Source organism: Oncorhynchus clarkii, chromosome 16 (assembly GCF_045791955.1).
Source record: "Oncorhynchus clarkii lewisi isolate Uvic-CL-2024 chromosome 16, UVic_Ocla_1.0, whole genome shotgun sequence".
NCBI classification, from domain to species: Eukaryota; Metazoa; Chordata; class Actinopteri; order Salmoniformes; family Salmonidae; genus Oncorhynchus; species Oncorhynchus clarkii.
In genome coordinates, this window is record NC_092162.1 from 20176605 (window position 1) to 20248693 (window position 72089).

Below are 72089 nucleotides of genomic sequence, written 5' to 3' on the forward strand. Positions count from 1 at the left end.
GAAACAAGAAAAGGCCTTCCCCAAACTGTTGCCACAAAGTTGGAAGCACAGAATCGTCTAGAATGTCATTGTATGTTGTAGCGTTTAGATTTCCCTTCACTGGAACTAAGGGGCCTAGCCCGAACCATAAAAAACAGCCCCAGACCATTAATCCTCTTCCACCAAACTTTACAGGTGGCACTATGCATTCGGGCAGGTAGCGTTTTCCTGGCATCTGCCAAACCCAGATCCGTCCCTCGGACTGCGAGATGGTGAAGCATGATTCATCACTCCAGAGAACGCGTTTTCACTGCTCCAGAGTCCAATGAATTTACCACTTGAACAACTTTGTTAGATATCCATCACACATAAACTATCTACACTACATGACCAAAAGTAAGTAGACACCTGCTCGTCGAACATCTCATTCTAAAATCATATAGACACCTGGAGTTGGTGTCCCCCCCCCCGTTGCTGCTATATAAGCATTCTGGAAACCACCTATTTACGTAATTTACTTGTAATACATTTTTTTTTTTTTAATTGCAAACAATTCAAAAAACTATTTTGGGTTTCTCATTATGGGGTATTGTATGTAGATTGATGAGGGGGAAAAAACAATGTGATACATTTTAGAATAAGGCTGTAATGTAACCAAATGTGAATAAAGTCAAAACCTACTCATTCAACGGTTTGTCTATATTTTCACTATTTTCTACATTGTAGAATAATAGTGAAGACACATATGGAATCATGTAGTAACCAAAAAAAGTGTTAAATCAATTTGTTTAACATTTATTTAATATTTGAGTTTCTTCAAAGTAGCCATGCTATACAGAAGACAGCCCTATTTAAAAAATAGTTAAAACATTTTTTTTACTAGGGAAGTCTGTTAAGAACTAATTGTTATTTACAATGATGGCCAACAGTGGGTTAACTGCCTTGTTCAGGGGAAGAACAACAGATTTTTACCTTGTCAGCTTGGGGATTTGAACTACCAACCTTTCAGTTACTGGCCCAACACTCCAACCACTAGGCTACCTGCCGCCCCAGGTAGTCTAGTGGAGGTGGTGGTGTGATGGTGCTTTGCTGGTGACACTGTCTGTGATTTATTTAGAATTCAAGGCACATTTAACCAGCATGGCTACCACAGCATTCTGCAGCGATACACCATACGATCTGGTTTGCGCTTAGTGGGACTATAATTTGTTTTCCAACAGGACAATGACCCAACACACCTCCAGGCTATGTTTTTTTTATATACAGTGGGGCAAAAAAGTATTTAGTCAGCCACCAATTGTGCATGTTCTCCCACTTAAAAAGATGAGAGAGGCCTGTAATTTTCATCATAGGTACAGTTCAACTATGACAGACAAAATTAGATTTTTTTTCCCAGAAAATCACATTGTAGGATTTTTTATGAATTTATTTGCAAATGATGGTGGAAAATAAGTATTTGGTCAATAACAAAAGTTTATCTCAATACTTTGTTATATACCCTTTGTTGGCAATGACAGAGGTCAAACGTTTTCTGTAAGTCTTCACAAGGTTTTCACACACTGTTGCTGGTACTTTGGCCCATTCCTCCATGCAGATCTCCTCTAGAGCAGTGATGTTTTGGGGCTGTTGCTGGGCAACACGGACTTTCAACTCCCTCCAAAGATTTTCTATGGGGTTGAGATCTGGAGACTGGCTAGGCCACTCCAGGACCTTGAAATGCTTCTTACGAAGCCACTCCTTCATTGCCTGGGCGGTGTGTTTGGGATCATTGTCATGCTGAAAGACCCAGCCACGTTTAATCGTCAATGCCCTTGCTGATGGAAGGAGGTTTTCACTCAAAATCTCACGATACATGGCCCCATTCATTATTTCCTTTACACAGTCGTTCTGGTCCCTTTGCAGAAAAACAGCCCCAAAGCATGATGTTTCCACCCCCATGCTTCACAGTGGGTATGGTGTTCTTTGGATGCAACTCAGCATTCTTTGTCCTCCAAACACGACGAGTTGAGTTTTTACCAAAAAGTTATATTTTGGTTTCATCTGACCATATGACATTCTCCCAATCTTCTTCTGGATCATCCAAATTCTCTCTAGCAAACTTCAGATGGGCCTGGACATGTACTGGCTTAAGCAGGGGGACACGTCTGGCACTGCAGGAGTTGAGTCCCTGGTGGCGTAGTGTGTTACTGATGGTAGGCTTTGTTACTTTGGTCCCAGCTCTCTGCAGGTCATTCACTAGGTCCCCCCGTGTGGTTCTGGGATTTTTGCTCACCGTTCTTGTGATCCTTTTGACCCCACGGGTGAGATCTTGCGTGGAGCCCCAGATCGAGGGAGATTATCAGTGGTCTTGTATGTCTTCCATTTCCTAATATTTGCTCCCACAGTTGATTTCTTCAAAACAAGCTGCTTACCTATTGCAGATTCAGTCTTCCCAGGATAGTGCAGGTCTACAATTTGGTTTCTGCTGTCCTTTGACAGCTCTTTGGTCTTGGCCATAGTGGAGTTTGGAGTGTGACTGTTTGAGGTTGTGGACAGGTGTCTTTTATACTGATAACAAGTTCAAACAGGTGCCATTAATACAGGTAATGAGTGGAGGACAGAGGAGCCTCTTAAAGAAGAAGTGACAGGTCTGTGACAGCCAGAAATCTTGCTTGTTTGTAGGTGACCAAATACTTATTTTCCACCATAATTTGCAAATAAATTCATTAAAAAATCCTACAATGTGATTTTCTGGATTTTTTTCTTCTCATTTTGTCTGTCCTAGTTGAAGTGTACCTATGATGAAAATTACAGGCCTCTCTCATCTTTTTAAGTGGGAGAGCTTGCACAATTGGTGGCTGTCAGTCACTTTTATCTCCCTTAAGAAATAGTGTCGAACTTGTATGTATCTGTAAAAATCTTGTTTATCCAAGCCATGTTTTTTACTTAGGTCCTGGAAGTTATCTAGTTTCCCATTCCTTATAATTGTACTGAATGATGTGATGCCTTTCTGCGTCCATTGTTTAAACCTGCTGTCCTGAGTTGCAGGGATGAAGCTGGGGTCGTATGCGGGCCAACTCAGCCTCCAGGCTATGTTTGAGCTATTTGACCAAGAAGCAGGGTGATGGAGTGCCGCATCAGATGATCTGCCCTCTACAATCACCGACATCAACCCAATTGATATGGTTTGGGATGAGTTGGACCCCAGAGTGAAGGAAAAGCAGCCAACAAGTGCTCATCATATGTGGGAACTCCATCAAGACTGTTGGAAAAGCATTCCAGGTGAAGCTGGTTAAGAGAAATCCAAGAGTGAGCAAAGCTGTCAAGGCAAAGGGTGGCTACTTTGAAGAATCATATAAAATATATATATAAAATATATTTTGATTTGTTTAACACTTTTATTTCATAGTTTTTATTCTACAATGTAGAAAGTAGTAAAACTAAAGAAAAAACCCTTGAATGAGTAGATGTTTCCAAACTTTTGACTGGTACTTTGTAAGTGTGTACGTACGCATGTACATACATACATATAGACACACACACCCGTTCAAAAGTTTGGGGTCACTTAGAAATGTCCTTGCTTTTGAAAGAAAAGCAAAAAAAAATTGTCCATTAAAATGACATCAAATTGATCAGAAATAGTGTAGACATCGTTAATGTTGTAAATGACTATTTTAGCTGGAAACAGCTGATTTTCTATGGAATATCTACAGAGGCCCATTGTTAGCAACCATCACTTCTGCGTTCCAATGGCACGTTGTGTTAGCTAATCCAAGTGTATCATTTTAAAAGGCTAATTGATCATTAGAAAACCCTTTTGCAATTATGTTAGCACAGCTGAAAACTGTTGTTCTTATTAAAGAAGCATTAACCTCCAAACGAGCTTCAATGCCATACAACATTCCTTCCGTGGCCTACAACTGTTTTTAAATGCAAGTAAAACTAAGTGCATGCTCTTCAACCAATTGTTGCCCACACCCTCCCGCCCGACTAGTATCACTACTCTGGACGGTTCTGACTTAGAATATGTGGACAACTACAAATACCTAGGTGTCTGGATAGACTGTAAACTCTCCTTCCAGACTCACATTAAGCATCTCTAAATAGCACACCCAACTACCTCATCCCCATATTGTTACTTATTCTCTTGCTCTTTTGCACCCCAGTATCTCTACTTGCACATCATCATCTGCACATCTATCACTCCAGTGTTAATGCTAAATTGTAATTATTTTGCCTCTATGACCTATTTATTGCCTTACCTCCCTACTCTTCTACATTTGCACACACTGTAAAGATTTTTATATTGTGTTGACTGTACGTTTGTTTGTGTAACTCTTGTTTTTGGTCGCACTGCTTTGCTTTATCTTGGCCAGGTCGCAGTTGTAAATGAGAACTTGTTCTCAACTGGCCCACCTGGTTAAATAAAGGTGAAATAAAAAATAAAACTGGCCTTTTTTAGACTAGTTGAGCATCAGCATTTGTGGGTTCGATTACAGGCTCAAAAAGGCCAGAAACAAATACCTTTCTTCGTCAGTCTATTCTTGTTCGGAGAAATGAAGGCTATTCCATGCGAGAAACTGAAGATCCCATACGACGCTGTATACTACTCCCTTCACAGAACAGCGTAAACTGGCTTTAACCAGAACAGAAAGAGGAGTGGGAGGCCCCGGTGCACAACTGAACAAGAGGACAAGAACATTGGTGTCTACTTTGAGAAACAGACGCCTCACAAGTCCTCAACTGGCAGCTTCATTAAATAGTACCCGCAAAACACAAGTCTCAATGTCAACAGTGAAGAGGCGACTCCGGGATGCTGGCCTTCTAAGCAGAGTTCCTCTGTCCAGTGTCTGTTCTTTTGCCCATCTTAATCTTTTCTTTTTATTGGCCAGTCTTAGATATGGCTTTTTCTTTGCAACTCTGCTGAGAAACTTGGATTAGCTAACACAACATGCCATTGGAACACAGGAATGATGGTTGCTGATAATGGGCCTCTGTACACCTATGTAGATATTCCATTAAAAAAAAATCAGCCGTTTCCTGCTACAATAGTCATTTACAACATTAATGTCTACACTGTATTTATGCTCAATTTTATGTTATTTTAATGGACAAAAAGTGTGCTTTTCTTTCAAAAACAAGGGCATTTCTAAGTGATCCCAAACTTTTGAATGGTAGTGTATGTAATTATATATATATATATATATATATAAAATCATACACACTATTTAATTCATGCTTGAATTAATAACAAAATGTACTAGTGCAATATGCTACAAAATGCTAGTGGGTTTAGCACTTTGCACTTATTTTTTGTTATTCTTTATGGTGGCACCGGCTACAATCCATTGAAGCCCGAGTGCAGACCCTCACACTGGCTTTCAACATTATATCAATCACATAATTGTCAGGTCTTGTTAAGTGCACCCATACTGGGCAGGGGGGGCTCTTTGAGGCCTAAGAAACAGTATGAGGTCCATTTAGGAGAAATTACAGCTGCAGGTATGAGTGCAGAAGGTGAGGCACCACTGATTATACAGACCCATTCATTTTGTCCCTTAAAAGTGGCACTCCAGTCTCCTTTTCACCTAATTTAACACCTGATTTACTTAATAAAAAGGCACATCTCAGTGGTCCATGTATGTCATGACATAGCAGGGTGGCCTTTCCTCTTTTGTTCTCCATTGCTCCTCAAGCAATCAGTCCTCGATTGCCCTTCTCCTTGGAGTTTGCACTTGTGTCTAAAAGACACTATCTTGCTAAAAACATTTTTTTACCCTTTCGGGTGTGTACTTCACTGTTTATACTTGGAGTTTCGCTTTTCAACAGTAAAAGTTCAAAATACGCTTGAGTTCACTCCAACCCCTTTAACAGGAACATGAAAGGAGGGAAGCAGAGGGAGAGGAAAGCGGGGAGATGGGTTTGTTGACCGATAGTAGAATACGAATAGAAAAGGAAATACAGACAAGATGTTCATACATCTAAAGAAATATCAATTTATTTGAATACAAACTTAGCTACATGGCATGAAAAAATATATCTACCAAAGTGCATTCAATTGAAATGTACTAACACGATTAAGAGGTTTAAAAAGAGCAATAAAATGACAGAAAAAAGACACATTCTTCAAATTCCCTTTACATTAAGTATTGATCTAGATACATTTGGCCATAAAAACAAAACAATGAGACATTTCAAAGCAGTTTAACAATTATTTTGATAGCAAAGCCACAAACGGTTCTATTATTTTATAAAGAGCAAATCCAGGGCAAAAACAAGGCTGTGCTATGACCACTAAACTTTAAAGAACTGGAGTGATTGTGTTGTATAGGGCAGTCCTTGAAAATCGTCGAAAACCACTGTCTTACGCTATTCCATGGCAAGGAGCTGATCAAAGTTAATGCGCTTCCAGCAGATTGAAAATAATAGAATTTAATACAAAAAGGGACAGCCTGGTTTTTGCTCTGAATTTGATCATGAACATTTCGGCAAACCTATATTTACTTCCATTTGTGTCTTTAATTAACAGTAAATACCCTTTTTAATGTGATTGGTTGTATTTATGGTTGCTTCTACAGTTCAGTTCCCCCTGAGAACATTTAAAACAAATTTACACACAAGGCTCTCACAGACATTGCTATAGTTCTTCTCTACAAAATACTCATCAGATCAGGCCTTTTTGACCCATATAAAAGCAAAAAGGCACAATAGCAGTTTGCAAGCCAGCTAGAATACAAACGGTTTCAAATTAATACAGACCAATTTTTCCAATAATGAAAATACCATTCTTATTAAATCCTCATTGCTAACAGTTTTGTGGGGGGTGGTATCATAAAATAGCTTTGTGCTTATAAAGTACTCCATAGCTCCAGGAGAGGAGAGACTCCATATGGTCTTTCATATTCCTTTTCTATTCCTCAACTAATAGAATGTAAATAACATATATTCAGCCAAATGTAAAAAAAAGATGGTTACAGACTGGTTCATCACAAGCATTCACATTTTAACCAAACAAATCAACAGAACTTTCAGTTCCGGTAACTCATGATTGCTTTTTAGATTTGTAGTCTTGTTACTTCATACACTTTCAGATAGATTTAATAAAAAGAGAATATGAAGAAGAAGAAAAAATGTGGGCACGAGACAGTGAAACCATGATTATGACATAGTAGTAAAACTAGTGCAACATTTACGGGGAATTATGATGTAGGGAATGTAAAAGCATGGCGATTCGTACACATTTACATGGTCCCTTATCTAGTGGGAGATCCCCATTCAAAAACACAGACAAAAAAACACAATGTCTGAAAAAAAGACAGGCAGGACAACTTCCCTTCACTCACCAGCGTTAAAGAATCTTCCTTCACATGCACGCACACACACACACACACACACACACACACACACACTTAAAGTTCAGAAAGTCCCTCTCCATGCTCATTCAACTCCATGGAGTAATAGTCCAGTGGTCGCCTAAGGACAAAAAGCATACAACAGCTTTTGACAACTGCTACAACGGCACAATTATTAAGTGAAAAAACTGAAGTATATTGTTTTCTCAGAAGGGTTGAGGCAAGATAATGATAGCGAATCATGTTTCTATTCACATCGGCGTAAAAGGGCCATCTGTGTAACTATTATGTACAGCTGCATACAGTGAAATGAGGCCTCTTCACTTAACCACTGAGGCAGGATGTGTGCGTACATAAGCACGTCTGAGTATGTATGCACATTCGAGACTGTGCGTGTGTGGCTTGAATGTGTGTTTGGTGTATGGTCTCACCTCTTTTTGTAGAGGTAGGTAAAGAGGGCTGCCCCCAGTCCCAGTAGCAGTAGAGCTCCAAGCACCAGGCCAATATGAAGGCCCAGGGCAGACTCTGAAAAGAACCAAAACCATCAGTCAGCTAAGCCTAAAAAGCCATTTAAATGGAGATTCTCTAAGCTTACAGAGAAGGCTTAGTCTGTGTCTAGGAAACCAGCCCATAGGAAATAAACCTGCGCACTGAACTATGCTCCCAAAATGCGCATATTCGACTCACATTGTCAGCCATGCTTATCTTAAAAATAAAAAAAACACCAGGAGAGCTTTGCGCATGCTAGGGTCCATGAACTCATATCTGAAGTCTCCAATATCTGGTATGACCATTGGCTAAGTCTAAATCTGTACAAAGATCGCCACCTTCTGGACAATAATGGTCAAACGTGAGTTAAGAATCTGTCCTTCATGGAAAAACCTTTGCACATATTTCCACAGTTAATAACTGAAATACTCAATCTTGACATAGCAACTACAGATAATCTATCCCACTGGACTAAGTAAAGGGTACAGATGATCTGTAAAAATACAGTATAATGCAGGAGGACTAAACTAAATGCCTCCAGCGCTGTCCTGTGGGTTGTTTTGTTTTCATTCCATCCAATATCCTTGTCTTTGATTGGCTCTTCACCAATATCCTTAGTCTTCATTTGTTGTTAGTTCATTTGTACTTAGGCCTTCTACAACTCAACACTAGTGGTCAGTGTGTGGTGTGTTCTCCGGGGGTATTTTCCTTAGTCGATGAGTGTAGCAAAACATTTTGCACCGTAGCAAAAAGCTTTACTCCAAATGGAAACAATTTTGTTTCCGAAAACTACATTATCTATTGGACAAATTCAGGAAGGTCCCTCCCTGTTTCTGTCCGTTTAGTTATGTTTGCTTACTAGTGAATATACATACCCATGTTAAGGCAATGAGATATTTCCTCCAACCAATGTTTGCTCACACATATCAAGAGAGCTATGTCCAGGTATTCAATAAAGCTTTATAAGTGTGGTGTGTTCAGGCCGTTTGCGTATGCCGGGTTTAAGACCAGGGTTGTGTTCAAAAGGGAAAACTGTAGCAAAACATTTCAGGACGCTGTGCAGCCAAAAATGAAAACTTAGGAACATTAACCCAAAGAAAATAAATAAAAAGACCCTGGGCAGACTGTGGGTGCAAACAGCGGCTGGTAGAGCAGTCACATAGGGAGGTTAAGGGCAGTCACATAGGGAGGTTAAGGGAAGTCACATAGGGAGGTTAAGGGCAGTCACATAAGGAGGTTAAGGGCAGTCACATAGGGAGGTTAAGGGCAGTCACATAGGGAGGTTAAGGGCAGTCACATAGGGAGGTTAAGGGCAGTCACATAGGGAGGTTAAGGGCAGTCACATAGGGAGGTTAAGGGCAGTCACATAGGGCAGTAGTAAAACCAAAGATGGACGAATATTACATCTCCAGTCTTTTCAGCGGCTAGTACAGTGCCTATAGAGTTGCGTTCCAACGCGGGATTGAAATAGATGTTATTGTAATTTTGTCATTGATCTAAAATACTCCAAAATGTCAAAGTGAAAAGAAAATTCTACAAATTAACACATGTAATAATTTCTAATTGTATAAAAACTATTATTTGGTTGCAATTTTGTAATATTTTATATCAAGGGCGGTCAAACATCCTCCAGGAGAGCTACTGGATGTGCAGGCTTTTGTTCAAGCCCCGCTCTAACACATCTCATTGTAGCCTAAACATCAGCTGCTCAACAGGGCCTTGATAAGCAGACTCCGGTGTGTGTTAGGGCTAGATCTAAAGCCTGCACACCCAGTAGCTTCCAGATGGATGGTTGACCATGTGTTTTATACAGTAGCCTAACAGTGCAGTTATTCTACTTTTTGGTGGGTTTGGTGCCTTGATCAAGGGCACAACGTCAGGAGATAGTAGGCAAACATGGGATTAGAGACCAGCGGCCTTCTAATGTCAATACCAGATTATTCAGACTTTCATGTAGGCTACCAATTATTGGTTAAAAGTCATATTTACATATTTAAGCATGGTCAAGTTAATAATTATTCTGTGGATGATGTATTAAACCACCCAGACACTAGAAAGATAAAGTCGTCCTTCTGAGCTGCTGGAGGGGAAGGAAACTGCTTAGGGAGGTCACCATGTCACCACGAGGCCAGTATGGTCTAGTACGGTCTCCTGGCAAAATAAATAGTGGGGGTACACCGTACAGGTAAAACATGAGTACATCACAATAGTGAAAACATTATGTCAAGAAAACTGTAGGCTATTACACCATGATTTATTATTACCATTTGTCAGAGGCATTAAATATTAGCAAATGGCATATAGCCTATGCTATAAAATGCGATGTGGTTTGATGAGAACACTTACATTTTGCCAAGGCAGATATGAGTGGCCGACACAGACAGCAGTGGACGCATAAATTCGGGCCTAATGACAATCGCCAAATGTCATTATACTTTTGGATGTTTTGTGTAACAGATGTCTCTTTCCATTCACCACTGTTTGGAGGCTGGAAATATGCTGCGAGTGGATGAACGTGCGCAGGTAGCCTAGTAAAGGATCCCTTTGAAGTGATTTTGACAATTAGATGAAAACATCATGACTGGTTGTGTTTATGCCACAACAAAAAGGTCATAAATACATTTTAAAAGTTAAATGATACATCTTTATGACTAGGCTCACAGAGATGCTTTTGAATTTATAGGGATTCTAAATATAATTATATGATAAAGCCTGCCGGCCTGCTCATATAGCAGCTGGCAGCCGCCTAAACGAATGCAGCCTTTTCTGAGCTGAACTTACCAAGATGCACCTCCAACAACACATAACACCTCACATTTGTCTGCCCCCCAAAAATTATAACTTCTCCCGCCCAGTGGCATGAGGGCTATTTAGGTGAACGCTAATGCCGCCCCATAAGCAGTGCCCACTTTACCAAAGGCAGGGGCAGAAAATATACTTAACAAAAATATTAAAACGCAACAGGTAAAGGGTTGGTCCCATGTTTTATGAGCTGAAATAAAAGATCCCAGAAATTCTCCATACGCACAAGAAGCTTATTTCTCTCAAATGTTAAGCACAAAGTTGTTAAGCATTTCTCCTTTGCCAAGATAATCCATCCAACTGACAAGTGTGGCATATCAATATGCTGATTAAACAACATTATCATTACACAGGTTCACCTTGAGCTGGGGACAAAAGGCCACACTAAAATGTGCAGTTTTGTCAACACAATGCCACAGATGTATCAAGTTTTGAGGGAGTATACAATTGGCATGCTGACTGCAGGAATGTCCACCAGAGCTGTTGCCAGAGAGAGGCAGCACTCCACCAAATGTATTTAACATAAATTATGTAGCCTACGGTAGAAAGAGTTGTACCCTGGGGTTTTTCTGTAACCCATAGACTGGAGACCAGAAAGCAATTCAGTCTATGGGTTACAGTTCAGCAGTTCAGAAAGCAATTCATTTCAACAAAAGTCTTAATTTGAACTAAACTTAACTAAAAACAAGGAGGGCTTTGTTGGAGCATAATTCTTCCTTTTAAAAGAAAAAAGAAAAGAGGTAGGCCTACCTGTTTGACGGACGCAATTATGCTATCCATAGATTTGTCGGTATAGCCAAATCCTTGAATATCGGTCACCATGCACTCTTTAAATGCCTCCGTGTCTGGGTTTTGGTGTGGTACCAGATAATATAAAAGCGTTCTATGACAATGCTTAAGTCCATGATACCTTATGCTAGAAACAAGCTTTTACAATGCCCACAAAAGACGTGACTGATGCACATGGGGATATATTGATTAGTCTCGATGACATTCTGAAACTGAGCCGTGGCCTTCAAAATTGGAGACAAAAAAAAAAAATGGACTTTCCTATTTTGTCCTAGCTTTTCACTTTCTGAAAATGTTAAAAACCAAGGCAGCTTTTAAAGGATGCGGTTCTGTCGTTGGGTTAAGCGACGGCCGAGTAGCCAGCAGTTTTCTGCACCGGTCGAGCCTCTGTCTGTGTGGAAAGGTACATTTTGAAAGTGCAATGCTTAGATTCATAATGATGTCTAATATTTCATTATTTGCAAACAGCAACCGTTTCATTGCAAACAAGACATTCTGGTTTGACATTGGAGAAATACAGTGCCTATTTATCTGTCCAGTCTTCCCTGAAACATCTATTTTGATTATCCACCTTTCTTTTGAGACTTTCAGAGCAACATTTTCTTGATTGCAAGCAGTTCTTCCCCAATCTATGCTCAAAGAAATATAGAAAACTAATTTCAAAAGAGACATTGGTGAATTTGTCAGTGTAATCAGAATGAAAATATTAGGATATGTTATTGACGTTAAACTAATTATATAGCCTAGTAACCAGATACAATTTTGAACGTATCATAGGCCTTTGAATTGGGCTGCTATTATGTTCTGCCGACGATTAGCTGAGAAACAAATTGGCCTGAGGCCAAACCCATTGCCAAACCCCACTGTACACTATTTTAGATTAGCAGGGATAGGAGGTGGTGGACATTTTGTGTCTCGCCTAGGGCGGCAGATCTTCCAGGGCCGGGCCGGTTAGGCAGATACATTTTTTGAGTGCCTGTGAGTGCACACATAGGTGGTCCTGTACTGGGAAGAAATGTAATCTACTTTCACCCCTGGTTCAATGGCTGTGATGGGAGAAAACTGAGGATGGATCAACAACATTGTAGTTACTTCACAATAATGACCTAAATGACAGAGTGAAAAGAATACAAATATTCCAGAACATGCAACAAGGCACTAAAGTAATACTGCAAAGAAACAGCAAAGGAATACACTTTTTGGCCTAAATGCAAAGCCTTTATGTTTGGGGCAAATCCAAAAACATTGAGTAACTGCCTGCTTATTTTCAAGCATGGTGATTGCTGCTTCATGGTATGGGTATGCCTGACATCGGCAAAGATGGGAGTTTTTCAGGATGAAAAAAAAACAAAATGGAGTTAAACAGGAAAAATCAGTCTGCTTTACACCAGACACTGGGAGAGAAATTCACTTTTCAGCAGGACAATAACCTACAACACAAAGTAAAATCTACACTGGAGTTGCTTACCAGTAGTGGCCAAGTTAAAGTTTTGACTTAAATCTGCATGAAAATCTATGGTAAGACTTGAAAATTGTTGTCCCCAACACCTTGACAGTGCCTGAAAATTTTGGAAAATAATAATGGGCAAATATTACACAATACAGGTGTGCAAAGCTCTTAGACTTGCCCAAGAAGATTCACAGCTGTAATCGCTGCCAAAGGTGTTTCTAACATGTATTGACTCAGGGGGTGAATACTTATATAATCAAGGTATAGTAGTGTTTCATATATATACACTGCTCAAAAAAATAAAGGGAACACTTAAACAACACAATGTAACTCCAAGTCAATCACACTTCTGTGAAATCAAACTGTCCACTTAGGAAGCAACACTGATTGACAATAAATTTCACATGCTGTTGTGCAAATGGAAAAGACAACAGGTGGAAATTATAGGCAATTAGCAAGACACCCCCAATAAAGGAGTGGTTCTGCAGATGGTGACCACAGACCACTTCTCAGTTCCTATGCTTCCTGGCTGATGTTTTGGTCACTTTTGAATGCTGGCGGTGCTTTCACTCTAGTGGTAGCATGAGACGGAGTCTACAACCCACACAAGTGGCTCAGGTAGTGCAGCTCATCCAGGATGGCACATCAATGCGAGCTGTGGCACGAAGGTTTGCTGTGTCTGTCAGCGTAGTGTCCAGAGCATGGAGGCGCTACCAGGAGACAGGCCAGTACATCAGGAGACGTGGAGGAGGCCGTAGGAGGGCAACAACCCAGCAGCAGGACTGCTACCTCCGCCTTTGTGCAAGGAGGAGCAGGAGGAGCACTGCCAGAGCCCTGCAAAATGACCTCCAGCAGGCCACAAATGTGCATGTGTCTGCTCAAATGGTCAGAAACAGACTCCATGAGGGTGGTATGAGGGCCCGACGTCCACAGGTGGGGGTTATGCTTTACAGCCCAACACCGTGCAGGACGTTTGGCATTTGCCAGAGAACACAAAGATTGGAAAATTCGCCACTGGCGCCCTGTGCTCTTCACAGATGAAAGCAGGTTCATACTGAGCACGTGACAGACGTGACAGTCAGGAGACGCCATGGAGAAAATTCTGCTGCCTGCAACATCCTCCAGCATGACCGGTTTGGCGGTGGGTCAGTCATGGTGTGGGGTGGCATTTCTTTGGGGGGGGCCGCACAGCCCTCCACGTGCTCGCCAGAGGTAGCCTGACTGCCATTAGGTACCGAGATGCGATCCTCAGACCCCTTGTGAGACCATAAGCTGGTGCGGTTGGCCATGGGTTCCTCCTAATGCAAGACAATGCTAGACCTCATGTGGCTGGAGTGTGTCAGCAGTTCCTGCAAGAGGAAGGCATTGATGCTATGGACTGGCCCGCCCGTTCCCCAGACCTGAATCCAATTGAGCACATCTGGGACATCATGTCTCGCTCCATCCACCAACGCCACGTTGCACCACAGACTGTCCAGGAGTTGGCGGATGCTTTAGTCCAGGTCTGGGAGGAGATCCCTCAGGAGACCATCCGCCACCTCATCAGGAGCATGCCCAGGCGATGTAGGGAGGTCATACAGGCACGTGGAGGCCACACACACTACTGAGCCTCATTTTGACATAATTTTGACATTACATCAAAGCTGGATCAGCCTGTAGTGTGGTTTTCCACTTTAATTTTGAGTGTGACTCCAAATCCAGACCTCCATGGGTTGATAAATTTGATTTCCATTGATAATTTTTGTGTGATTTTGTTGTCAGCACATTCAACTATATAAAGAAAAAAGTATTTAATAAGAATATTTCATTCATTCAGATCTAGGATTTTTTATTTTAGTGTTCCCTTTATATTTTTGAGCAGTGTATATCTATCTCTCTCTCTCTCTCTCTCATATATATATATATATATACACACACATATATACACACATATATATATATATATACACATACACACACACAGTGGGGCAAAAAAGTATTTAGTCAGCCACCAATTGTGCAAGTTCTCCCACTTAAAAAGATGAGGCCTGTAATTTATCATAGGTACACTTCAACTATGACAGACAAAATTAGAAAAAAAAATCCAGAAAATCACATTGTAGGATTTTTAATGAATTTATTTGCAAATTATGGTGGAAAATAAGTATTTGGTCACCTACAAACAAGCAAGATTTCTGGCTCTCACAGACCTGTCACTTCTTCTTTAATGGGCTCCTCTGTCCTCCACTCGTTACCTGTATTAATGGCACCTGTTTGAACTTGTTATCAGTATAAAAGACACCTGTCCACAACCTCAAACAGTCACACTCCAAACTCCACTATGGCCAAGATCAAAGAGCTGTCAAAGGACACCAGAAACAAAATTGTAGACCTGCACCAGGCTGGGAAGACTGAATCTGCAATAGGTAAGCAGCTTGGTTTGAAGAAATCAACTGTGGGAGCAATTATTAGGAAATGGAAGACATACAAGACCACTGATAATCTCCCTCGATCTGGGGCTCCACGCAAGATCTCACCCCGTGGGGTCAAAATGATCACAAGAACGGTGAGCAAAAATCCCAGAACCCCACACGGGGGGACCTAGTGAATGACCTGCAGAGAGCTGGGACCAAAGTAACAAAGCCTACCATCAGTAACACACTACGCCGCCAGGGACTCAAATCCTGCAGTGCCAGACGTGTCCCCCTGCTTAAGCCAGTACATGTCCAGGCCCGTCTGAAGTTTGCTAGAGAGCATTTGGATGATCCAGAAGAAGATTGGGAGAATGTCATATGGTCAGATGAAACCAAAATATAACTTTTTGGTAAAAACTCAACTCGTCGTGTTTGGAAGACAAAGAATGCTGAGTTACATCCAAAGAACACCATACCTACTGTGAAGCATGGGGGTGGAAACATCATGCTTTGGGTCTGTTTTTCTGCAAAGGGACCAGGACGACTGATCCGTGTAAAGGAAAGAATGAATGGGGCGATTTTGAGTGAAAACCTCCTTCCATCAGCAAGGGCATTGAAGATGAAACGTGGCTGGGTCTTTCAGCATGACAATGATCCCAAACACCCCCTGCCCGGGCAACGAAGGAGTGGCTTCGTAAGAAGCATTTCAAGGTCCTGGAGTGGCCTAGCCAGTCTCCAGATCTCAACCCCATAGAAAATCTTTGGAGGGCCAAAATACCAGCAACAGTGTGTGAAAACCTTGTGAAGACTTACAGAAAACGTTTGACCTCTGTCATTGCCAACAAAGGGTATATAACAAAGTATTGAGATAAGTATTTGGTCAATAACAAAAGTTTATTTTCCACCATAATTTGCAAATAAATTCATAAAAAATCCTACAATGTGATTTTCTGTTTTTTTTTCTCATTTTGTCTGTCATAGTTGAAGTGTACCTATGATGAAAATTACAGGGCTCTCATCTTTTTAAGTGGGAGAACTTGCACAATTGGTGGCTGACTAAATACTTGTTTGCCCCACTGTGTGTGTGTATATATATATATATAAATAATATTTATCCCGCTTCAAAAAAAGACAAAATCCATTTTAATCCCACTTTGTAAAACAAAATGTGATGAAATCCAAAGAGGAACTGAACAGCTCTTAAGCACAATAGTCAATAGACCTGTAGTTTACTTGAAAATACCAACTTTTCAAATACTCAAGGTAGTTGAATATACAGTACCAAATCTACACACAACACCCCATAATGACAAAGCGAAAACAGGTTTTTAGAGTTTTTTTGCAAATGATTCCGACCCTTTGCTATGAGACTCGAAATTGAACTCAGGTGCATTCTGTTTCCTTTGATTATCCTTGACATGTTTCTGCAACTTGATTTGAGTCCACCTGTGGTAAAATGATTGGACATGATTTGGAAAGGCATACACTGGTCTATAAGGTCCAACAGTTGACAGTGCATGTCAGAGCAAAAACCAAGCCATGAGGTCAAAGGAATTGTCCGTAGAGCTCCGAGACAGGAGATTGTGTCGAAGCACAGATCTGGGGAAGGATACCAAAACATTTTTGCAGCATTGAAGGTCCCCAAGAACACAGTGGCCTCCATCCATCAAAGTGGCCAGTGATTTCAAGACAGTTGAAGTCGGAAGTTGACATACACCTTAGCCCAATACATTTAAACTCAATTTTTCACAATTCCTGACATTTCCTGACAGCCTGGAATCGAACGAGGGTCTGTAGTGACGCCTCTAACACCAAGATGCAGTGCCTTAGACTGCTGCACCACTTGGGAGACTAAAATGAAACGAAGATTGAACTCTTTGTCCTGAATGACAAGCATCACGTCTGGAGGAAACCTGGCACCATCCCTACGGTGAAGCATGTTGGTGGAAGCATCATGCTGTGGGGATGTTTTTCAGCGGCAGGGACTGGGAGACTAGTCTATGGATTTCACGTGACTGGGAATACAGATATGCATCTGTTGGTGACAAATACCTTAAAAAAAAGGTAGTGGCGTGGATCGGAAAAACAGTCAGTATCTGGTGTGACCATTTGCCTCATGTAGCACAGTAGCATCTCTTTTGCATAGAATTGATCAAGCTGTTGATTGTGGCCTGTGGAATGTTGTCCCACTCCTCTTCAATGGCTGTGCTAAGTTGCTGGATATTGTCAGTAACTGGAACACGCGGTCGTACACGTCAACCCAGAGCATACTAAACATGCTCAATGGGTGACATGTCTGGTAAGTATGCAGGCCATGTAAGAACTGGGACACATTCGGCTTCCAGGAAATATGTACAGATCCTTGGAACATGGGGCTGTGCATTATTATGCTGAAACATGAGGTGATGGCGGCAGATGAATGGCACAATAGTTGGCCTCAGGATCTCGTCATGGTATCTATGTGCATTCAAATTGACATTGATAAAATGCAAATGTGTTCATTGTCCATAGCTTATGCCTGCCCATACCATAACCCCACATGGGGCACTCTGTTCACAATGTTGACATCAGCAAACCGCTCGCTCACACAACGCCATTCAGGTGAAATGAAGAACGCTATCTTCTTCATCACCTAACGTATTGCACAAGTTGACTGCCGGTAATTTACTTAAAAAGTAGCTACAATTATACAAAGTGTATTAAAACACTTCAAAAGAAAGTTTCAAATGGTATTGACAAACACCTGGTATACCGCCCAAGTCTAACACTCACTCGTCTTTCCCTTTCATTTTAGTAGACACATTTTGTCAAAATGATAAAATCACACAATGCAACAAGGGATGTAGCCTACAGTCAGAGATGGACCATGTGGATTGGCAGGTGGAATGATGTCCAATGGGGTTGCAATGTAAAAGTGGGAGGCAAGGATCAGGTCGGCTCCATTCCTCATTGGCAGAGATTTCAGAAAAGCTAAAATTATGAGCTATGTCAGATGGGCTGACATAGTAAGGGGGGCTGACATAGTAAGGGGGGCTGACATAGTAAGGGGGGCTGACATAATAAGGGGGGCTGACATAATAAGGGGGGCTGACATAATAAGGGGGGCTGACATAGTAAGGGGGGCTGACATAGTAAGGGGGGCTGACATAGTAAGGAAGAGAAGCAAGAATAACCAGAGGATGGGAAGGAGTGGCTCACTTCATTTGCCACTCTACTCTCCAACAGACACTTTTGATAGGATCACCTACTTTCGAAAGAACCTAACAAATCCCCACATGCAAAATATCAAATAAAATAATTGAAAGAGAACCTCCCCATTTCGGATAGTTTTCTTCCGCTTTGTGCCTCGTTAACACAACCCAGTTTGGTGAATGTTGTTCAAGCGGGGGCTCACCAGTGCTCATGCGTCGGTCAGTAGCCGGGCCGTTACAGGTGTCCCCCTGGGTGGGGGAGGTCTGGAGAATGAGGGCCCTCTGGTGGTCCGACAGGGCCTGGATGTTTCCCTGCACACGCAGCCACCCGGCAGCACAGGAGAAGTTGGCCACTGACACACACACACACACAAAAATTACTCTACTATTATAGAAAACATAAAACCAAATCCCACATCCTATTGCACAATGTTATGTACGGGTATATCAATTAGGAAATTATTATGAGTGTGCCCCAGTGGACGCTCATGAGAGGAGGAAGGGGAGGACCATCTTACTCAGTAAATCATTTTTTTTTAATATATATATATTTTTACATTATCCTTATTAATCAGACTGGTTTTTACATGGACGATACAATGGAGATAATATAAGACAAGTACTGGATACAATAGAACACTAGGAAATATCTGGGAAACCAGGCCTGGTATTCATAACTGAATTTGAAAAGGCCTTTGATAAAGTACGACTGGAGTTTATATACAAATGCCTGCAATACTTCAATTTTGGAGAATCTCTTATAAAATGGGTTAAAGTTATATATTGTAACCCTAGGTGTAAAATAGTAAATAATGGCCACACTTCAGAAAGATTTAAACTGTCAAGAGGAATAAAACAAGGTTGTCCACCATTGGCATATCTATTCATCATTGCCATCGAAATGAAATGTTTGCTGTTAAAATCAGAGCCAACAATAAAATGAAGGGATTAGAAATCCAGCGCTTAAAAACACAGGTGTCATTGTAAACTGACGATTAATGTTGTTTTCTTTTAAATCCACAAATAGAATCCCTCCACAGCTTCATATATGATCTAGATACTTTTTCTAACATCTCTGGATTAAAACCAAATTATGATAAGTGTACTATATTAAGTATTGGATCACAAAAAAAAGTACTTTTACATTACCGTGTAGATTACCAATAAAATGGTCAGATGGGTATGTGGACATACTCGGTATAGATATCCCGAAAGAAAGACAATCTCTCACAACATTACATTTGAATAGAAAGTCAACAAAAATAGACAAGATCTAGCTACCATGGAAAGGAAAATACAGTCTAAGTCGGAAGTTGACATACATCTTAGCCAAATACATTTAAACTCAGTTTTTCACAATTCCTGACATTTAATCCTAGTAAAAAAATCCCTGTGTTAGGTCAGTTAGGATCACCACTTTATTTTAAGAATGTGAAATTGTCAGAATAATAGTAGAGAGAAATATTTCTCTCAGCTTTTATTTCTTCCATCACATTCCCAGTGGGTCAGTGGTTTGCATACACTCAATTAGTATTTGGTAGGATTGCCTTTAAATTGTTTTACTTGGGTCAAATGTTTCAGGTAGCCTTCCACAAGCTTCCCACAATAAGTTGGGTGAATTTTGGCCCATTCCTCCTGACAGAGCTGGTGTAACTGAATCAGGTTTTGTAGGCCTCCTTGCTCGCACATACTTTTTCAGTTCTGCCCACAAATGTTCTATAGGATTGAGGTCAGGGCTTTGTGATGGCCACTCCAATACCTTGACTTTGTTGTCCTTAAGCCAATTTTGCCACAACTTTGGAAGTATGCTTGGGGTCATTGTCCATTTGGAAGACCCATTTGCGACCAAGCTTCATCTTCCTGATTAATGTCTTGAGATGTTGCTTCAATATATCCACATAATTTTCCATCCTCATGATGCCATCTATTTTGTGAAGTGCACCAGTCCCTCCTGCAGCAAAGCACCCCCACAACACGATGCTGCCACCCCCATGTTTCACGGTTGGGATGGTGTTCTTCGGCTTGCAAGCCTCCCCCTTTTTACTCCAAATATGACGATGGTCATTATGGCCAAACAGTTCAGTTTTTGTTTCATCAGACCAGAGGGCATTTCTCAAAAAAGCACCATCTTTGTCCCCATGTGCAGTTGCAAACCGTAGTCAGGCTTTTTTATGGCGGTTTTGGAGCAGTGGCTTCTTCCTTGCTGAGCGGACTTTCAGGTTACATCAATATAGGACTCGTTTTACTGTGGATATAGACTATTTGTTACCTGTGTCCTCCAGCATCTTCACAAGGTCCTTTGCTGTTGTTCTGGGATTGATTTGCACTTTTCGCACCAAAGTATGTTCATCTCTAGGAGATGACCAAATACTTATTTTCAACCATAATTTGCAAATAAATGCATTAAAAATCCTACAATGTGATTTTTTTTCTAATTTTGTCTGTCATAGTTGAAGTGTACCTATGATGAAAATTACAGGCCTCTCATCTTTTTAAGTGGGAGAACTTGCACAATTGGTGGCTGACTAAATACTTTTTTGCCCCACTGTGTGTATGTATGTATGTATGTATGTATGTATATATATATATATATTAGGGGATTGGAAATGATGCAGACAATTACATTAGAAGCTACAATCTGCCTGAAATATTAAAGGTGATCCACCCCCTAAAAAGTCCCCTCCTGTTGCCAGTGTCAATTCCCTCCCGATATGAACTGATGTCTCATTTGTTGTCTCATCCAGTGGCGCAATGAATGTTTCCTCTCCAAGCACCACGTAGCCCTGTCCATTTTCTCTCATTAATGTATGTAGAGTCTTCCCAGTCAAATCCTGTCCTGCCCTCAGTGGAAGTGTTGGAACTCTTTTCCAACACCATCCATCCATGATGAGCCTGTCCTCCACAGAAGCTGCTGAACACCTCAACTCATGTCTCATTCAATCACTGCTGTGATCCTATCCCCACACTAAGTAGCCCTCTCATTCCCCATAATATGTCTATTAAATGTTTAAGGTTCAAATAAAACAATGTTTTTTTAAAAACACACTTTGTCCTCTCTGTGCGTTCTGCACCTATACCGTGGGTTTGCCATGTTCAAGTCACCAGCCTCCACTGGTGTGCCCTTGTTTGCAACCCTGTGTGTTTGTTGTCTCTGTAATGCAAGAGTGTTGTGTCTCACCCTGCAGGTAGAGGGCAGAGATGCCACAGTGACATCTTTCTTCCAGGTAGCCAGCCACATCCATCTCACTGTGACTCTGCACCAGCCCACTGCAGTCTGACACAGAAAGAGAGCAACAGATAGAGAAAAATAAGAAAAAAGTGAGCTTTAGTATAGTTAAGGACGGTACATAAGCCATTAGAGATACTAATGATTTGAGACCACTTGATTGAACATTATACTATGTATTACGCACTTAAAAATGCAACACCTCGAATACGCTATATCAGACAAACTGTCTAGTCATGCAGCAGAATTATTCCTCTAATCATTCCGGAAATGTGTGCTACTAGCGTCAATTTCCATTTACACTTCCCTTTTCTTAAAATACTCATAAAAAGCCCAATTTCCCAAGACCTATGGATGACATGGCTTACTTCCTGGGTGCTCCTGCCAATCACCGGAGAGGGGTGCCAAGCATAGGTCGATGTCGCTGGAGAAGGCGGGGCTGGGGCAGATGTTGGTCAAGCGTGGGGTGGGGGAGGAGCTGGTCCAGGAGGAAGGGCTTCTCGCCTCACAGCAGGAGCAACGGCTGAGAGACACAGGACCTTCCTCCACTGACCTGTAGCGTACACAGAGATGCGCGTGCACACACATGCAAGGTATATTTATTGACACTAAGGCCTAGATTCAATCAGATTGATGTTAACTGGCGATAGTAGACATCCACATAGCTGATATTCGAGATGTCGGAGGAGCTGCGTTTGAGCTGTCAAATCGGTGAGCTGTCAAAACAAGCTGTTCTTGTGATCATTGCCACGAAGCCATACCTGTCCCACTCGCGTTAGAAGTTCAAAACGAGAAAGCGTAGCCTATATAGAAATAGGGCCGGGACGATACCAGTATCACTGGAAACCAGCTTTAACGTTGGAAACAAACATCATTATGTTGTCATCCAGAGTCACCTTTAATTTATTTTCCAAACTATAGCACACAATATTTTACATACAGCAGGTTTATAAAGGACCAAAGAGTTGTCTACTTCGTGTTTTCATTTTTGCCATGGAAAGAATATTGCGATACTGGTATCGTCTTGGCCCCAATAGAAATAATGTGCTCAAATTGAAAATCATTCAACAACAAAAAATAATGAGAATTTCTATCAGCCTAATTGTGGTGTAGATTACATCTCACATTCCATTGTTCGAACTTGTAAACAAGGCTGCATGCCATTTCTCTTAATCCGACTCGGTGCAGTCAATGGCAATGTCCGGTTTAGATATAATTGCGGCAGCCGCTTGTGGATTTGACAGCTTTCTAACGCATTTCCACCTCTGACACTGTAAAAACATCAGCTATGCGGATGTCAGCTAAAGCGGATCGGACTGAACCGGGCCCGAAGAAAAGACTGTCTAGCTTCACTTGACCTATATACCTTGATGAAGAGTTTTATTCTCAGTAGTAAAAACAAGTGGATTTCATTCCTACCTGAGTACAGGCATCACCTGCTGCCCTCTGGTGGCTGAGAGTTTAATGAGAAGTCTCAGGTCATTACTGAACACTAGGGTGTCTCGGAGAGTGCTGTTGGTTAGGGTGGTACCAGCTCTACACACAGTGACTGTGTCAGAACACAGCACTACGGCTCCATTGGCCGGAATTGTGGCCCCCTCGGGAAACACCTGGTCTGTGAGAGAGATAGCGTAGAGATTATAGACCAGGTGAGGGAGGGAACGTGTGAGAGAAATATACATTTTTTTGTTCTATTTGTTCCGTTTATTTCTTTCCAGGTTACTGTTTATTAGGGCAACAAAACGTTTCAAAATGTTGTGCAAATAGTCCCTCCCCGTTTCACACCATTTCTTTTTGATTCATGCCTAGTGAACATCACCCTGCTCTCACCTGCTCCGGTGACGTTCCCGATGAGGTAGAAGCCGTTGTGGTCGGTGAAACTGGTCAGGGGTAGGGCCATGGTCGTACCGGTTCGATTCTCTTCAAACACTGTCAGGACCAGGCCCTGTAGGGAGGTCAGGGGCGGTCCTAGCAGCTCCACAAACCCCCTCTGCCGGCTGTGGTTGGTCCAGCGAGCACCGCCCACCTCACTGATGACCACACCCTCAGGGGGAGGGGGTGGGCGGGGACAAGAGTTCTCCCTCAGAGGTGTGGGTGGGGCCACCTGAAGAACAATATAATTGATAGGTGTTCAATGGTACAATAGCTTGCCAATTGAACAGGTGCCCTGGCTATCTAATAGACAGACTGGGGCCACGTCCGAAATATCTTCTTTCTAGTACACGGGAAGATGCCAGATAAGTAAATGTTTCCTTTCTAGTTAAGCAATGGCCAAACAATGAGCAAAATACAACTGGTTAGAGCAGGGTTGTGCCGCCGATGTCATACTTGTATTCGTGATCGTATCCATTTTTAAAATCACACCTGATACTCGTAATCAGATTTAGTCGTGATCGGAAAACCCAGAAGTGTGGTTTAAATGCAGGTAAAGCCGATACCACAAGTGCACATTACTGCACTATCACTCAGAGTGCATCTCAGAGCACATCGTTATGAAAATGCACATGATTTACTTACTCAGTCCAATTATCAACAGGCGGCTAATAAATAGCCTAATGCATGGCTGGCTTCTACTGCCTGCATTTATTCCAGGATTTAGAGATGAAGCTAGGCTAATTTGCTTGCCCCATATATTGTTTCACTTTTTCACCCATATATTGTTTTCACTTCTTATGCCACAACATTTGATCAATTAAAATAAAAACATTTTACACCTACATTTGTCATTTTACTTTCTAATGATCTGACGCTCGGTAAACATGCCTGGGTGAGAAGAAATAATAATAGCAAGCAAGCATGCATGCAGTGGCTTGGATCACGAGAGACGACGTCAGCAATGGACAGACAAAGTAGACCTACTAAACAACCCCAAGTAGACAGACTAAAACAACCATATATCCTGAGCAAAGTCAACAGGAAATAACTAGATTGAACAACAACGACTAGCTACGGATTCTGATTTATACACAATGTTTGGAGAAGGGGAGACTTGTGTCCTAAGACGACTGACTGTGTGAGTGTCTGTTCGGGGAAAATGAGAGTGGCTTGTTCTAATCCAACCGCCCCGTTTCTTTACAGACAGAAGAACTAGCCAATAGTTGTTTGGAGCACACAGCACTTCACACTGTTTGAGGGAGAGAGAAACGCGTGCTGGCAAGTGAAAATTTATTTTTTCCCCCAATCACGGATAATTACAAAAATACCCGTGTCATATTCGTATTTGGGAAATTCTCCATATCCGTTACAATACTTGTTTTGTCTGAGTACTCGACACAAGCATTTCGCTGCACTCGTAATAACATCTGCTAACCATGTGTATATGAACAATACATTTGATTTAGAGTGGTTCCATTCCAATAAGTTAACAAAATTGGAAGAGAGATAGATTTTTATAGTGAAAAGACTGCAAGTATCATTGAGGGCAAAGGGCATGGCATATTATGGTTGTTTTAGCATCCTTATTTATGTAATTATACTGAACAAAAATATAAAATGCAACAGCTTCAAATATTTTACTGAGTTAAGGTTCATATAAGGAAATCAGACAATTGAAATGAATTCTTTAGGCCCTAACCTATTGATTTCACAACTGGGAATACAGATATGCATAGGTTGGTACCTTAAAAAAAAAAAAAGATGGTGAGCCACACCCCTATCTGGTGTGACCACAGTTTGCCTCACGCAGCGCAACACATACGCAGCGCAACACATCTCCTTTGCATGTTTATTGTGGTCTGTGGAATGTTGTCCCACTCTTCAAATGGCTGTGCGAAGTTGATGGATATTAGCGGAAACTGGAACATGCGGTCGTACACGTCGATCCAGAGAATCCCAAACATACTCAATGGGTGATATGTCTGGTGAATATGCAGGCCATGGAAGAACAGGGACATTTTAAGCTTCCATGAATTGTGCAGAGATTTGTGCAGAAATTTATTTATATAGCCCTTCGTACATCAGCTGATATCTCAAAGTGCTGTACAGAAACACAGCCTAAAACCCCAAACAGCAAGCAGTGCAGGTGTAGAAGCACATTATCATGCTGAAACATGAGGTAATGGCGTCAGATGAATGGCACGACAATGGGCCTCAGGATCTCGTCACGGTATCTCTCTGCATTCAAATTGCCATCGATAAAATGCAAATGTCTTGGTTGTCCATAGCTTATGCCTGCCCATACCATAACCCCACTGCCACCATGGGGCACTCTGTTCACAACGTTGACATCAGCAAACCACTCGCCCCTACTACGCCATACACGTACGTGGCCTGCGGTTGGAAGTACAGCCAAGTTCTCCGAAACGACATATGGTAGAGAAATTTACCAATTCTATTCTCTGACAACAGCTTTGGTGGACATTACTGCAGTCAGCATGCGAATCGCACTCTCCCTCAAAAGTTGAGACATCTGTGGCATTGTGTCGTGAGACAAAACTGCACAATTTAGAGTGGCCTTTTATTGTCCCCAGCACAAGGTGCACCTGTGTAATGATTAGGGTTGCAAAGGGTCGGAAACTTTCTGGTAAATTTCAATAAATTTCCCGGAGTTTTCCATGGGAAGATAAGCCTGGGAATTTAGCATAAATTCAACAAAAAAGTTAGCTTATAACAGTGACCCTTTTTTGTGGGATACACACAAGGCAATTCTAGGTCTTGTGGCATATTTTGGTTAAACTATCCCCAATTCAATGGAATTGCAACCCTCTGCATGCACAGTGCACTCTTTCATCACATGTACAGCTGATTCTCAAGATCTTGCACACTAATGAGATATTATTGAGCCCACACTACTACACTGTCTGAGCTAAGGACTACATGCTTTCTGGTAAGTTTGGATTATAATACTGGGTGGGGTGAATATATTTTATACGACATACATGATTGTTTTGTTAACTAGTAAATAGTAGCCTACAGCATTGTGTGTTTAAATCATTTCTAACTTGTTAACCATTTCTGCTAGTTAGTTTTTGCTACCATGTGGGTTTTAGCTTGCTTAAGCCTGCTAACTAAGGAGTGTTCATTCACCTGTTTCCATACATGTTTCAAAGGAGTTGTTTAATCTAACTGTTTAACTATTTATATGTACATTGTATTTATTTAAAAAAATAAAAATAAATAAAAAAAATTCTAACCTTTACACGGGCACGGGCACTACCTGATGTGTGGAGACATTTACCTGCAGCTAATGTAGAAGGAAAAGCTGTTTACGTTTGCAAATACTGTGCCAAATCTTATGTGAAGAATGCAACAAAGATGCAGAATCATCTGGCCAAGTGCATAAAGTTCCCTCAGCGCTCACAACAAGCAACCTCTGACAAAAGTCCTTCTACCTCTATTCGAGGTGAAAATTATGAATCAGACACTTTACCAATAGCAAAAGCTCATGGTCCTCCTGAATCAAAGTTTTTTGACTCACTGGAGAAACGTAGTCAGAGAAATGCTGATGAATGTCTTGCTCGAGCTGTGTATTCAACTGGTTCACCTCTGATGCTCACAGGCAATGTGTATTGGAAGTAGAGGTCGACCAATTAATCGGAATGGCCAATTAATTAGGGCCGATTTCAAGGTTTCATAACAATTGGAAATGTGTATTTTTGGACACCGATTTGGCCAATTAAATTTGAACACATTCTTATTTTCAATGACGGCCTAGGAACGGTGGGTTAACTGCCTTGTTCAGGGGCAGAACGACAGATTTTTACCTTGTCAGCTCGGGGATTCAATCTTGCAACCTTCCGGTTAACTAGTCCAACACTCTAACCACCTGCCTTACATTGCACTCCACAAGGAGCCTGCCTGTTACGTGAATGTAGTAAGAAGCAAAGGTAAGTTGCTAGCTAGCATTAAACTTATCTTATAAAAAACAATCAATCATAATCACTAGTTAACTACACATGGTTGATGATATTACTAGTTTATCTAGCCTGTCCTGCGTTGCATATAATCGATGCGGTGTGCATTCGCGAAAAAGGACTGTCGTTACTCCGTGTACCTAACCATAAACATAAACACATTAAAATCAATACACAAGTTTATATTTTTTAAGCCTGCATATTTAGTTAATATTGCCTGCTAACATGAATTTCTTTTAACTAGGTAAATTGTGTCACTTCTCGCAACAGAGTCAGGGTATATGCAGCAGTTTGGGCCGCCTGGCTCGTTGCGAACTGTGTGAAGACTATTTCTTCCTAACAAAGACAGCCAACTTCGCAAAACGGGGGATGATTTAACAAAAGCGCATTTGCGAAAAAAGCACAATCGTTGCACGAATGTACCTAACCATAAACATCAATGTCTTTCTTAAAATCAATACACAGAAGTATATATTTTTAAACCTGCATATTTAGCTAAAAGAAATCCAGGTTAGCAGGCAATATTAACCAGGTAAAATTGTGTCACTTCTCTTGCGTTTATTGCACGCAGAGTCAGGGTATATGCAACAGTTTGGGCCGCCTGGCTCGTTGCGAACTAATTTGCCAGAATTTTACGTAATTATGACATAACATTGAAGGTTGTACAATGTAACAGCAATATTTGCCGCACGTTAGATCAAATATGGAACGGTTCCGTATTTCACTGAAATAATAAACGTTTTGTTTTCGAAATGATAGTTTCCGGATTCGACCATATTGATGACCAAAGGCTCATATTTCTGTGTGTTATTATGTTATAATTAAGTCCATGATTTGATATTTGATAGAGCAGTCTGACTGAGCGATGGTAGGCAGCAGCAGGCTCGTAAGCATTCATTCAAACAGCACTTTTCTGAGTTTTGCCAGCAGCTCTTCGCAATGCTTCAAGCAATGAGCTGTTTATGACGTCAAGCCTTCCGATATTAGGCTGGTGTAACCGATGTGAAATGGCTAGCTAATTAGCGAGGTGAGCGCTAATAGCGTTTCAAACGTCACTCGCTCTGAGACTTGGAGTAGTTGTTCGCCTTGCTCTGCAAGGGCCGCGGATTTTGTGGAGCAATGGGTAACGATGCTTCGAGGGTGGCTGTTGTCGATGTGTTCCTGGTTCGAGCCCAGGTAGGGGCGAGGAGAGGGATGGAAGCTATACTGTTACACTGGCAATACTAAAGTGCCTATAAGAACATCCAATAGTCAAAGGTATTTGAAATACAAATGGTCTAGAGAGAAATAGTCCTATAATTCTTATAATAACTACAACCTAAAACTTTTTACCTGGGAATATTGAAGACTCATGTTAAAAGGAACCACCAGCTTTCATATGTTCTCATGTTCTGAGCAAGGAACTTAAACATTAGCTTTTTTACATGACACATATTGCACTTTTACTTTCTTCTCCAACACTTTGTTTTTGCATTATTTAAACCAAATTGAACATGTTTCATTATTTATTTGAGGCTACATTTATTTTATTGATGTATTATATTAAGTTAAAATAGGTGTTCATTCAGTATTGTTGTAATTGTCATTATTACAAATACATTTCTTTATTTTAAATCGGCCGATAAATCGGTATCGGGTTGTTTTTTTTGGTCCTCCAATAATCGGTATCGGCGTTGAAAAATCATAATCGGTCGCCCTCTAATTGGAAGAGATTTCTGAATGTTCTTCGCCCAGCATACACTCCTCCAACCAGACCTGCTTTATCTACTAATTTGCTGGATGCAGAGTTCAAGTGAAAGTCAAGAAAATCATAGAGAAAGTAGACTGATGGGTGGTCGAATGTTCGTAGGCAACGAATAATTAACTACATCATCTCCACCCCTCAATCAGTATTCTACAAGAGCACAGACACAAGGGACAACAGACACACCAGTCTCTACACTGAAGATGAGCTGAATACAGTCAAAAATTACCTTGGACAACAGAAGGTATTTGCACTGGTGACAGACAATGCTGCGAACATGAAGGCTGCTTGGTCTAAAGTGGAGGAGTCCTTCCCTCACATCACACCCATTAGCTGTGCTGCTCATGCATTGAATCCGCTCAAGAACATCATGGCACTGAAAACAATGGATACACCCTACTAGAGAGCCAAGGAAATTGTTAGGTATGTGAAGGGTCATCAAGTTATAGCTGCAATCTACCTCACCAAGCAAAGAATAAGAGCACCACATTGAAGCTGCCCAGCAACACCCGTTGGGGTGGTGTTTTCATCATGTTTGACTGTCTCCTGGAGGGGAAGGAATCTCGCCAAGAAATGGCCATATCACAGTCTGCCGATATGGACAGCCGCATCAAGAGGATCCTCCCGGATGATGCATTTTGGGAGAGAGTGGTAAGCTGCCTGAAACTCCTGAAACCTATAGGAGTAGCCATTGCACGGATTGAGGGAGACAATACCATCCTGTCTGATGTTCAGACTTGGCTTGTAATGTAAGAAAATAAATATATATGTATGCTGGCAAGAGCATCCTGTCTGGTGCAGAGATCAACAAGGCCTATGGTATCATCACTACCATGTCTCGCCACCTTGGCCTGGATGAAGGCAAGGTTCTTGGCAGTCTGGCAAAGTACACATCCAAGTAAGGGCTTTGGAATGGAGATGCAATATGGCAGTCGTGCCAACATATCTCATCAGCCACCTGGTGGAATGGACTTTGTGGACCTGAGGCTCTTTCCTCTGTTGCCTCTATCATCCTCCAAATCCCACAAACATCAGCCGCCTCAGAGCGCAACTGGTCCTTGTTTGGGAACACGAACACCAAAGCATGCAACAGGCTGACCAATACAAGGGTTGAACAACTGGTTGCCATCAGGGCAAATTTGAGGCTTATTGAGCTAGACAACAAGCTAACCTCAACAAGGTTGGAAAATGACAGTGAAGATGAGACCTCAGAGCCTGATGTTCAAGAGGTGGACATTGAGGAGGTCCAGGGAGAAGACATGGAAGCCTGAGAGGAAGACAACCAAAGCTTTAGTTTCTAGACTAAATAATTTTACGTTGAAAATGTTTTTGGGAGATGCGATGGATCATTGGGGGTCATTCAATATTCCCTTTCTTTTGTTGTTCAGTGAAATCATCCCATGTGAAGAGTCAACTCATTTAATTAAAGTTATATTCGTAACTAAATAGTTTTATTTCTATTGGAAGGATATAATCATTTGCAATTAGGTCTACTTATGACCAGTATCTCTACCCGCACATGACCATCTGATCATTTATCACTCCAGTGTTAATCTGCAAAATTGTAATTATTCGCCTACCTCCTCATGCCTTTTGCACACAATGTATATAGACTCTTTGTTCTTTCTACTGTGTTATTGACTTGTTTATTGTTTACTCCATGTGTAACTCTGTGTTGTTGTCTGTTCACACGGCTATGCTTTATCTTGGCCAGGTTGCAGTTGTAAATGAGAACTTGTTCTCAACTAGCCTACCTGGTTAAATAAAGGTGATATAAAAAAAATAAAATAAAAAAAAATATGGTAAAAGGTTTATGTTTCTGTCTCCATATGACATCTACATTTAAATGGTATTAATATTAATTTGCATATATTCCCATTAATTCCCATTTACTCCCACAGAAAGTTTCCACCTCTGAATATTCCCCAAAATGTGCAACCCTAGTAATGATCATATTGTTTAATCAGCTTCTTTATATGCCACACCTGTCAGGTGGATGAATTATCTTGGCAAAGGAGAAATTCTCACTAACAGGGATGTAAACAAATTTGCACACACAGTTTGATTGTGCGTTTGGAAAATGTCTGGGATCTTTTTCAGCTCATGAAACATGGGCACAACACTTTACAATGTTGGGTTTATCTTTTTGTTCAGTGTACCATTGCTAAGGCACTCTGGAAAATAGCTTCTGCTGATGTAATACAGAAAGGGGTCCTCACCACGAAAGCAGACTGGTCGGCGGGCAGGAGGCCGTTACAGCGGCTCAAGGCCTCGTCTCCGGGCTGCACGTCCGAGTCCTCCAGCAGGGGGAGCTGTCCTGGGGTCAACGCATCGCTCAGCTCCTGGGTGTCCTTGTCCGAGCCCCTCAGTCGGTACACCACCGCGTCTAGCAACCCCTGGGTGGGGATCCCTGTCTGAAAGGCAGAGGGCGGGCCGAAGGGGCTGCGGTACAGGGCCACTGCGTCCGGTCCATTCTGGATGGTGTTGGGTGGCAGGCGGATCGAGGGGGCTGGGACCAGCCTATCACTTCCCACCAGGAAGTAGCCCTGGGCAGTGGTGAAGTGGCCTGTGAGGCTGATCTCGCGGTAGGGCTTGCTGTTGTGTCCGCTGAACAGGAGGAGCCACACGGCCTGCAGAGAGACGCGGCGGCCCGACGGGTGCCACAGCTCGATGAACTCGCCATCCTCGGCTGAGCCCGGGTTGTCAGCATTTACCTCGCTGATTAGAAAGTCTCCCCGACCCCAGGGAGGGAGGTGAGGGGGCACTTCCGTACCTCCAGGGACCACTGAAGAGCGGAAAAATGAGATTTACCAAATAGCAACAGGTCAAAACTCACTACTATTTGGATACATTATATTGTCTCCTCAATTTGGTAACTATTTACATTAAATTGCTCTTATACACATGTTTATAAACACATATTGTTAGATAGCAATTATACTCTATTCAATGTATGTTCATTATCCTAAATGTTTATTGAATTGAATTGGCTATGATTGATTAGAAGCTAATCGATTTGCCTATAAGCACTAATGTGTATCACCAATCGAAAGCATCCCCAATGTAAAGGTGTCAGTGTGATAGCGAAATATGTAACACTCACCAGTGGCGTGAGGGCAGATCTTTGGCCATGGGCACTGGTTGGGCTGTCCGGGGGTTTGTGGCGCTTCCCAGAATACACCAGGGTCTCTGGTCCAACTGGCCACACCACAGCGACTGAGGTAGAGGCCTCCTTCCCCAAACCTGAGAAAGACCAGCAAGGTTAGTACTTCAGCCTAAGAAAGATAAATGGATGGATGATTGATAGATGGATGGGTGACTGGATGAGTATGGGTGGGTGGATTACCTGGCGCTGAGCTGATAGGGCTGTCTGCCTGGTATAAGGGTCTCTGTGAGGTTGACGCTGGGTTGGTTTCCTGGTCCAGCGAACACAAAGGCGTCTAGGGGCTGCGTCTGGCTCAGGGGGCTGCCTACAGGGAAGTCCGAGGCCTTGCCACTGTACAACGCCACTGCCCCCGACTCATCTCCTGATGTATAACATTGTAGAACTTAATCACTCAACATAGCTTCCACACCAACAAACACGGCACTTTTCATACACAGGACGTGAAACAATTTGCGTAGATATAATTTCACACACAAAATACACAGGTCCAGCTCCTTGACTCATAGAAATCTCTGCAAGACCTCCCAATGAAGAGATATGAAGCTTTTCTCAGCCCTGAAGACCAGTAGGAGCTCCTCCAGGTACAGGTTCACTGACCTTTCATGTTGTTCTTGTCGATGGTGATGGAGATCAGGCCTTCCCTGGAGGTGTGCACGTCGACACTCTCGCTGACCATGTCCGTCCGCCCGTCCAGCACCAGCAGCACCAGAGGCCCTGCAGCCTGGGACTCGCTTAGCTCCACAAACCCGTCCACCTGCCCCCCTCCCAGCTTCAGCTCGCTGATACGCGTGGTGGCAGTGCTGGGATCAGGGGGGATGCAGCGGTTGCGTTGGCCAGGTGATGGCAGGTCCACCTGGAAGCCCCAGCTTTCCCCAGAGATCAGGCACCTTTCGATGGACTCATCCCCCTCGTGGGCCCCCTCGTCCTCCACGAAGGCCGACTCCCCTGGGGTCAACGTCTCAGCCAGGACCTCTGCGCCCCCGGACCGCCGCGTCATGTACACGATGGCATCCACCAGCCCCACGGCTGTGGCGTTCATCTTCTCCCCGTAGCGTGCCGCAGACGTGTGGTAGAGCGCGATGGCGTCCGGGCCATTCTGGACGGTGTTGGGTGGGAGGGGGATGGCCGGTTTTGGCTGCATGTCCACCGAGCCAACCAGGAAGAAGCCCCGGTCGTCTGTGGTGTGGCCCTTCAGGTCCAATACTTTGTAGGCTATGTTTCCGTTTCCATTGTAGAACACCAGGGTGTAGCCTTCCAGTGAGGCCCTCTGGCCGCTGGTGTGGTAGAGCTCAACGAACTCAGTGGTGTCCAGTTTGGGGTTGTCTGCGTTGACTTCACTGATGATGAGGCAGGGATCTCCCCAGACTGACGCAACCAGACACACGGACAGGCAGACAGCGTATGTTGCGACCAGGCGAAGGGTCAGTCTTACCATCATGGTTAACTACTTCCCCAAAAATGTCAGTGCTAAAATGCATTAAGGGTTGAAAGTCTGAAAGATGAAGAAAATTAAGAAGAAACTTTTGAGGCACAAAAACAACAAATATTGACTAGAAATCACAGAAGGTGAAATTATGTTGTGGTGAGGATATCATAACGGTCTTCACCACCGAGACAAGGGGCAAACTCAAAACTACATTACTGTTTATCGGTTTTTACAAAAATAGACAGAATGCATGTTGCATTCTAGGCTAGTAGTATCTGATGATTGAGTCGCCAAAAACAGGAAGATGATCGGGAATGTATGTCTTAAGAGTTACAGTGTGGGTAAATCCTGCATTTATTGGAAAGCACACGTAGACTAGGATACATTTATTTCATCCAAATTAATTTAGGCCGTGGCTGCGGATTAATGCAAAAATTGTTCAACTGTGATTTGTATTTTATTTTTTCTCACTAGTACTAGGACAAAAACATGTTTTATAGCTTCCTGGACCTTGAATTAACCAAATAGTAGCTGTAATCTTCGGTAGACAACGTTAAAATAAAAATGTGCGTAATTACATTTTCGATCGTTTCTTACCAAACGGTAGACCAGGGAATCACAACGACAGCGAATTTTGGCTCGAGCATCATAGCGCATAGAAAACGAAGAAAGTTGCCTGCTAATTATTTATTTTTTAAATGCTTAACTAGGCTGCTACTATACGTGCTCTGTAGCTATAGAGTGTAAATACTGGAACGGAATATCTTCAGTTAAAACCCCATTCAAGACCACTACTTGTTGCATAGAAGACGATATTCAAGTCACGGCTATCGCTATCTCAACGACGAAACGGTTGTCATTCGAGTTCATCAGTGCCACACAGGGTTAGGGTTACAAAGTAGCGACGTGACTTACTGTATTTCAGTGTCCCCGTCCACGACGAAGGGAGTATTGAAACAGTGTTTCCAATCCAAACAAATCTGCTTTCTTATTCCGAGAGATATAATAGTAAACTTTGTTTCAATCTCTGCCGCTCCCAGCGTCGTCTGTCCACATTGACAAAGCACTTTCTCCCCCCTCTCCCGTGCGTGGGCGTTTAGAGGGGGGGGGGGGGGGATGATCCTCGGGTATCCTTCTCGTGTTGCGTAACATTCCATGCCATTCAAATTCAGCTCTGTGGTCTGCCTGTGTTTTACACAAAAAAAGGATATATTGGCCTTATGTTTAGAAAAGTGATTTTATTAGACTTTGGCGTGTTTACATTTTTATTAAAGGAGGCAAGGTGGGACTTTTTAAATTTTCAAATATTAAAATGTTCAAATATTTTCAAATATTTTAGGGGAATGTTGACCTACACCTTGATTTATATGGCCTGTAGGCCCCTGAGAATCCACGACTGCGAAACACCTTGGCCACGGAGCACCAACAAGTTGGCTATTCCTAGCTGGGTGACCTCATCTAATATGTTCTTGGTTAACGAGCATGAAGAAAAATATGAATCACATATTTTTACGATTCACAAGTGTCTCTAAATGTAGGGCCAAGTCTACCCCTGACTTTCCACATCTGCCATTTTACATTGTAGTTTGGACATTAAAGTTACTTTATTTTATTAAAATCAAATCAGTTGTATTTGTCACATGCACTGAATACAACAGGTGTATAATATTGTCTAAACAACAACGTCTAGTCGTATATCTGCGCTGAATCATTTTTCCTTTTGAGGTTTTGAAAACGGCTGACTTCAAGAGTGAATGCACCTTAATTAAAGCAACTTCTCGTTTTGAAAATGTAATACGTGGCATTGATATGAGTAAGAAACACGTATTCTACTGTCAAAATTGACTACAGTGTAAATATGATCATTTTTGTCATAAAGTCGTTCTCGTCCAAAACAGATATTTGCAAAATAATACGAAAACATGGTGTCACAGAATGAAGGGTATTGTACGTTTTCCCGTGGGTTGGGTTTATGGAATTCTTCCCTCATGCCCACAGCTGGCAGCACCCAAGTAATCATATATTCTGTACACAGATGCAAATGACCATTCTGATCATAATACCCATGGTCAATTTGGTGTGACATTTGATATCCCTATGGGCTAGTTAGGGACCGTCACTAAATTACACAATATACATGGGATACTTTTTAAAAGGTCAATAGCTCCAAATTTCAATGACCTCAAAACCTCAAACCAACTATACATTGAGACAACTAAAATACGTGCAACATGAAAATATTGTCCCATTTTCATTGTGTAATTTATTAAATGGGTTATTTTTCATAAAACCCTGGCAAGAGTGGCTAAAAGGGTGTTTAGCGTCCCCAGTGGTTCTGCAAGTGTATAGAGGATATTTTCCGCTGCTCTCCAGTGTTTAAATGCTGTTTATATGACATGTCGCCTATTTGAAATGATGAGCACTGCTTACATTCACCTTTTCATGTTTATTAAAATACTTTTCATTCAAATCATATGGTTTGGTTTCAGTACTTCAAAACCAAATGGTAGATCCAGGTAGTGACACAAATAGAGGGAATTTGGAGCCATTTCCCCCCCTGTGAGCACAGAGCGGTTTTTGAAATGCTAATTTAAAAATTAATGGTGAAAAAATGATTGGAACCATTTCGCTGTTTGACCAACTTGTTTTATGGGTATTATGACACCTCCGCTGTGGGGCACAATGGCTGCTAGCATTTCTTAATGAACCAAATCTCAAACAAAGCCAAATCAGGAAATGCAGTCATCCTTTAAAGGGAACTGAAATTCCTGATTTAGCCTTGGTTTCAACTTCTCATTAGGGAATGGGAAAAGGTTATAAGGACATGCCTCACACCCAAACCGATATTTAATTTCAGAATAATTTGGGGGGATTAAAGTTAGGTTAAGGGTTTGGTGAAGGTCAGGGTCAGTTTTAGGTATATGCTAGGTTTGAGTTTTTTTGACAGGTTTTGAGATAAAATCAAAACTGTTACGGTACCCTTCATTCAGCAAAGTACATTTTTTTCCTAATTATCTTGCAAATCTCAATTTTGGATGAGACTGACTTCATGACCAACATGATCCTATTTACACTTTGTAGTACATTTTGACACTAGAATAAATGTTTGACTAATATCGATCCCACATAGGCCATTTTCTAAGATGTTTGCCTTCAGTTGCTGTTGAAATATGATCTAGTTTCCAGAGAAATGAGGAACCTGTGGTCAAATTGCGTCTTCTTTGAGGCTTTAAATGATCTCACCCTTTAGTACACATCAAACCCCAAAATGATTCATTCACATTTCTAATTTTATAAAGGTACCCTTTCTTCAATATGAGCTAGGATATTTGGTTGCAAGATGTCCATTTACAAAGGGTATATCAACTGTTAAGTACTTGCTGTTCCCTACAAAGCTGGGTCTCTTCATCCTGGGTCTTGGTTAATGATCTTGGACTGGACTGTGGTATAGCCCTTTTCTCAAATGAACACACATCTGTAACACAACCAGAAGAGTTTGTTGTCCTCCCATAATACCAAGATGTGTAAAGATATGTACCACATGTTAAATTCACTTCAGACATATAGATCTGCAATATGTTGTGTGTACACATAAGGATCGGGAAATTAACCTGCTTTGGTATGTGAAAGGGTTAAAACAAATTTGGTATGAATCTATGTTCAAAACAAGAATAAAACAAAATACTTTCTAACATGTTGTTCAATTTACACAGTATGAGCACATACTCCATGCACTTGTGTTTTTGGGCTAAGCCTTTGATTACTATCACCTCAATCCCCTGAGCTACTCTAATTGGAACAACCAATCAGCTCACTGGAACAATTAATGCAGTTTAGAATAAAATAACCCGAAAACCAGTGCATGACAGTGTTTTTGTCATGTCATTACATTGTATTTCATTTTAAAACCTCAAGATGGCCCTATATGCACAGTCCTGATGCAGTAGCACAACAGACCCGATAGTTTCGAGGCATTCAGGACATGTGTCATGTGTTAAAGAAATACCAATTATTTTTGAAAGCCTTTGGGTTCAAACATTGCAACTGAAAAATGTATTGCCTTATAAAGGATTATAATACTTTATTACCAGTTAATTCCTTATGTTCTCTTTGTGGCTTATTACATGTATCTTATGCATACATTTAAATATGCATTTGTAGGCATACGTGTTCACCTTAACCCTGGTAGGTTTTAAACATTATCTGTTGTAGCCTGATATATCAAAGGCTCATTTCAAAGCCTTCCCCTTTGGTGTAAAAAAAAGAAAGAAAAGGTTTTCAGAGTCATTTTCCAGAAGAAAAATACATGTAGGCCAGACACACAGACACTCATTCTGGTCGTAGTTTACCTCAGGGATGGCCTCTGCAAAATGAAAATGTTATTTATTGTCTGCTACCAGTGTTGGAAGCCGTAAGCGTCAGTGGGCTTGTTAATGATCCAGGCTATATCACAACCGGGCTGTGATTGGTCCCATAGGGCGGTGCACAATTGGCTCAGCTTTGTCTGAGTTTGTCCGGTGTAGAACGTCATTGTAAATAAGAATGTGTTCTTAACGGACTTGCCTGGTTAAATAAAGGCTACTTTTAAAAATAATAATTATGGAGACAAATCACTTTCTGTAGAATTGTGCAACATGTATGTCATCACTCTCAATGGTATTTACATGTGTTACATTTGAGTGATTTATTGGCTTTGCTTTCCCCAATACACTCAACAACAGTGAAGTCTCCACTTTTTGGAGCAGAAGATGTGGATGCTGGTTACAGTAAATCAAAAGAGGGGGCTCATGGGTAGGTGTCAGTAAGAGGGTGACAATAATTGGAGGGAGAAAGGCAGAGAGAGAGGGAGAGCAAAAGGTTGTCCAGATTGTTTTCACACTCTTGCCTTGACCACCAGAAGACAGAAAGAGAAAGAGAACAGTTATGAGCTGAAAAACAGTATGCCAGTGCAAGGGAGGACAGTAGCAGGTGACCCAACCCTGGTTTGTAGCTACTATGATTTACCATTATAGCCCATTTAATTGCAGTAACTCTGTTACTGATTTGTAGGTAATTCTGCTACCGATTTGGTAACAACATTTGTTTATCACTTCATTTAAATTAAATTGATATTAGTACAAGCACTATACCTAATTGTTAGGTCTACCTTTACTAGATACTTCTGTGAACTTTCATTATCCTCCCTCCTCGGGGAGAGAAATTAGAAAAGATCTTAAAGATATGTGGGTTTTTGGTAACGGAATGACAAGACACTAGGCAATGTTTAGAAGGCATATTATTTCTCCAAGACTAAGTATAAGTGTTGATATTACACTGAACAAAAATATAAAGTGGCAGTACCGTGATTCATGAGCTGAATAACATTTCCCAGAAATGTTCCTTACTTAAAAGCTTATTTCTCTCAAATGTTGTGCACAAATTTGTTTACATCCATGTTAGTGAGCATTTCTGCTTTGCCAAGATAATCCACCTGACAGGTGTGGCATATCAAGAATCTGACTAAACAGCATGATCATTCTACAGGTGCACCTTGTGCTGGGAAAACGAAAGGCCACTAAAATGTGCAGTTTTGTCACACAACACAATGCCACAGATGTATCAAGTTTTGAGGGAGCATCCAATTGGCATGCTGACTGCAGGAATGTCCACCAGAGCTGTTGCCAGATACTTGAAGGTTCATTTTTCAACCATAAGCCACCTCCAAAGTCATTTTAGAGAATTTTGCTGTACATGATTCCTGGAAGCTGAAAATGTCTCAATTCTTCCATGGCCTGCATACTGAGGCATGTTACCCGTTGAGCATGTTTGGGATGCTCTGTATCAACGTGTATGACAGCATTTTCACTGTGCCCTCCAATATTCAGCAACTTCCCACAGCCATTGAAGATGAGTGGGTCAACATTCCACAGGCCAAAATCAACAGCCTGATCAACTCTATGCGAAAGAGATGTGTCGCTCTGCATGAGACAAATGTTGGTCACACCAGATACTGACTGACTGGTTCTGATCCACACCCTACCTTTTAAAAAATTTATCTGTGACCAACAGATGCATATATATATATTCCTAGTCATGTGAAACCCATAAATAAGGACCTAATTAATTAATTTCAAATGACTGATATAAACTGTAACTCAGTAGTATTTGAAATTGTTGCATGTTGCTTTTATATTTTTGTTCAGTATAGTTGACAAGGGTCTGTACTTCAACATTGTGTTTTGACATATTTCTAATACCTTAAGACTTTTTCTGATATGTTTTCTTAGACCCCTTTTCCATCCGTTTGACCAGAAATCAAAGCCTTCAATTATTACATTTTTTAAAGATGGAAATTATTTGAAAAAAAAAATGCTTTAATTTCCTAAAAATATAGACTCTTAGCTTTCATTTGACACCCATTTTGAAATGCTCCTATCAACTTCACATGTTGGTCGTCGTGGGTCCTTTACATGGAAATGCCGAAGTCTCAAACCCATTGACTGGGACTCCATTGTGGGCCTGCCAAGAGGTAAATTAAACTGTCAAGCAAGGAAAATGAGCAAGACTTGTCTCCTGTGGTGGGCAGACAGATTCCTGGGAGGGAAGTGATTCATATCCTCTGTTGATGATGACACTTCCCACTGGGCTCAGACGTAATTTCAACGTCTAGTTGATTTATATTTGGTTCAGTTGTCAACTGAAGTGAATTCAACACAAAAATAAATAAATAATTAAATGTCACCATGTCATTGGATTTAGGTCAGCAGTTTGGGTGAAAAAAAAGACATTTCCCTTACACTGATGACTTTTTGTAAATCTGGTCAGATTCCCATGTGTACTGAGCAAAAATATAAACGCAACATCAAATCAAATCAAATGTTATTTGTCACATGGGCTGAATACAACAGTGAAATGCTTACAAGCTCTTAACCAAAAATGCTGTTTTTAAGTGTTAAGTAAAACAAAAAATAGATAAGTTAAAAATGATATATAAAAATGTAAAAAATCTTAGAAAAATAACAAATATTTAAAGAGCAGCAGTAAAATAACAGTAGCGAGGGGGGGGGCAATGCAATTAGTCCGGGTAGCCTTTTGATTAGCTGTTCAGGAGTCTTATGTCTTGGGGGTAGAAGTTGTTAAGAAGCCTTTTGGACCTAGACTTGGTACTCCGGTACAACTTTCTGTGTGGTAGCAGAGAGAACAGTCTATGACCATGTTGGCTGGAGTTTTTGACAATTTTAGGGTTGCTTACACTGCATGGTATAGAGGTCCTGGATGGCAGGAAACTTACGTACGTACTACCCTCTGTAGTGCCTTGCAGTCGGAGGCCGAGCAGTTGCCATACCAGGCAGTGATGCAACCAGTCAGGATGCTCGCGATGTTGCAGCTGTATAACTTTTTGAGGATCTGAGAACCCATGCCAAATCTTTTCAGTCTCCTGAGGGGGAATAAGCATTGTCGTGCCCTCTTCACGACTGTCTTGGTGTGTTTCGACCATGACAGTTGGTTGGTGATGTGGACACCAAGGAACTTAAAGCTCTCAACCTGCTCCACTACAGCCCCGTCGATGAGAATGGGGACATGCTCGGTCCTCCTTTTCCTGTAGTCCACAATCATCTCCTTTGTCTTGATCATGTTGAGGGAGAGGTTGTCATCCTTGCACCACACGGCCATGTCTGACCAGTCAATTTAAATAAATTCATTAGGCCCTAATCTATGGATTTTACATAACTGGGCAGGAGTGCAGCCATAGGTGGGCATAGGCCAGGTCCACCCACTTGGAAGCCAGGACTAGCCAATCAGAATGGGTTTTTCCTCACACATGGGCTTTATTACAGACAGAAATACACTTCAGTTTCATCAGCTGTCCGGGGTCGCTGGTCTCAGACGATCCCGCAGGTGAAGAAGTCGGATGTGGAGGTCCACATGTGGTTCCACGTGGTCTGCAGGTGTAAGGCCGGTTGGACGTTATGGCAAATTCTCTGAAACGACGTCGGCAGAGAAATGAACATTAAATTCTCTGGCAACAGCTCTGAGGGACATTCCTGCAGTCAGCATACCAATTATGCTCCCTCAAAACTTGAAACATCTGTGGCATTGTGTTGTGTGATAAAACGGAACATTTTAGAGTGGCCTTTTATTGTCCCCAGCACCAGGTGCACCTGTGTAATGATAATGCTGTTTAATCAGCTTTTTGATATGCCACACCTGTCAGTTGGATGGATTATCTTGACAAAGGAGAAATGCTCACTAACAGAGATGTAAATAAATGTGTGCAGAGAAATACATTTGAGAGAAATACGTTTTAGAAAAATTCTGGGATATTTTATTTCAGCTCATGAAACATGGGACCAACACTTTACATGTTGCATTTGTATTTTTGTTCAATGTAGACTCAACATCACCAATTTTTTATTTTTGTGTGGAAATGGCATGGTAACAATGTTGATTCAACCAGTTTTTGAGGAGGTTCTGTGCCTCATCTGTAGGAAAGCCTCTGATATTGACAGGAAAAAGGTCAATAGAAATGTTTGTTGTACAAATTTGTTTGGGCATCAGAGTAATACAGCAAACTGCAATGCAACTCCTCTAGTCTAGGACTTTCATGTGAGGTTCATGTGGGTTCATGTGCATCTCAATTTCATTCCTGTCAAAACAACTTCCACTCCTCAAAACGTCCAAGCGAAGACAAACTTGCAAGGTATGTTTCCTGACAACTCTCTTCTTCCGTCTTCCCTCCCTCCCTCCCTCCCTCCCTCCCTCCCTCCCTCCCTCCCTCCCTCCCTCCCTCCCTCCATTCAGTCTTTCAGTTTTGTTTGTCCTTCAGACTGCACTCACAGGGTTCTATCATCCTAACTCAGAGGCTTCTTGTGGTTTTGCAGTATTGTCAAACCATAAAGCAAGAGAACACAAAAGCCTCAAAGTCCTCTGTCTCCTTCAAATCTGCATTGCAGTAGAACAGCATTCAACCTATCGCCACTCAAATAGGGAATGTTGTTGGTCTCTGTCTAGTGGATGGATATCAGGTTGCTCAATTGATCACAGTGAGTGTGACTGCGTTTTGGATCTGAACAGAGCGTTGGCTCACTCTAGTGGCAGAAAGACAAAGATTGCCATCCCTGAATCATCAGATAGATTTCAGCTGCACCAGTCTGGCCTGTGGGTAGAGCATATGCGCCAGCCTGGAGTATTTAGCCAACCACAAGAAAACATTGATCAAACAACAGACGCGAGACCAGAACCCTACTCAGCCCCCCATAAACTCCACCCATGAAGCTGCTTTGATCAGAAGCTTTGGACTCATAATGTATGATCTATGGGAATTATATTGTTAAACTGATATAGGAATAGCTATCAAGGGGAAAAACATTGATTTTGACTGAAGTCTGTCAGTCAGTGCATACTGTAAATCACCCCCCCCCCCCATTATGTTTGTATGCCCTTTCATTCAAATGACCCCAATGACTTCCCCCGAGTGTCCCTCAACCTAATTTTCCTCCTCATTGGCTCGTACTGGAGAAATTTGCAATTTTGAGGACAGAGGAGAGCAGCTTGAGTACCCACCAGAGGAGTACATGGATTAAACTTGCTAGAGTAGTGTGTAGTGAGTGTGTTGTGAAGTGAATGGGAACCTCTAAGGGTTTGCACCACAACAGATATGTGATAGGAAAACGCAGCGAAGCCTCACACACACAAACTAAGACTGTGTGTGTATGGTGGTTCATACATAAGTGCATTTTGCATGCCTTTTCCACGTGTGTGTGTGCGTAGGGTCTACCCAGGGGAGGCATAGGGATGACGCTGTTATTTGACATTGATAAATGAGGGAGAGACTGTACTCTACCCTTACAGCACATCTCAGCAAGCACACCTCATCAGCATTCAACATGCATCATTAGCTCATGCATCCATCCAATCACGTGAGATTTCCTCTGTAGAGTGTGTGTGTGTGTGTGTGTGTGTGTGTGTGTGTGTGTGTGTGTGTGTGTGTGTGTGTGTGTGTGTGTGTGGGCATACGTGTACTGGTGAGTGTTTGCGCACACTTGTGCGTGTATGTGTAAGGGAGAGACTGAGGGAGAATCCCTTTGTGTTCCTCCCGCTGTATTCCCAAGGTCATCTTTTGGAGATGTGATCAGCTACAAGACAGTCAATGCATTCAATTCAAGGGATAGATGGCATTTAAGGTCAGTAAGCACATAGAATTGACACATACACATTTATTACAAGGCAAATAGCCTACATGTTGGATTGCTGATATATTATCCAATAAATGCAAAATGCCAATTGCTTTTCCTCAACAGAGTAGAAAGCATACCATCACAAACTAATGGTACCAGTGTTTATTTTCATATCGGATTGGAATCCCAACATCTGATGGCATGATCCGAAAGGGTTAAATCCTAAGAGTGGGGTTGAGCGAGTGCATCCAGAGCCTCAGCCAGCGAGAGAGAAAGATGATTTTGACAGGAGATTGCATTCAGACATATTTGATACCCAGTTCCCATGGTAACCAGCTACCATGGTGCACCTGACCTACATATGTGGCGTATGTACACAAACACATGCAAACCATCTGTTAGCGCTGCTCAACACGGGCTCGCAGGGAGTCTCACTGTCTGTCGTTTGAAAAGCCTTCAGAGCTTCAAGTACAAACACACCGGCTCTGTTGTCGTCTTTAGATCTGTGCAGGTTGGTGGAAACCTGCAGAGAAGAAGCATTGCCAAGACGACTGCGAGCAATTTGAAGACAAACGACAGTCCCCATGTATAATGTAAACTGTTTACTAGAGACTAACCATTCCCTCAACCTGTTCTCATTTGAAATGATTTCATGATAAACACACATTAAGGCTTAGAGCATGTTTTTATGATATATTGTCAATCCTTGATGAATGAGAGCGGAGGCTTTGGATTGGTGCTAAGTGCAGAAGTTAAGGTGTTGTGATTTATTGCCATTAGGACTTTATCGTACTTCTTTCATTGTGATGTAGTGGCTTTTCCATTTCATGGCTTTTAGCTACAGTATAACAAACATGACATCCATGAAGAATTCTGCTCTGTGCTAAATGTGGGTCTCTTGAATTAAAAAACGAAATAGTGAGACCTCCATCCTTAGTCTGTGTGCAATGATTATTGTGTGAGTTATGTGACAAAGCTATGCATGCACTAGGCCTGTGAGTAATTTATAGAAACATACTTTGCATGCTAATGCATACACTGGCACAAGGAAAGGAGTCAAAGAGCACCGATGCATGAACTCGTGTCAACATACGAGCCTTCTCCACATCGACACACAGAGAAAAGTCACTCACTAGCGTCATTACGGCGTAGTCAAACTTGACCAAAGGTCAAGTGTTAAGAGAAGCTGTAACCACTTTTACATGATCTCACCCCTCCATCCTCTTTCGCTCTTATCTTGGTGTCCTGCATTCAAAAATAGCCGCCATCTTCTCTTTTCACCCCCTTTGTCTCATCGATTCTGCCATGACAGGGCAGGGGACAGTGGACTCCCAGGGGGTATGCTGGGTAATAAATCTAATTCCTGTCTGCGTGTGGAGGCTCATGGGAAGGGCCTGGCCCACTTTCACTTAGACAAATATATCCACAATATGGTGGAAAGTGGGCCATAAAAGGGCTATAGACCTGGATCACTTGCCAAGTCTGCTTGCCAAAAAGTCATATCCCAATTAGGACTCTGTCAACAAGTGTAACTTTTTTGGGGCTAGAGCTATTAGTATTTATAAACATTGTTGTTGTCATTTGGCTGACAGATACAGAGGATTATGCGTCCTTAAGGGATGTGTGAAGTTTGCTTCTTGTAAAGCAATCAGCTGTTAGAGTTAGCAGCGTCACTCGCATGGGAAAAGCAGCAGAAAAGATTATCTGCACATTGTTGGAAAGCTCTCAAGTGAGTGCTTGGATCTCTTGTCAAACCAAATACTTTTGGCTCGATGTCAAGAAGTTTGCCCACCCCTAACATAACCAGTAGTGGTGCGTGGGTAAAATCACTGAGGAAGCCAAGCCAGTAAAAAAAGCCACATTACAACCTATGTTGTGATAACTGCGATGTTTGCTCTATAACCCATTCGTTCATACGCCACAGGGATACACAATAAGGCTGTAATAACAAAAAGACAACAATCACACAGTGGCAGAATAAATTCAACTAAACATACAGGGGAAAGAAAAAGTATGTGAACCCCTTAGAATTACCTGGATTTCTTCATACATTTGTCATAAAATTTGATCTGATCTTGATCTAAGTCACAACAATGGACAAACACAGTGTGCTTAAACTAATAACTTATTGTATTTTTCTTGTCTATATTGAATACATGATTTAAACATTCACAGTGTAGACTGGAAAAAGTATGTGAACCCCTAGTCTAATGACTTCTCCAAAAGTTAATTGGAGTCAGGAGTCAGCTAACCTGGAGTCCAATCAATGAGACGAGATTGGAGATGTTGGTTAGATGCCCTGCCCTATAAAAAACACTCACAAAATGTGAGTTTGCTATTCACAAGGAGCATTGCCTGATGTGAACCATGCCTCGAACAAAAGAGATCCCAGAAGACTAAGAAGATTAAGAATTGTTGACTTGCATAAAGCTGGAAAGGTTTACAAAAATATCTCTAAAAGCCCTGATGTTCATCAGTCCACGGTAAGACAAATTGTCTGTAAATGGAGAAAGTTCAGCACTGTTGCTACTCTCCCTAGGAGTGGCCGTCCTGCAAGGATGACTGCAAGAGCACAGAGCAGAATGCTCAATGAGTTTAAGAAGAATCCTAGAGTGTCAGCTAAAGACTTACGGAAATCTCTGGAACATGACAAGTCTACAATATGTAAAACACTAAACAAGAATGATGTTCATGGGAGGAGAGCACGGAAGAACCCATTGCAGTCCAAAAAAAAACATTGTTGCATGTCTAAAGTTCACAAAAGAGCACCTGGATGTTCCACAGTGATACTGGCAAAATATTCGGTGGACAGATTTAACTGTAGTTGAGTTGTTTGGAAGGAACACACAACACAATGTGTGGAGGCAAATAAGGCACAGCACACAAACATCAAAACTTTATCCCAACTGTAAAGTAGGGTGGAGGGAGCATCATGGTTTGGTACTGCTTTGCTGCCTCAGGGCCTGGACAGCTAGCTATCATCGACAGAAAAATGAATTCCCAAGATTATCAAGACATTTTGCAGGAGAATCTAAGGCTATCTGTCTGCCAATTGAAGCTCAATAGAAGTTGGCTGATGCAACAGGACAACGACCCAAAACACAGAAGTAAATCAACAACAGAATGGCTTCAACAGAAGAACATGTGCCTTCTGGAGTGGCCCAGTCAGAGTCCTGACCTCAACCCGATTGAGATGCTGTGGCATGACCTCAAGAGAATGATTCACACCAGATATCCCAAGAATGTGGCTGAACTGAAACAGTTTTGTAAAGATGAATGATCCAAAATTCCACCTGACCGTCGTGCAGGTCTGATCCGTAACTACAGAAAATGTTTGGTTGAGGTTATTGCTGCCAAAGGAGGGTCAACCAGTTATTAAATCCAAGGGTTCACATATTTTTCCACCCTGCACTGTGAATGTTTATACTGTGTGTTCAATAAAGACATGAAAAAGTATAATTGTTTGCGTGTTATTAGTTTAAGCAGACTGTTAGTCTATTGGTGTGACTTAGATGAAGATCTGTTCACATTTTATGACTAATTTATGCAGAAATCCAGGTCATTCCAAAGGGTTCACATACTTTTTCTTGCCACTGGATGTTTCATCCGGTGAAGTCCACAAAGCAAATATTGCATGAAAAAAACAGCCATATCACCTGCTGCATGACCAAGCAAGTTATTGTTTTTACAGTTTACTAAACTACTGATTTAGAACCACAGAGTTACCGCAAGTCAGCACAAAGACAACAGGAGCACTGTCTCAGATAATCCAGCACCATTTCAATTTAAACATTTAAACATCATTAAATCAACAAGTCTACATACAGCGCATTCGGAAAGTATTACAGATCCCTTGAATTTTTCCACATTTTGTTACAATACAGCCTTATTCTAAAAATGGATGGAAAAAAATCCCACTCAATCTACACACAATACCCCATACGGACAAAGCGAAAACAGGTTTTTAGAAATGTTTGTAAATAATGTGAGAGTTCAGTGACCAGCCGGAGGAAGACGACACGACAGCACCGTCTCAGGGAATAGTTACTCAGTGTAATGCCAATTAGTACACAGCTGTGCCCACTAATTGCTTTGTGCCTTCCTCTATAAAGGTGTGCCAGGAAAGGAGCAAGGGGAGGATGGGGAGTAGCCGTTTGTTTTGCTTTCCCTTTTAGGCCACAGCCTTTTGGTCAATGGCTTAGTTTATGTTGATTTGTTTTGTTACGCTGGTTTTTCAGCATTGGACGTTCCCTGTGCTGGAGTTATTTTGTCAGGCAAAAGAAGACACGGTTTAGTTAACAAAAAAAAAGAAAAGGAACCACAACCACTGCCTCTGATTTGTTAATTTTATGCCTCCCACCTGTGTTAGGGTGCTTCAGAAAAGCTGAGCCGTCCTCAACTGGTGGAGAATGCTAGCACTTTGAGGGAAAACCACAACCTTTCCGGTGGCTGTGATGTATTTCTTTAAGGTTTCAAAGGTTTCATGACTAGAAGTATGCCGAAGAGGAGTCACAGACGGGCCAACTCTACCAACTTATCCGTCTGGTAAGGGGTGGCTATGACTCACAAAAACCATGGCCGAAATGTTAGAAACCCTGGTCATAGACAAGTGTTTGAGGGAATTACCCGTCACCATGCAGAGGACAGTCAGTCAGGCAAATCCAGTTACAGTTGACCACCAAGTCCAGTGCATTGAGTTATACTTGTCTACTAAAAGACTTGCTGCCATTAGTAGGGGCGAGAAGACAACTCCAGTGGTACGCCCCATGGCTAGCAGGAGGGTAGACAAGGCCAGCACCCATCCCCATATTCAAGACTTTAAGTAAGGCCACGGCTCAGAGCACTATGCAGTGTTTCAAGTGCAACACATATGGTCATATGGCTAGACACTGGCCCAGTGTAGACGTCCCTATGCCCACTGAATCATCAGCCACCCCCCGTGACCAGGTGGAATGTCCCGCGCCACAGGTATGTTGGCATGTGGAGCTGGCCCTGGCTCGGAGTATGCCAGTGCACGTAAGAGTGATGGACTTGGAAGCCTTCCTGGATTCGGGAAGCATGGTGTCTCTGGTACGGGAGGAGGTCCTGGTCAACGCGCCCTGCCTCGATTCCCTACCCCTGTCGTGAAGACCACCCTGATCGCCGGGGGCAAGGGAGTGGCCCCGATAGAGCACGGAGTCCGAACAACTCTAATCGCCAAGCACTGGCACACTCAGAGCCCACCCGGAGACGCACTCGATGGCGCACACTGCAGGGGAAGGAACAAGATGAAGCTAAGGAGGCGTGGCAGGGCAACCCGGATTCCTTGTCAGACCAGGGAGAGACAGAAGACTCCCCCGATGACCGTCTGAGGCACTTTTTCCAGGACACCACGGAGGAAAACACCTGGAGGGGGTTAGAGAGCGACCCGTGGGAGCCAGATCTAATCAGACCCCCATCCTGAGTCAAGTCAACGAGCTCCAGAGGGAGCAGATAGGCCAGATGTTTCAAGAGTCATCGGGGGAGAGCACCCCAACCAGGAGCGCCCCTCCCTCGCTTCAACACGCACAATTTAACACTGTCAGAAGAGCTAATGGCCGAATTCGGAACCGCCCAACACCGGGACCCCGACCTTCGCCAGGCGATGTGGAAGGTCGAAGAGGATAGATGGGAGGAGTATCGACTTGGAAGGTGAGTTAACAATCAAGTGGGGTCTCTTGTACGGGGTGGCCAAAAATAGAGGGGTAGAAAAGGAACTGCTAATGGTGCCCTGTTCATACAGAGATGTGGTGTTACACATGTCCCATAAACATGTACTAGGGGGCCACCTCACCAGGGAGAAGACAACAGAATAGTTGCTGGGGTGTTTCTATTGGCCGAGGATTACCCAAGATGTTGCTAAGCATTCAAATCTTGTGACACCTGCTAACGCACTGCTTCCAAGCGATCCCTCTCCCAATTATAGAGGGCCATTGGAGTGCATAGCCATAATCCTGGTGGGACCCCTTCCTTGTTCGGTGCACAGACATGAGTACATCTTGGTGGTGGTGGACTATGCAACGAAGTACCCAGAAGCTATTCCCATGAGGTCAATGGCAACGAAAGCCATGGCAAAGGAACCCTAGTGGGCCTCCCGGCCACCATCCTGACTGACCAGGGCACGCCTGTCATGTGCAGACTGATGAAGGAACTCTGTCAGTTATACCGGGTCAAACCAATAAGGACCAGTGTGTACCATCCCCAGACGGATGGGCTGTGTGAACGGCTGAATTAAACCATCAAAAGCATGCTACGCCGGGTGGTGGACCGGGATGGGAGGTCCCTCAGGCATCCACTGGCTTCGCGCCTTTTGAGCTGCTCTATGGGAGGCCCTGTCGCAGCAACCTTGACTTGGCCTGGGGGAACCAACCCTGCCAGCACTGTTCCTTCTTTTAACACGTCACCTTAACGAAGAACCAAATGGCAGCGAAATGTCCGGTGGTGTGGGAACACATGACCAAAGCGCAGGAAACCCAAGCCCGGGCGGACAATAGAATGGCACAGCTAGAACAGTTCCGCCCAGGAGATAAGCTACTGTTTCTCATCCCTACGCTGGAACACAGGCTCCTGGCTCAGTGGCAGGGCCCATATATGGTGACCGAGCAAGTCGCCCCAGTCAACTACAGGGTGAGTCAGTCTGGATGACGGCACCCTCAGGAGATAGGCTTTCAACAGGTTCATGTGGTATATGTGGAACGAGAGGCACAGGTGCTGATGGGACTTAAGGCAGACGGAGAGGAAGGTCTTCCAGAAAAGGTGCCTTTTGGCACCACTCTTACGGCTCAGCAGATGCGAGACCTTGAAAAGGTTATCCGCCAGAACCAATGGGTCTTCTCCTCCCTTCCTGGGACAAACTTCCTTGAACCATCATCACATAGCCACTGATCCGGGGAAGAAGGTCCATCTCCAACCCTACAGGGTACCAGATGGTACGGAAAGAGGGGATGGGGGTCATTGAGACATCCACCAGCAAATGGTTTAGCCCTATCATGCTGGTACCAAAACCCGATGGGTCTATTTGCTTCTGCAATGATTTCAGAGCCCTCAACGCCATTTCCAGCTTAAACGCCCACCCCATGCCGAGGCTTGATGAGCTGATTGAGTGGCTTGGGAAAGCCCACTATATATCAACCCTCAACCTCACAAAGGGGTACTAGCAGGTGCCTCTGGCCTCTGAAGACCGCCACAAAACCGCCTTTGCCACCCTGGATGGGCTATTTCAGTACATTCGCCTCCCCTTCGGCTTGCACGGAGCGGCCGCCACCTTCCAGAGGCTTATAGACATGCTGTTACGTCCTCACCAGGCCTTTGCTGCTGCCTATATTGATGATGTGGTAATACACTGAGGACTTGGGAGGACCGGCCTGACAGCCAACCCGAAGAAGTGCCGCCTGGGACTGAACGAGTCTGAATACCTCAAAATACCTCAGCTACACCACCGACAGCGGTCTGATCAAAGCTCAGGTGGAGAAGACCCGGGTCATACGGGAGTGGCCACGACCCAGGGACAAGAAGGGGGTCCGCTCGTTCCTGAGGCAGGCAGTTCATCCCAGGCTATGCCAACATCGCCACCCCACTGACCAACATGACAAAGAAGAGGAACCCAGTGAGGGTGGTATGGACATTGAAAGCCGAGGGGGCGTTCCTCCACCTCAAAGACACGCTGTGCTTGGAGCCAGTGTTGAGAGTACCAGATTTCCAGCATCCCTTCACTGTACACACCGACGCATCCAGCACCGGCTTGGGGGTTGTTCTGTCCCAAGTGGACAGGGCAGAGGGCAGAAGCCGCAAGCTGTCCGACAGGGAGCAGAAGTGCGCAACAATAGAGAGGGAGGCAGGCACTGGCAATTTAAGTGGGCCCTGGAATACCTGAGGTACTATCTCCTGGGGAGGAGATTCCGGCTGGTCACGAATCATGCGCCCCCTCCAGTGGATGGTGGGTAAGCAAGACACGAACAGCCAAATAACAAGATGGTTCCTGTTGCTCCAACCCTTTAATTTCCAGGGGGTTCACTGATCGGGGAGAGCACACGGCAATGCAGACATGCTATACCGCTCACGCCCCTCCGGGTCGATCTTGGGGTGGGAGGCATGTGAGAGTTCAGTGACCATCCGGAGGAAGACACCATGACAGCACCCTTCTCAGAGGATAGTTACTCAGTGTAAAGACATTTAGTACACAGCCGGGCCAACTAATTGATTTGTGTCTTCCTCTATATAGGTGTGCCATTCTTCAATGCTGCAGAAATGTTTTGGTACCCTTCCCCAGATCTGTGCTTCGACACAATCCTGTCTCGTAGCGCTACGGACAATTCCTTCGACCTCATAGCTTAGTTTTTGCTCTGACATGCACTGTCAACTGTTGGACCTTATATAGACAGGTGTGTGCCTTTCCAAATCATGTCCACTCAATCGAATTTACCACAGGTGGACTCCAATCAAATTGTAGAAACATCTCAAGGATGATCAGTGGAAACAGGATGCACCTGAGCTCAATATCGAGTCTCATAGCAGAGTCTGAATATTTATGTAAATTATGTATTTCCACAAAATAAAAAATAAAAACGGTTTTCTCTTTGTCAATATGGGATATTGTGTGTAGATTGATGAGGGAAAACACATATTTAATACATTTTATAATAAGGTTGTAAGGTAACAAAATGTGGAAAAAGTCAAGGGGTCTGAATACTTTCTGAATGCACTGTATGCTTAGTTTAATACACTGAAAATAAACTTAAAAGATATCAAAAACAATTTAGTCCAATCAATGTTTCTTAAAATCATGTGGCTGTCCATGGTATTGATTTCTGTCTTTGTGTGCGTGCGTGCGTGCACAAGTAAAACAACAAATTTGAGTCACCCACCTTGTAGACTAGTTGAACGCCAATGCCATCCTCTCTTTCATGTTGGCAAAATGGCCTATGGCTCTGTCATACAGTACACTTTTAGTTTTGTTGCCATAGGCTAGAAAGCATCCTTGCATGGCAACAATGAACCAGATAAGTTAACTAGTTAGTTAATTAATGTGAGCCTACTAGGCTACATATTGAACTTCAATCGTCTCAGGCCGGTGGCACAACATATTATTTTATGGTTAGATCCAAATCGCCGTCATAATCATTGGCCTTTACAGAGAATTATGTCCAAATGCCCATCTCCATCCATGGCTTAGGAAAGGGCCGATTTAGCAAGCTAGCTACCGCAGGACATCAACAGAAACAGACACATTTTTCTGAAAATTAAGTTTTGCTTAGGAAGTCATTTGATTGGTGTGAAGCCATATCCAAACTGGCCTCCCTTGGGCGGCCTTTTGCTGCACCAGGACAACCCAGAGTTGAGCTGATTGTTATTATTATTTTTTATCAACGGAGGCCAAATGCTTGCTGGCATCAATAAATCAAATGCTACACTGGCAACGTCTTATACTCTTTTTGTCCAGACAGCATCAGATACATGGGCTACACATACTGAGACAGCGATTTGGATCTACAGGTAACTGTTTCCCTCACTCGGTTGCTTTCTCTGGTGAGATTCAGCCACTTACGAAACATTTTGGGGAAGCCTTGGCCTCCATGAATACACGCCACTGTTTCCTCATAATTGTGATATCTTGTATGGGGAGAAATGAAATCCTAGTTTTCCTACGTATTCGAAACAGCTATTAGAATGTCCATTTATCACCTGTGGCTTGTCATAATGTTGGATGTAATGTCTTTCTGTGAGTATGACATATCGTACGTTTAGAATCCAAACAAGTTTCCTAACTAGTGCCGTGAATGCCCAAAACATTTTAAAAAGTCACCCTGCGGGTTGGTTTGGGTGAGAGCTTCCGCCAGTTAAGGAAAATATTCTTTAGAGAGCTCCTCTTCCTGACCTGTGAGTGAATTAGGTGAATATTCAGTCTGTGCCATCACTGTGAATGGCCTAGCATTTGACTGTGTGAAGTCTGAATGGAACCATCTAATGATGTTTCTGCAGGTGCTTAACTCTAGTTTTGCAGAATTTGACTCCAAGAAAGGACACATTTAGCCAAAATGTCAACACCGAGGATGAGCCTGAACTTAATATTATGCATTACATGAACTCACCTACAGTACATTCAACTTATAATTGGAGCCTGTCATTCAGTAGAGCACATTGACCATAAAAAGATAGAACCTGAAATGTCAGTATGCTGCTCTTGGTGAATTTGAGGCTGACTCGTTATCTTCCTCTTCGCAATTATTTCAAATGCATTATGAAACACCAATTCTGTAACTCATTCTGTTAAGTCACATGGCGTTCTTTCAGAACATCCGTTTGAGAATTCCGCTTGCTCCCATCCCATTTGCATAAATCATCAGGAAGTGGGAATGAGGAAGCCAACATGTCTCTGGTGACAGAAGATGTGAAAATGTCATTTAAAGGTCCCTAGCCCAGCGTCTATTTATTGCTGCTGGTGTGCTGAAGACATGGGTCAGGAGTGTATTGAACATGTACAGTCATGTTGCAGATCCTATCTTGAGTCCCTGCAGTCTACGGTCAGTGAGACCTTTGGAAAAGCGCCAAGCGTACGACTACGACACGTTTGTCACAGCAGTTCCTTTGCACAACATGCAAAGTGGTCCCTTCCCTTTACCTCTCACCATTTACCACCCAGTGGGTGTGCAGATTTAATGAACACAATATTTCTGACATTTTCAAGTCTATTGGTCTGTAACACAATAACATTACATCTCATGTGAAGACAAATGTGTTTTTGATCATACTGTTGAGAGTGATGATGGAGCTGTGAGTATACTGGGGGAGGCACCAATCCAAATTGGCTTGGTTGGAGGCAATTTTGTCCCAAAAGGTTTTAGCGACGAACAAATTGTCCAAAACAAACAGGCTAAATCCACCACGCACACATTGTAGCACAGCAGACGCACAAGCTATAAGATAGTCTGTGTCCACTCTTTACATTCCTGCTTCAGAATCCTCTTTTCTGTCCACAGAGGCCTAGCCCACTTTAAACAAGGCGTGAATTATGCGAAGGATATGGAGAGAGGGAAGGGGAAAATATATGCCGTTTAGCAGACACTTTTATCTTAAGCAACTAACAGTCATGCATGCATACATTTAACATTTGGGTGCCCCGGGAATCAAACCCACAATCCTGGCGGTACAAGTGCCATGCCCTACTAACAGCCATGCAGGACCACACAAACCTGCCAAATATCCAAGCTCATGTGTTGAGGTGCTGTTGCTGGTAGGGGGAGAGCGTGGCAGTTGACAGATGAGACAGCACTAAAGATAGGCATGACGTCAAACTGTCCACCAATTAAAGATATATTTTTTTCAATGTGTCTTATACTGTGGAAGTTATATCTAGGGGGAATACACTCCCAATTACTGCAGACATGCTTTAAGCTAAAATTCACCCATTTGGAATGTTATGTACTTTTTGTGCATCTCTGAGCGATGTTCTATTGATTCCCGTGGTCATTTCATGTTTATCTGAGCTTGTCACCTTTCAGAAATTCAGCCGGTATGACGAGTTTTGCATCATATAGAAAAATAATACCATATTCAAAATGGGCAAATCTTTCTTTTAAAGTCATGCAGACAAACAGATCTACCATCAGTAGGGATGCGTGGGTAAAATCACCAGGGAAGCCAAGCCCCCCCACCCTCCAAACGTCATATTACAACCTATGTGTTGTGAAAATCGAGTTGTTTGCTCTATAACCTGTTAGTTCATATGCCTTGGCACCGTGAATATGTAGGCCCAAGGCCGAGACGACAAGACACAGTGGCAGAAGAAATTCAACCACACATTTGTTTCATTACAAAACCGGAGAGCAACATCTGTCCAGAGAAGTCCACAAAACATATTGCATGGTCAAGCAAGTTCATGTTTGACATTTTCGGACTATTAAACTACTATTGATTTAGAACCATGGAGAGTTACCACAAGTCGCAAAGAAAACCGGAGCTGCCTCCACTATTTCAGCACCATTTCAGCTTCAACATTTCAACATCATCTAATCACCTATGCTTAGTCTAATACAGTGAAAACTAAAAGATACCAAAAACGACTTAGTCCAATCAACGTAAGCTAACTATGATGTGGCTGTCCATGGTACTGATTTGTGTGTATGTGTGTGTCTGTGGTGTGTGTGTGTGTGCATGCAAGTAGACAAACATGTTGACTCACTCTACTTGTAGAGAAACACCAATGCCATCCTCCTCTTTCATGTTGCCTAAATGGTCTATGACTCTGTCATACAGTACAGGCTTTTAGTTTTTGTTGTCCTAGCTAAAATGCTTGCTCGCTAGCCTAACTTATTTTCCTTTCATGGGCAACGATGTGCCACGCCAGCTAGATAATATTAGCATACTATACTGAACAAAAATATAAACGCATGAGGTGAAATAAAAGACGTACAAAAAAGCTTGTTTCTCTCATTTTAGGAACATATTTGTTTATATCCCTGTTAGTGAGCATTTCTCATTTGCCAGGATAATCCATCCACCTGACAGTTGTGCATAGGCGTGGCATATCACAAAGCTGATTAAATAGCATGATCATTACATAGGTGCACCTTGTGCTGGGGAAAATAAAAGGCCACTTTAAAATGTGCAGTGCCACAGATGTCTCAAGTTTTGAGGGAGCGTGCAATTAGTATGCTGACTACTGGAATGTCCACCAGAGTTGTTGCCAGTGAATGTAATGTTAATTTCTCTACCATAAGCCGAAGCGGAGAATTCTTTTTAGAGAATTTGGCAGTACGTCCAACTGGCCTCACAACCACAGACCATGTGTAACCATGCCAGCCCAGGACTTCCACATTCAGCTTCTTCACCTGCAGGATCGTCTGAGACCAGCCACCCGGACAGCTGATGAAACTGAGTATTTCTGTCTGTAATAAAGCCCATTTGTGGGACAAAGCTCAGTCCGATTGGCTGGGCCTGGCTCCCCTGTGGGTGGGCCTGAGAACGCATAGACTGTGGCTGTGCCCATTCCCAGTCATGTGAAATCCATAAATTAGGGCCTCATTTATTTATTTAAATTAAAAGAAGGGCGCTGTGTCGTTTGCTCGGATGCCTCTGTACCCTGACGCTTCAAGGTCTAAAAACAAAAACACTTGCTTCCCTATGCTAAGTAGATCATTTTCTTGTCCTATGCTAACCACCTCACTGTAGAGAAAGCATTTGAAGCCAGTTTCATGTAACTTGAAAAAGTGTGATAGAGAAACAATCAAATGCTCTCAAGTTCTTGTTTTGGCCACCCATCATTTCCCCTACGCCGCCCAAGGGAGATGCTTTCCGCTGGCACAAAAATCTACAGACGCAGAGCAGTGTGCTGATACACTACAGTATGCATGAGGACCCTGTACAATTAGCCTGGAAAGCTTCTGTTACCCAAACTGTCTTTTCCCTCTTTCATCCCCATCTCTCTCCCTCTCGCTCTCTCACTCTTTCCATTTGCAGCAGAAGAGAGCTATTTTTGTCTTCCTCAGTGGCGAGGAGTTCACCAAAAAAAGAGGACAAGAAACCTGCTTTGTGTAGTACAATGAAAACCATCAGTTTTCCCCATTGAACAACAGTGCAGCTGGTTGACTCTATACCCAGATCAATCGTCACAATGTCTTTCTTTCAAAATGTTTTTTCCCCCCCTGTTCCTCTCTGTTTCTAACCTAAGATGTTTTGACAGCTGAGGAGATATGCCAAGTTCCCTTGGAAGTATATTTTGATTCATAGCGTGGAATGCATTTCGCATGCTTAATGAGAGGATTTGTAAGCAGATTTGTAGCATGCACACACATACAATACACACACACACACAAAGGGAGAAGATACAGTTATTATTCCCTGCCAGATTTTACACCACATTTTGAGTCACCGTTTATGGAAAAATCCTTTTGGATGCGTCTTACATCAACGCAAGCATCTCGTGCAATAATTAATGTGTGAGGATAAGCAGGAATCCCGTTACACAACATCCTGCCCAAATCTCTTAAAATCTACAGCTTCAACCCTTCTAACACATTGTAAGACACATTCCTTCTTCACCAAGCACATTTAAAAGTTGATGTGTGCAATTCATGACATTTCCAGGTGTACAGATCTTGACCTATTTGCTACTACCTACCAGACATACAGTACATTCTGGGTATTTTGTTGGTATTCACCAAACTGAGAAACCTAGCATTCATATGTTAATAGATTTCCATTCCACTCAAGTCTGATTGAGATGATAATGAAATGACTAACGACATGGATACTTCATTCATCTAATGTCAATGTAGCCCTCTATTGAATTCTTAGAGGACTGTTTACATTCATCATTTGGGAACTAAGCCCCGAGATCTCCCACCTCAACACCTACCAGAGGCTGCCGCAGAAAGATAGAGAGAGGGTCGATAGTAATCCCTCAGCCCAGTGCTCGGTCGACAGGCCCCATGATTGGTCAGTGCCTTGGGACGGGGAGCGCAGCTCACTGACTATTATAATGGCCGCCCTGGGCTGCACCTCTAACTAACCGTGTTCTTAAATCTTTAACGTTCTGAGACCAGAGTCTAAGGTAACGTCCAAAATGGCACTCTATTCCCTACATAATGCATTACTTTTGACAAGAGCCCTATGGGCCCTGGTCAAAAGTAGTGCACTATATAGAGAATAGGGTGCCATTTGGGATGTAGTCTAAGAACAGAGAAAGTCCAGCTGGAAGGTCACGTACTCATAAACATTACCCTTTTCCCCATGTCTCCATATTCAATCAGCGATACTTAATGAGTTATACAAATGTAATCTGTGCAGACCAGGGGGTTTGGTCAAGACGTTTACACATCAGACACGGAACGGGCCAGTCACGTACCGCGTGAACCTTCCTCTCCTGGGGCTTGACGTTCCCCCGTCCGATCAAACACCCCAGGTAGTCCACCTCCTCGAACGCTAGTTTGCATTTATTGGGGTTCGCTGTCAACCCGGCTTGCCTGAGCGCGTCCAGCACCGCCTGGAGGCGTGTCAGGTGCTCTTCCCAACCTTGGCTGTGGATGATGATATCATCCAAATAGACCGCTGCGTTCTGCTGGTGGGGTCAAAGTACTTTGTCCATCAGGCGCTGGAATGTGGGTGGGGCTCTGTGGAGACCAAACGGGATATAGTCCATCTGGTGTCGAAAACGCCATCTTCTCCCGGGAGAAGGCTGTCAACGGTACCTGCCAATATTCTTTGGTCGGGTCAAGGGTGCTGATGTACCGGGCATTTCCCAATCGGTCGATGAGTTCGTCCACCCTCGGCATGGGGTAGGCGTCGAACAAGCTGATGTCGTTCACACCCCGGAAATCATGACAGAAGCGCAGGCTACCATCTGGTTTGGGCACCAACACGATGGGGCTGCACAATGCACTGTGGGACTCTTCAACGACCCCCATCCTCAGCATAGCCTCCACTTCCTGCTTCACGGCCTTCCTTCGGGCCTCCGGAATCCGATATGGCTGTTTTCGTACTGTTTCCCTGGGCTGGGTACGGATGTGGTGTTCAATGAGGGTCGTGCAGCCCGGCTTCTCGGAGAACACCACCGTGTTCCGATGGACGAGCTTCTTGCTTCTGGGGCGGGTTGAGGTCCTCATTGCTCGGGACCACCACTGGTACCATTGGCGTCCTGGGTCCCGACCATAACACGACCATAACACGTCCTCTCGTGCCACTTCTTCATTAGGTTCACGTGGTAAATCTGTTGGGGTTTCCGTCTCCCCGGCTGCCATATGAGGTAATTGACAGGTCCTAGCTTCTCTATCACCTTATATGGTCCGTGCCATGTTGCCAGGAACTTACTTTCGGCCGTGGGGATTAATACCAACACCCTGTCTCCCACCTGGAATTCTCGGGGCTGGGTTCCTCGATTGTAGACCTGAGCTTAGGCGCATTGGGCCTTCTCCATATGTTCCCTTACCACTGGCCATATGGCTGACATCTGCTCCCTCATCATCTCCATGTGCTCTACCACGCTGCGTAAGTGGGTTGGTTGGGCTTCCCACACCTCCTTGGTGAGGTCCAGTAGACCGCGCGGCCTCCTCCCTTAGAGGTGTTCGAAAGGGGAAAACCCAGTGGAGGACTGGGGTACTTCTCGGGTTGAGAACATTAGGTGGGGGAGTATCTGGTCCCAGTTCTTCCCGTCCTGCTCGATGACCTTCCGCAGCATTTGTTTGAGCATTTTATTGAACCGCTCATCTGCAGGTGAAAGACGGAGATCCGGATCTGCAGGAGAGCACACAAATCTTTCATTAGGCGGGACATAAACTCAGTACCTTGGTCTGTCAGGATCTCATTCGGGATGCCCACCCGGCTAAAGAGGTGGAACAGCTCTCTTGGATACCGCCGCCCGTAGGGGAATGGCCTCGGGATACCCGGTGGCATAATCTACTATCACCAGAATGTACCGGTGTCCTCGTGCTGTTTTTACCAGGGGTCCCACTATGTCCATAATGATGCGTTCAAAGGGCACCCCACTATCACTTGGGCTGTGGCGGATTTCAAATTCAGATCATCCCACTGGAAGGTCCCGAATTGTCCTCTCAGTTGGCCCCCAGCGGGTGTCTCAACCTTCACCGGGACCATGGGTGCAGTTGATTCGTGGTGCATCCAACAGGAGGTAACATAGTTCACGGCGTGACCCACCTCACCTCTGATCTTGCTGTATCCTGTCGGGCACAAAAACTCAACTCCCTCCTTTTAGCTTGGGCACCGTCTTCAACTATACAGAAGTCACCTTTCTTCCCCCAGTCCCTCTCCGTGTGTGCTGCCCTTCTGGCAGCTTTATGGGACTCGTACAGCTGGTGAGCAATCAGCTCAACCACAATCAGCCCCAATTAGTCCTTGTCGGAGAGCCCGTTTAGACCTGGCACGTCCATCAGAGGGAACCATCGCTTCGTGATGTAGACTCTTCGACGAGTCTCCCCCTGGTGGGTGTCCTGCTGTAAGCCACAAATCATAGAAGCTCGGTAGCCCTTTACCGGGTTGAAAATGACAGATTTCGGCACTGATAAGTAACATGCTATAAATGAGAGAGAACGGCACCGAAGGAGATGGCTGCCGTTTTACGATCCCGTAACCAATTGTGCTTCGAAACACACATAAACAGTCGTGAATAAGGCACGTCAAAGCATATTCCCACTCAGAAGACTGAAAAGACTTGGCATGGGTCCTCAGATCCTCAAAAGGTTCTACAGCTGCACCATGACTGGTTGCATCACTGTCTGGTATGGCAACTGCTCGGCCTCCGACAGCAAGGCATTACAGAGGGTAGTGCGTATGGCCCAGTATCTCACTGGGGCCAAGCTTCCTGCCATCCAGGACCTCTGTACCTGCAGGTGTTTGAGGAAGGCACTAACAATTGTCAAAGACTCCCCCAAGTCATAAGACTCTTAAACAGCTAATCAAAGGATTACCCCAGACCCCTTCTTTTACTCTGCTGCTACTCTCTGTTTACTATCTACGCATAATAGATACAGTGGGGCAAAAAAGTATTTAGTCAGCCACCAATTGTGCAAGTTCTCCCACTTAAAAAGATGAGAGAGGCCTGTAATTTTCATCATAGGTACACTTCAACTATGACAGACAAAATTAGAAAAAAAAATCCAGAAAATCACATTGTAGGATTTTTAATTAATTAATTTGCAAATTATGGTGGAAAATAAGTATTTGGTCAATAACAAAAGTTTATCTCAATACTTTGTTATATACCCTTTGCTGGCAATGACAGAGGTCAAACATTTTCTGTAAGTCTTCACAAGGTTTTCACACACTGTTGCTGGTATTTTGGCCCATTCTTCCATGCAGATCTCCTCTAGAACAGTGATGTTTTGGGGCTGTTGCTGGGCAACGCGGACTTTCAACTCCCTCCAAAGATTTTCTATTGGGTTGAGATCTGGAGACTGGCTAGGCCACTCCAGGACCTTGAAATGCTTCTTACGAATCCACTCCTTCGTTGCCCAGGCGGTGTGTTTGGGATCATTGTCATGCTGAAAGACCCAGCCACGTTTCATCTTCAATGCCCTTGCTGATGGAAGGAGGTTTTCACTCTAAATCTCACGATACATGGCCCCATTCATTCTTTCCTTTACACGGATCAGTTGTCCTGGTCCCTTTGCAGAAAAACAAGCCCAAAGCATGATGTTTCCACCCCCATGCTTCACAGTAGGTATGGTGTTCTTTGGATACAACTCAGCATTCTTTGTCCTCCAAACACGACGAGTTGAGTTTTTACTAAAAAGTTATATTTTGGTTCTATCTGACCATATGACATTCTCCCAATCTTCTTCTGGATCATCCAAATGCTTTCTAGCAAACTTCAGATGGGCCTGGACATGTACTGGCTTAAGCAGGGGGACACGTCTGGCACTGCAGGATTTGAGTCCCTGGCGGCGTAGTGTGTTACTGATGGTAGGCTTTGTTACTTTGGTCCCAGCTCTCTGCAGGTCATTCACTAGGTCCCCCCGTGTGGTTCTGGGATTTTTGCTCACCGTTCTTGTGATCATTTTGACCCCACGGGTGAGATCTTGTGTGGAGCCCCAGATCGAGGGAGATTATCAGTGGTCTTGTATGTCTTCCATTTCATAATAATTGCTCCCACAGTTGATTTCTTCAAACCAAGCTGCTTACCTATTGCAGATTCAGTCTTCCCAGCCTGGTGCAGATCTACAATTTTGTTTCTGGTGTCCTTTGACAGCTCTTTGGTCTTGGCCATAGTGGAGTTTGGAGTGTGACTGTTTGAGGTTGTGGACAGGTGTCTTTTATAATGATAACAAGTTCAAACAGGTGCCATTAATACAGGTAATGAGTGGAGGACAGAGGAGCCTCTTAAAGAAGAAGTTACAGGTCTGTGAGAGCCAAAAATCTTGCTTGTTTGTAGGTGACCAAATACTTATTTTCCACCATAATTTGCAAATAAATTCCTTAAAAATCCTACAATGTGATTTTCTGGAATTTGTTTTCTCATTTTGTCTGTCATAGTTGAAGTGTACCTATGATGAAAATTACAGGCCTCTCTCATCTTTTTAAGTGAGAGAACTTGCACAATTGGTGGCTGACTAAATACTTTTTTGCCCCACTGTATATATTTACGCTCAGTGTGTCGTCTTGATCGCTAGTTCTTTTGTAGAATTGTCCGTCTCTCTCCCTGTCTCTCTCGGTTGTGGTTAGAGGGGATAGTTCAGAATGACATTCGTTATAGAATGGATGTTTCGGCGGTTGTCGTTCTTCGCGTTCAATGATACCGAATTCCTAGCTGCAGACTAGTAATTAATATCAAAGACTTGTTCTTATTCTGTCGATATCGATAGTCTAAGAGTTTAACCACGTGGTATGGTTAAAATATTCAATAATGTCTACAATCTTTGTCCTGCTTATGGAGAAAAACACGGTCTGCAACCTTTAGCCATCTCGTAATTGAGGTAAGCTCGGTCTGCTGATCGAAAACCTGAGTGGGGTTTTTAATCTGAAGGCAGAAATAGGGCTGTCCAGGAGGCCTGATCCTAACTGGGCTCAGGGGCGGTCCTCTGATTTAGTCCAAATCAAAAGGGAATTGTATTTTTCTTCATTAAACAGTCCAAATACAGTGCCTTGCGAAAGTATTCGGCCCCCTTGAACTTTGCGACCTTTTGCCACATTTCAGGCTTCAAACATAAAGATATAAAACTGTATTTTTTTTGTGAAGAATCAACAACAAGTGGGACACAATCATGAAGTGGAACGACATTTATTGGATATTTCAAACTTTTTTAACAAATCAAAAACTGAAAAATTGGGCGGAGGCAGGGTCAGGGGGATGAGGCTTGCTATACCCAAAGAGGCCAACGTCATGACACTGTATATAGTCTCGCTATAGTTAGTTTACTGCTGCTGTTTAATGATTTGTTACTTTGTAATTTTTTTTTTACTTAACACGTTGTATTCGGCGCATGTGACAAATAACATTTGATTTGATTTGATGACGTATGTGCTCATGCTCTAGGCTACACAGCACTGTATGGGTTTTGACTGACAGCCATTCTGAACTTGAGCACTAAACGCCACAAGAAGTTGTCCCCATCCCTCCCGCTATTGGGCAACTTTTGCAAATGTTTTGTTGTCTGAGTGAAATGCTTTAAATGTATTTTGAAAGATGAGATGTCGAGGATTGTAATAAATACCGCGTTGATGTCATACAAGGAAGCCAAACACCCGTGAGTCCAAAATGTGCACTTCACATTTCCAAATCATAAAAACTCATGTCATACTGTATACAGTGTAAATGTTTATGATCTCTATGTTTGATGTACAGTTACAAGATGATATGGCGTCATACCCTGGGTTGTGTGTCTAAAATGTGTGTCTATTGTGATTTTTTTGTTGCTATGGAACACTGGTAACTCTAAATCAAATCAAATTTTATTTGTCACATACACATGGTTAGCAGATGTTAATGCGAGTGTAGCGAAATGCTTGTGCTTCTAGTTCCGACAATGCAGTAATAACCAACAAGTAATCTAACTAACAATTCCAAAACTACTGTCTTGTACACAGTGTAAGGGGATAAAGAATATGTACATAAGGATATATGAATGAGTGATGGTACAGAGCAGCATAGGCAAGATACAGTAGATGGTATCGAGTACAGTATATACATATGAGATGAGTATGTAAACAAAGTGGCATAGTTAAAGTGGCTAGTGATACATGTATTACATAAGGATACAGTCGATGATATAGAGTACAGTATATACGTATGCATATGAGATGAATAATGTAGGGTAAGTAACATTATATAAGGTAGCATTGTTTAAAGTGGCTAGTGATATATTTACATCATTTCCCATCAATTCCCATTATTAAAGTGGCTGGAGTTGAGTCAGTGTCAGTGTGTTGGCAGCAGCCACTCAATGTTAGTGGTGGCTGTTTAACAGTCTGATGGCCTTGAGATAGAAGCTGTTTTTCAGTCTCTCAGTCCCAGCTTTGATGCACCTGTACTGACCTCGCCTTCTGGATGACAGCGGGGTGAACAGGCAGTGGCTCGGGTGGTTGATGTCCTTGATGATCTTTATGGCCTTCCTGTGACATCGGGTGGTGTAGGTGTCCTGGAGGGCAGGTAGTTTGCCCCCGGTGATGCGTTGTGCAGACCTCACTACCCTCTGGAGAGCCTTACGGTTGAGGGCGGAGCAGTTGCCGTACCAGGCGGTGATACAGCCCGCCAGGATGTATCACCTCTTATCCTCTGCAGCAGAGGTTACTCTGGGTCTTCCTTTCCTGTGGCGGTCCTCATAAGAGCCAGTGTCATCATAGTGCTTGATGGTTTTTGTGACTGCACTTGAAGAAACCTTCAAAGATCATGACATTTGACTGGCCATGTCTTAAAGTAATGATGGACTGTTGTTTCTCTTTGCTTATTTGAGCTGTTCTTGTCATAATATGGACTTGGTCTTTTACCAAATAGGGCTATCTTCTGTATACCACCCCTATCTTGTCACAACACAACTGATTGGCTCAAACGCATTAACTTTTAACAAGGCACACCTGTTAACTGAAATGCATTCTAGGTGAATACCTCATGAAGCTGGTTGAGAGAATGCCAAGTGTGCAAAGCTGTCATCAAAGTAAAGGGTGGCTACTTTAAAGAATCTCAAATATAAACTATATTTTGATCTGTTTAGTAAATTTTTGGTTACTACATGATTCCATATGTGTTATTTCATAGTTTTGAGGTCTTTACTATTATTCTACAATGTTGAAAATAGTAAAAGTAAAGAAAAACCCTGGAATGAGTAGGTGTGGCCAAACTTTTGACTAGTGCTATATATACTTTTTTTTGTGCCGGTTTTGCATGTTATTTTGGCATTAATACGTGTCACATATATAATTTTGCAAACAATATAAAAAATAACTTGGGTAGAGCTGGAAAATGTATGCTCCTTGGGTGCTGCCATAGAGTTACATTAGAAGACCTCACCCAAGAAGGCTTAATGTCATTGGTCACAGATAAAATTACGTCAAATCACATTATAGCTACCGTAGCTTTGGTTAGACTGATTATGTTAACATTATACTTTCAAAATATTAGCTAGCAAGCTAGCAGTCATCATCATGAATCAAGTCGACAATCTACTGGCAAATCCTTTTCAATCCTTGTCATATGAAGAGAAATTATAGATAAAATGTATTGGTTCTCATCGGCCAATGGACATAACAAGTTACACAACAAGTTGGAAATCGCAAATTCAACAGTGAGTGGTTTTGAAGGAATCAGTGGCCAACTGCAAACATTGCAAAGAAATCACTAGCCTGCTATTCAGTGGAGTGGGTGTGTGGTCCATGTCTAGGATTAAGGGTCTCTTTTCCAAGCTTAAAAGGATAAACATTCAACAATGGCCATGCTGTCAATCCAGCACGACTAATGACACGCTCAAAACAACTGGAAACTCGGAACTGGGAAATCTCAGACTTCAGTGAATTCAAGACAACTGGGAACTCGGAAAACAAGCTTTGACTGGGAAAATACAGTTTAAAACGGTCATCCAACTCAGAATTGTCAGGAACTCGGGTCGCTTTCTAAAGCTCCAACCTGAAGATCACTGACGTCATGATTTGACCTTGTTTTTTTCAGAGTTCCCAGTTATCTTGAAAGCACCATAAATCCAGAGAATGCCAGACTTTGATGACAAAGTTTTATGACAAAATTTGCCCACGAAGGACCACCGCGCCACTTACCTGTTCAAGTGAACACAGCACAACTGAGTGTACACTGCTGCATAAATTATGAAATATACCAGGGAGATATGTATACTGTAGCTAAGAAAGTAATACTAAGTGTATGTTGTGTAGTAATCTGTTAGTAGCCCATGTGCCTCACCCTAATAATTAGGTTCCTTTCACCCTCATAACTTAGCCTACTGTTCTGAATTGGTGGTGCACTTGTAGCCTATAGCCTGTTTTCAAGAAATGTCATAATTGAATACTGTAAGAGCTTTCATTGTCTGCTTATATGCCCCCTTTATTTATCCTACGGTTCTGACTTGGTGTACAGGGAGAATACTGTAAGAATGGGCCATGTTCTGAATTCTGTCGCTGTACATTTCAAAAGCTCTGAACAAGTAGTTAAATTGACTACGTCCGTCCTAGCTCACTCATTAATGTCTTAATAATAGAAATGATGGATTGCCTCTTGTCCGCTCATCATCTCCTTATGCTATAGTTTGTACATCTCAATTGTAAGTAGAAACCACATTTGTTTAAGCAAGTCAGCCATATCAGCTATGTTTTTTTTTAAAGGCAGTAAATGATGAGGCTGAATAAACTGTTTCGCTGCCACGCAAGGCTCTGATGATAGCCAGGTGTAGCAGTGGTAAGATGTTGGGACTGCTGTTGGGACAGCTTTATGTAGGCCCTTACAGTTTGTGGGCACCATTTGTCACCATTATAGTGCAATTAAAGTATTTAATTTATTGTTTAGTGTTGTGAAGTGGCTTTGCTGGCATGCATCAAAATTGTTGTTGTTGTTGAGTTTTCCCTGCTGAGATAGACATGCTAAATCGCCACTGGTTAGGAACTGTGCACACTTTGGATAGGTGTGTGGCCACTTGGAGACCAATCCCTTGTCATTTGTGTGTCTTATGTTGCACCTACCCCACATGTTACTGAATGTATCGAGAGTAATAATCAACAGTGTAATGTTTGGATTCAGTCTTGTGTCGGGTGAACTGTTGTGTCCTCAACTTTGGTCTAATAATTGTCCTATAATCTCCAAACTGTTTCATTTAAATTGCTACCATGCTTATGCTTTTCATATTTCTTCTGTAACAAACATTTAAATGTAGCCCTATCCATATAGGCCAGTTCCCACAAGTGTAAGGGGTTATGAGCACTCAGATGTGCAGCTAGATTCTCTTGGAGGAAATTGGCTCATTTGTCTCATGTGGCAACAATACAGATAGACGAATGGGCGATGTTCCCTATAGGCTTTATTGATTGATGGGAGTCTTCGATAAATCTTTACATACACATTTAGAGTGACAGCAAGACAGACTGTACGAGGAGAAGGTAGATAGTATGTGTTCAAGGGGAACAGAACCGAAAACCGGATGAGAACGAAATGATTTGATGAACAGAACCAAAATCAAAAATGAATGTGATCTATACTGTTTGAGAACAAAAGTTATTTTAAAACCATGAGAAGCGGTTAATAATGTTCCTTTATGTTCAGGTTATTTTTTTACACACTACTACACTGTCTGAGCCAAGGACTACATGCTTTCTGTTAAGTTTGGTGGGTGGGATGAATATATTTTATATAACATACATTATTTTTTGTTAACTAGTAAATAGTAGCCTACAGCAAATTGTGTTTAAATCATGTCTGCTAATTCGTTTTTACTACCATGTGGGTTTTAGCTTGCTTAAGCCTGTTTACTGAGTGTTAATTCACCTGTTTCCGTACATGTTTCATTTTAAAACATTTGTCCTGCAAAGGAGTTGTTTAATCTAACTGCTTAACTATTTATCTGTACATGGAATTGTATGTTTTTTTTACTCATTTTTTTCTAATCTTTACAGGAAAATGCCACGGGCACTATCTGATGTGTGGAGACGTTTATCTGCAGCTAATGTAGAAGGAAAAGCTGTTTACATTTGCAAATACTGTGCCAAATCATATGTGAAGAATGCAACAAAGATGCAGAATCATCTGGCAAAGTGCATAAAGTTCCCTCAGCGCTCACAACAAGCAACCTCTGACAAAAGTCCCTCTACTTATATTCGAGGTGAAAATGATGAATCAGACACGTTATTGTTAGCAACAGCTCATGGTCCTCCAGGAATCAGACGTTTTTTTGACTAAATGGAGGAACGTAGTCAGAGAAATGCTGATTAATGTCTTGCTCGAGCTGTATTTATTGGTTCACCTCTGATGCTCACAGGCAATGTGTATTGGAAGAGATTTCTGAATGTTCTTCGCCCAGCATAGAGTTCAACAGAGTTCAAGTGAAAGGTCAAGCAAATCAGAGAAAGCAGACTATATTGCAATCATCTCTGATGGGTGGTCGAGTGTTTGTGGGCAAGGAATAATTAACTACATCATCTCCACCCCTCAATCAGTATTCTACAAGAGCACAGACACAAGGGACAACAGACACACCGGTCTCTACATTGCAGATGAGCTGAAGGTAGTCAAAAATTACCTTGGACCACAGAAGGTATTTGCATTGGTGACAGACAATGCTGCAAACATGAAGGCTGCTTGGTCTAAAGTAGAGAAGTCCTTCCCTCACATCACACCCATTGGCTGTGCTGCTCATGCATTGAATCTGCTCCTCAAGAACATCATGGCATTGAAAACAATGGATACACCCTACTAGAGTGCCAAGGTGTTGTCATCATGTTTGACAGTCTCCTGGAGGAGAAGGAGTCTCTCCAAGAAACGGCCATATCACAGTCTGCCGATATGAACAGCCCCATCAAGAGGATCCTCCCGGATGATGTATTTTGGGAGAGAGTGGTAAGCAGCCTGACACTCCTGAAACCTATAGCAGTAGTCATTGCATGGATTGAGGGAGACAATGCCATGCTGTCTGATGTCAGACTCTGCTTGCAGATGTAAGAGAAGAAATCCATACTGCCCAGCCCACTTCACTGTTGCTCCAAGCAGAGGTAAATGCAGCTCTGAAATACATCAAAAAGCGTGAAGACTTCTTCCTGACTTTGTTGATATGAGGCTCTTTCCCCTGTTGCCTCCATCTTCTAAATCACACCAACATCAGCCACCTCAGAGCGCAACTGGTCCTTGTTTGGGGAACACACACACCAAAGTACACAACAGGCTGACCAATTAAAGGGTTTAAAAATTGGTGGCCATCCGGGCAAATTTGAGACTTTTTGAGCCTGACAACGAGCCATCCTCAACAAGGTTGGAAAGTGACAGTGAAGATGAGGCCTCAGAGTCTGATGTTCAAGAGGTGGATTGTCACGGGCGTCCTTCTCTTCATCTGAAGAGGAGAGGCGAGAAGGATCGGAGGAACAAAATGCAGCGTGGTATGTGTTCATGATGAATATTTAATAAAAGAAAGCACTGAACACAAACTATACAAAAACAATAAACAAATAATGACCGTGACGCTATAACTGAGACCTGTGCTGACACAAGCAACTAACATAGACAATCACCCACAAAACCCAACACAAAACAGGCTACCTAAATATGGTTCCCAATCAGAGACAATGACTAACACCTGCCTCTGATTGAGAACCATATCAGGCCCAAACACAGAAACAGACAAACTAGACATCCAACATAGAATGCCCACTCAGATCACACCCTGACCAAACAAAACATAGAAACATACAAAGCAAACTATGGTCAGGGTGTGACATGGATATTGAGGAGGTCCAGGGAGAAGACATGGAAGCTTGAGAGGAAGACAACCAAAGCTTTAGTTTCTAGACTATCATTTTACGTTGAAAATGTTTTTGGGAGATGCGATGGATCATTGGGGATCATTCAATATTCCCTTTCTTTTGTTGTTCAGTGAAATCATCCCATGTGAAGAGTCAACTCATTTAATTAAAGTTCAATTCATAGATAAAGATATATTTTAATTTCTATTGGAAGGATTTAATTATTTGCAATTATGTCTCCATATGATTTGGTAAATATATCCAATGCAAAAAAAATCTACATTTAAATGGTATTAATATTCATTTGCATGTATTTCCGTTAATTCCCATATATTCCTGTTTATTCCCATGGAAAGTTTCCACCTCTGAATATTCCCCAAAATGTGCAACCCAATGCATGTCATAACAAGATGCCCAGTGCTTCAAGGCAAGCTTCCTCCATCCTCTCTCTCCCTCTTCACCCTCAAAATTTCAGTTGCATCTCTCACCCCACACTGACTTGCTGCACAGTGTGTTTGTCTTCCATTATGATGCTGTTACGGCAAGATCAAATTTGCTCTTAACAACTTTCCTACACAGATTAAATCGCTTATCCGCTCCACAGCAAGCTGCTGTATCTGAACTGATTGGTTAAGTAATTTGATGTAGAACTAAATGTAAAAAAATATATATTTAAAAATGAACCCAAAGGAACAATACAAACCGGTACTTTTTGTTGTTGTTGTTCGAACCAGTTAATAACTTTCTTTTGCTGGTCGGAACAGTGAAACGGAATAGAACAGTTAAAAAATGGTTCTGTTCAGGACTAAACAATTGGAAAATCATTTGGGTTCTCCTCGCCACTTCCTCCCCTACTTCTCAGTATTGGTTTGACTATTTAAAGCACCATTTATCTTTTCAGCCTATGTTAGAATGGAAACAACTTGAAATAATCTATAGGGGTTATATTTGATAACATACACTGAACAAAAATATAAAACACAACATGTAAAGTGTTGGTCCCATGTTTCATGGGCTGAAATAAAAGATAGGGCCTAATTTAGATTTCCTTATATGAACTGTAACTCAGTAAAATCATTGAAATTGTTGCATGTTGCGTTTATATTCTTGTTCAGTATATATTGCATAGTTTTCTTGCTGTCTACAAAATGTACCAAGGCAAATCCATTTGGACTGAAATTGCTATAATTATAGTAATCGCAGTGCTAGACGGTATTGAATAGTTTATTCATTTGAATGCTTGACCCAGTTTGCTTGCTGAATCACCCCCCCACTCTTCCTGCAATTTTTTATTAAACAACCTACTTTTAAAAGATAGAGGTCTCTTAACAGACATAGATTGCAGTTGTGTGTATGTGTCTGTATACGTGTGTGCGCGTCCGCCTGTGTGTGTGTGTGTGTGTGTGTAATATCTCAGTCAAGGTGCCACCATGACTACAAGGGACACTCTCCACACAAGCAGAGTAGATGTGAGCTCCCGCCCCCTGGGGTCTGACTGTCCAAGTGGACTCAGTGGGCTCAGGAAAGTTCGTCAGACAGGGATACACAGACAGTGGGGAGAGAGCGAGATAGAGACCTGGATGAGCACAGCTGTCCTGAATCTGCTGCCCGAACAGACACAAAAACTCCACGATGTTCAGAGTAAGCTGCCAAGAGACCATTTTCAATTGAAACCATCCCCCCAACCA

The 72089-nt window shown here is 42.6% G+C and overlaps 1 protein-coding gene across 1 annotated transcript; it reads right to left on the reverse strand.

Moving 5' to 3' along the window:
- Positions 1 to 5930: 5930 nt before the first annotated feature.
- On the reverse strand, positions 5931 to 34918 carry LOC139368160 (uncharacterized). Its single transcript, XM_071106763.1, has 12 exons — positions 34754 to 34918; positions 33010 to 33904; positions 32593 to 32773; positions 32350 to 32489; positions 31466 to 32031; positions 23481 to 23754; positions 23070 to 23265; positions 22019 to 22203; positions 21603 to 21698; positions 18628 to 18777; positions 7742 to 7835; positions 5931 to 7431 (listed from the first exon to the last, which is right to left on the reverse strand). Exons 2-12 carry the CDS (start codon positions 33848 to 33850, stop codon positions 7368 to 7370), a joined length of 2787 nt encoding a protein of 928 aa, XP_070962864.1. The 5' UTR covers positions 33851 to 33904; positions 34754 to 34918; the 3' UTR covers positions 5931 to 7367.
- Between the last annotated feature and the right edge of the window lie 37171 nt (positions 34919 to 72089).

Bases quoted from the DNA above. Each gene is read 5' to 3' on its own strand.
- LOC139368160 (XM_071106763.1), bottom strand. From the start codon at position 33,850: ATGATGGTAAGACTGACCCTTCGCCTGGTCGCAACATACGCTGTCTGC. The intron at 32,774-33,009 runs GTCAGTGAACCT...GTTATACATCAG, and splicing joins CGACAAGAACAACATGAAAG to GAGATGAGTCGGGGGCAGTG. The intron at 32,032-32,349 runs GTGAGTGTTACA...TCCGCTCTTCAG, and splicing joins GATCTGCCCTCACGCCACTG to TGGTCCCTGGAGGTACGGAA.